This window comes from Helianthus annuus, chromosome 13 (assembly GCF_002127325.2).
Source record: "Helianthus annuus cultivar XRQ/B chromosome 13, HanXRQr2.0-SUNRISE, whole genome shotgun sequence".
NCBI classification, from domain to species: domain Eukaryota; kingdom Viridiplantae; phylum Streptophyta; class Magnoliopsida; order Asterales; family Asteraceae; genus Helianthus; species Helianthus annuus.
In genome coordinates, this window is record NC_035445.2 from 29,007,316 (window position 1) to 29,079,404 (window position 72,089).

Consider the following 72,089-nt stretch of genomic DNA (forward strand, 5'->3'; position numbering starts at 1 on the left):
GAGAGGTTCTTGACCAGAACGAGGAATGCGAACAATCTTTTCTTTGCATAGGATTTCTGCTTGCTGTTGCTGCTGGCGATTCCGATTTGCAGGCCGTGGACTCCTGAATCCTTAGCTTCATGGCCCATCTTGAGACACCTCTGGCAACGTCCCTCGTTGCACTAACCACCGTGGTGTCTGTTGCATTAGTTACACATTGGGTGAATTCCCCGATATCCACCCTGCCCCTGACCACCAAAAGTTGGCTGACTCGGCTCTGGTGATCACTATTCTTGCGCTGCTGCTGTGTTTGAGACTGAACGGTAGCTGAACCCTTGCTGGAATACCCATCCCATTTCCGCTTGTTGTCACTAGGAGTAGCGGGAGTAGCAGAAGTGGTAGCGGTAGTAATAGCGCTGACACAACTAGGCAGCCTGTTCTGTTCCACTGCCTGATCCGTGAGGCGATGAGCAAGACGCTGAATGTCTTGGATATTGTCGAGGTTAGCCGATGTAGCATGGCTCTGAATCTCTGAGGCTAGACCCTTGAGGTACAATTCGATACGCTTGCTTGGAGGGTCCACCATGGTTGGACACAAGATGGCCAGTTCGTTCGACCGTTACGTATAAGCTTCAATTTCTGACCCCGTCATTTTCAAATGGTAAAGCTCCACTTCCAACTTGTGGATGTCATCACGTGTGCAGTATTCCCTTTTAATGCGTTCTTTGAATTCGTTCCAGGGGTGGCGTTAGCAGCTGCCAACCCTAGTATCCGTACTTGCGCGTTCCACCAGGTTAGCGCGATTTCTTCCAAAGTACCGGTGGCGTACTTGACCCTGCGAGCCTCAGGGCATTTACACATCTCGAATACTGACTCGAGCTTCCCAAACCAATGGAGTAGTCCCACTGCTCCTTCTGTGCCACTGGATGTGCTTGGACGACAGTCCATGAAGTTCTTGAATGTGCAGACAGGTTGCTATGCATTCTGACCCGTTGCGCGAGAAAGATAGATCAAGGTTAAGCGCGAGAGTTGGGTCACGAGAGTAGGATCTAACATCCTAGGATAGGTCTGGAATAGCAGGTTATACCTCCTGCTTGTGCGGCTGCAAGCGCCGCAGCAACTTGTTCGATAATGAGAGCCGTCAACTAGGCTTGAGTCATGTTAACACGTCCAGACATGATCGAACAGTAAAGGTAGCATAAGTATGAATGGTTCGCGAGTAGTGCGATGACAGAAAAGTGTAGGCACATAGGTGTTCTTAAGCAGTAACAAGTAGTGAGCAAAGTAATGTAAGCATACTACGAGCAAAGTTCTATGCAATTCTAGCATGTTGGCAATAAACATAAACCTTATTACCTAGGATGTCGAGTCTTGCACGTGGAGCGAAGCGTCGTTGTGGATCGTTGAGAGCATTGTTCTGGTTATAGTCTGGTTTTAATAAAAACGTTTTCCCAAATTAAAACCTAGTTCTCTATAACCAATGGCTCTGATACCAATCTGTCACACCCCCAAAATCCACCTGCGGAGTATCACCGCTTGGGAGCGTGACTGACCAGGATCCAGCCACCAATCATGTAGAACAATATATATATAAAAAAAAGAAATAATGGACATTAACCAAACCAAATCCATATGAAAGGTGTTCCAAAACGTAAGTAAGTTATCATTGTTTAGCGGAAGCGTATAATCAAAACCCAACATAATTAAGTACGAATGTCATAAGTGTCAAATAAGATAATCACGATCCAATCCCACAACGACCAGCTCCTCCATGTGCAAGCTGCATGTACCTAACGACCTGCAAGGCATGTAACAGAGGATCAACAACTAGTTGAGCGAGTTCACAGAAAGTAAATGCGTAATAGTAAGTTCGTATGTAACAGGTGGCTCTACTGGGCCGTTAGTACGTTCTATTGGTGGGGGCTTCCCATGTTTTATAACCACTAGACTATTCGTAACCATAAGTATCCTTCACAACCGAGGATAGTAATAAGTATAAGTATCCTTCACATCCGAGGATAGTAATTTAGTATAAGTATCCTTCACAACCGAGGATAGTAGTATGTATAAGTATCCTTCACAGCCGAGGATAGTAGTAAGTATAAGTATCCTTCACAACCGAGGATAGTAGTATGTATAAGTATCCTTCACAACCGAGGATAGTAGTAAGTATAAGTCTACGTAGATTGTAAGTATGTGTCCTGCACAACCGAGGACAGTGAATAGCATAAGTATGTGTCCTGCACAACCGAGGACAGTGGTATGGTAGTCTAGTATTAGTGTCAGTACGAATCTATTCAATCTTATTCCTTCAATCCCATTCCCAAGCCCTTGGGAATCCCATGCCTTAGTAAGGGTGTGAACTCACCTTGGTTTGCTCGGTATGCTATGCTCTAGGGTTTGTCAAATGTCTAAGTCCGTTACACACGACCTAGGATATGTTGCACATGATACGATGTAAGTGTTTGCATCAAATTAGGGTTTGCAAATCATTGACATTCAAGCAGCTGTGTTTTGTGTGCTTATTGTGTTCAGGATGATAGCACATAGACCGATTCATACATGTAAGATCATACAGTTGCATTCAGTATCATACGGTTATATACAGAATCATACATCACGTAAACAGTTATTCGTATTCACATAATTCATGCGTCGCGTCTTTGATCACACAGCTTAATCTAACGTAATATGTTATCATCGTTAATAAGCTTAACAGGTTTAGTAGCGTTTACGGCTTAAACAAGTGCATACACATCTTTACAGCTTGAACACTATATAACATACATCTCAGGGCCTCATATTAATACATACAAAATCAGACAGGGCCTTGCCCTTCCTAAAACTCAGACAAGTGTGGGGGGGGGGTTTCCCCTGTTTGAAAGTCGGATTGTACATGAGAAATAAGTCACAAAACTCGGACAATCACCCACCCCCTTATGAAACTCGGATCAATGTGTTGGGGGGGGGGGTTAAAGCTCGGACAGTGGGGCAAGGTATAAAGGTCGGACCATGAGAGGGGGACATGAAACTCGGACCACCAATTACAATGTAAAACTCGGACTAGAGTGGTGGGCTCAAAACTCGGATAGATGGGTGGGGATCACAAAGTCGGACTAAAAGGAACAAGGCCATAACTCGGACCTCTTGTGATCATTTCAAACTCGGACCAAGGACTCTCATATTAAACTCGGACAAGGAGTCTCTTTCTCACAAAGTCGGACAAAGGTCCTCCATAAAACTCGGACTCACATGCTTCATGTTAAAGGTCGGGCCAATGTCTTCTTCAAGAGTTCGGACTCTAAACTCTTGTATATAATTCGGGTGTTCATGATAATCAATACTCGGACCTCACAATCCAATTACAAAACTCGGTCACACTAATATCAATAAAAATTCGGACCGAACAATCAAACAAAGAGCTCGGACCTTATCTTGTCATAAATCTCGGACACGCATTTTATCAAGAAACTCAGACATGCTCTAACATATCATCAAAGGTCAGATATACTTGTGCTAGCAAAACTCAGACACATTTACATGTTAAGAAGTCGGACTAATTCTCATGATAAAACTCAGACCATCACTTTCATCAAAACTCTGAGTAAACAATCATTGTACAGAACCAAAAGATCATAACAGTTACGTTCTCAATAATTCATACGCTTTGAAAACCCTAATTCATATCTGTACAGTAGTAAACAAATCAACAGTCAATCATTCTCCCATATCACGATTTCTAAATTGTCAAGCAATCAATTGTACGACTAATCACATCATTATCACAATTATCCAGAATCAAATCAAAATCACAGAAGTATCATATGAGAGCTAGGGTTTTAACATCAATCAATCAATCAACAATTAACATCAACAATGATTAAACAATTACCTTGATTCGATTCTAGATGGATTGACAAACAAACTTGATGCAAAGGACTTGTGAATCCAAGAATGATGAGAAGATGGTTGTAGAGAGGATTAGAGGATATGAGGATACGTGTTTGATTCTTGTGTGATGATTAGTGAATGATTAGAGAAGGAGATTAGGGTTTTAAGTTGTTAAAGTTTCACTATTCGCACAAAACACCCTAAGGAATTATCTATCACATATTTCATGCACAAGATATACAATTTACAGTTTCACCACCTCATTTAAGTATTTGTCAAATCATTCACAAGTAATACATAACCATGCATAATCACACAATACACTTCATTGTATTTAAAACGCATACAATTCCGTAGCAATTAATTGTGAAATCAATCAACTAAGCAATACAAGAACGTGCAATAAATGCGAAATAGAAATCTTGGAAATTCGAGTTGTCACAAAGAAAGAGGAGGCAAAGAATTGTGGGCCAAGGCTGAAGAATGGTGCATTGAGGTGCGTGTTTTCTGTTTAGCATTTGCGTCTGCATCTTCTGCGTCTGGGGGTGGATTATGAATGAACAAAGGGGCAAGGCCAAGGGCAACTAAAGAGTTTTTTTTGTGTGTGAGTGATTTTTTAGCACCCCTAGATTTTTGTATGATGTTCTGTGTGAGTGATTCCGGCAAGTGACAAAGATAGAAGAGGGAGGGATAGAGAGTTTTTTAATTAGTTTTTTATTTATATCTTATTTTTTATTCTTTTTACACATTTATTCCCTAAAGAGGTGAAATGACAATAATACCCTCATGTGCAAAGCACATCACCATATTTAACTAAAAAATCTAACTGGGTTTGGCCTAAAGGATATAACGTGCAAGATTTTGGAACATTAAGGACAAAACTTGTCAACTTTTACGCTAAAGGACAGCGCCTGCAATTTGGTTTAAACATAAAGGACAAAACTTGTAAGTTACTCTTTTTAAAAAGGAAATTTCATTTTAGTTCTTGTGGTTTGAGTCATTTTGTCAGTTTAGTCTAAATGTGTTATTTTTTGTTTGTGGGTCCAAAAAGGTTTCTCACCATTGCCATTTCCGTCCACTGGGTTAACTTCATGAAGTTTTTTTGTTAACGAGAAAGGCAATTCAGTTATTTTATATGTAATTCTGTTAACTAGAAGGGTAATTCGGCCATATAAAATGACCAAATTGTCCTTATCATTAATAGAAATAATGGGTGAAGTTAACCTAGTGGACTAAAATTGCAACGGGGAAACCTTTTTAGACCCACAGGCGAAAAATGAAACCTTTAGACTATACTGGTAAAATGGCCCAAACCATAAGAACTAAAATAGGATTTAACTCTTTTTAAAATTTTAAAATTATATAGTGTATTTTTATTAAACAGATTTAATTGTGTTGAAAATAGGTAAAGAAACGATCAACCCTAAATTAAATATACAATATTTGTTTTAAAGAAGACAAAAATTATCACTATTTTTTGGGACAAAAATTATCATTTTCTAAAGTTACACTAATGCAGCACTTTGATATCATTAATGTGTTATCTTGGTGTGTTTGTGTAGATTTTTTTCAAGGTTTTAGAACTCGCTAGTTGACTGGTAAGGGGGGATTAGCGACTACTTGATATTATTTGGGATTAATCGGATCGGGGTTTTATATGTAATTTTCAGTTTATGTATACATTATACACATTTTTATAGGTAAATATTTTAAGTAGCTAGGTTTTAACTCTTACTCAACTCATTTTTTTAAGTATACAAGATTAATTGTTGGAATTCACATGGTTTAATTGGAAACTGCCCAGAATTTAGAGGTTTTGGTCGGAATATACAGGTTTTTTTGTCGGAATCTGTCCGAAATCGCTGATTTTTGGTTGGTCGACTAGGTCCGACTAGGCCCGACTAGGTTTGACTAGCAATTAATGGACTGATTAACGAAAAATTACTCAGTTATTGGCCGACTAGCGATCAATCGCCGCCTAGTCACGATTTTTACAACACTTATTTTTTTACTATTTGATTATTATGAATTCGATTATTATAAATGAGTTGGAATGTTGGATGAGGAAATTATTTTGATTCATATGGGGTACTTCGGGTTCGAATTTGTTAACATCTTAGATTTTATTATTTTAGGGGTTCGAATTTTTTTATTTAATTAAATCAATTATTAATTTATTACTAAATCCGTGCAAGTTTAATTCAAATCAAAATTTGATTTTTTTCACATATCCATCATCAAACCAACCAGGAACCACCATCGTTAGCACATCTGATTACCACCACCGACATCACATTCAATCGTAACTTCAACATCGACAACATCAACACAACACAACATCCTCAACCGAACAACATCATCTGCACCTAAATCAGCACCGATAGCTAGCATCGATCGATTTCTCAAACACACAACAAAAATCAACCTTCCAATTTCAGCACCTGTACACATCCAAAAATCCCATCATTAGCACATCTGATTACCACCACCGACATCACACCCAACATCACATTTGATCGTAACTTCAGCATTGATAACATCAGCACAACATCATCTGCACCTAAATCAGCATCGACAGCTAGCACCGATCGATTTCTCAAATGTGACAACCCGAGTTTCCAAGGTCTTTCCTCGACACGTTACTTGTTTCACACTGTCTTTTCATAATTGTTTGTGTTGTAACTCGTGCATGATGTATGATTAATTGAAGTATTGTTTGGGTTGATGTTAAGTGAAAATGTTATGATTAGATTTAAGGTATTTGTACTCGTTTATCTTTGGGCCGCGTATCCAAGTTGACGAAGACTGCCCTTGACTCTTCATCGTCATCATTCTTCGTCGTCAACAGAGGGGTTCACCAGGATGATTCTTCGAAAGGCATTGACGAAGAATGATTCTTCGTCGAAGAGTATTGTTCGTCGAGAAGGGGGTCCTCAGCCCAAGGTCTGTTCGTAATAGAATGGGCCGGCCAGTATATATATTAGCATTACGTATCTTAATCAGTTTTACCAAACCCTAAAACTCACTCTCCCTCTCTTCCCTGTGCGTCGATAATTGGAAGCCTCGAAGCCTTCATCTCGATAGAACTAATTCCCTTCGGTATCACGGTTAGTGTTTATTCTTGTCCGTCACAAATCTGGATGTTGTGATTTTATGTGTAATTAGGGTTTCTTTAATAAGGTTGTAAACCTGGAAATTTGCATGAGTAGTGAGGATTCGATGATAATTCGTATATGTTCATAGTCATGATATCGATTGATGATTCTGTTTGATAAATTTATACCTTGGTAAACTAATAATTGATTAGGAAAAGTCATGGGATGATCAAAATCAATAATTGTGTAGAATGTTTTGATGGAAACTGTTATGTGTGGAACGAATAAGAATGTTGGATGATTGCTCATAAATAGGATGTTTAATCGTAGAATGATTGATGTTTGTTGAAACTGTTGAATTGATAACTGTTGTTAGAGATCAAGGCGTTGTAACTAATCCCGACGAAGAATAGTGATACTTCGTCGCATGTAACCCGACGAAGAATAGTGACACTTCGTCACACCCAAACTTGACGAAGGATGGATGCTTCGTCATAAGTAACCCCGACGAACATTAATGATTCTTCGTCGCACAAGGCCTCGACGAAGTATGTCCTTCGTCGTCCATGGAACTTCGCCGTAGGGGTAAACAAATTGGAACAGTACACAGTTTGAATGTATGTATTGATGAGCACCTTGTTTATGAAATACGGTAGTTGCATGATAACCATACTGTATAATGTTAAGTGACATGTGCATGGGATGTAGACTGGTACGATAATTCGGTGTGTGTCACATGTTAACAATGATCTTAGTACTAGATGCAAGCTGTGTACCAATACGTGTTTTACTGTGTGCAAATATGTGACGTGAATGATTATGAAACTGATATTGTTTGATAACCACGGTAGGGTTTAGGTTGACCAATTTGGACAGGTAATTTAACATACCAAGCAAACCAAAGGTGAGTTCATTCCTCTTGAGCATGCGTCCCAGTGGGTGGGACAGTCATTGGGTATCCCTGAGAGGGATAGGTTTTTGGGTAAATCAAATGGGTATTCCTGAGAGGAATATGTCTTGTGGGTAAAATCTGGAATGTTGGATAATACACTCATCCTATCACCTTTAAGTCCCATCTTGTTTGTTACCTGAGAGGTAACGGGGTATTAGTTGGTAGCGCTATCTAGGTTTGGCACCCTCACCCCGTACCTGAGAGGACGGGTGTGAACATGACCCAGTCATGCCCAATGCTTTAATAGGAGCATTGGGGAAAGGGCAAAATAAATCTGGAGCCGTCTTGTATTCGAGTTATTATCAACATGATAATCAATGAACCGAACTAATCACTTGGTAACTAACGTTTTCGTAAAACTATGAACTCACCAGCGTTGTCTGATACATTTGTTGCATGCTCACAGGGCGTTAGGTACTACGGACAAGGAACTTGCATATCTAGATGGCTGGAGTGGTCATGGGTCGTGCTACTTGGATATACAAGACTTGTTTACTGATTTTCACATCCATTGGTTTTGAGACATTGAACAATGTTTTACTATTTGCTTCCATTGAACGCATTTGAATTGGATTATGTTTATGAAAGTTTTATCATTAAATGGAATTTCATTTTATAACTTAATGTTAGTTCAATGTGATTGGTGGCTGGATCCTGGTACGTCACAGGCCTAGTGGGGTCTCCGCTTGTGGTATTTTTGGGGGTGTGACAGTTTGGTATCAGAGCCACTGGTTATAGTGAAGGGCTTGGTTACTGCAGCGAACCTCAACAACCTAGCTCAGATCATCCGCTTAGCTCACAAGATCACAGACCAGGAGGTGGAGCGTGGCTCGCTACCACCGCGTGCTTCTACTACTGCTGCCACTGCTACAGTTACCACTCCTGCTACTGACAACAAGTGCAAGTGGAATGAAGTGGACAAGGTGTCCAACTCGAATCAGTCCGAGAAGAGGCAGACAATAGTATCAACCGCAGTTTTAGCCAGTCGTCTTCTTTGAATCAGAACCAGAGCAACAATTCGAATCAAGGCTCCTATGCGGGAAAGCAACCGAAGTATAACAAGTGTGGCTTCCACCATCGCGGGCTGTGCACCCGGGTATGTCACAGGTGCAACAAGGTGGGTCATATGGCTAGAGACTGTAGGGTCTCACTCCCAAGGCAGCAGCAGCAGCAGCAACCCCCATAGCAACAGCAACCACAGCAACAGGAGAGGCAGCAGCCTCGGCAGAATTAGGTTAATCGCAAAGGGTGCTTTTAGTGTGGATGTGACAACCGTCACTTTTCCATACATTCCGTACACTAATTGAATAGTAATATGTGCTTAAATAATTGTGCGTGATCTAGTTTACAAGACAAATGAAATTTTGATTACTGTTATATACATACAATGGCATTTCATGATACAAGACTTTATTCATTGCTACATGCAACACGAGATGGTTCAGATGATACACAGAACATAATTGGCACCATTACCAGGCAAACTAAAAATGCTGACGAAATTCAGTACATAGACAGACAATAGTATGAGGCCCAGTATGAGCCAGAGATGACGTATTGCACTAGTATAGTGTGTAGGAAAGTAAGGATCACAAAACTGCATGCCTAAGTGATAGACAAAGTGCCGGAAAGTGCCTAAAACCCACATAAAGTGCAAAATTCTGCACAATTCAGCAAAAATCAGCTTTTTAACAAGCTAGTAATGTGCAAAAATATGACAAAATGGTCCTGTACGCTTTCCTAAGTGTCGGGAATTGAAAGTGTCAAAAAACGGTACTTAAAGAACACTATACAGTATAATTTAGCACTGTAACGAACAGTAACGAACCGAACGACCGGACATTACCCGGAACACTAAAATTTTACTAGAAGCATTGTTTTAGTGTATTAAAGCTAGTTATGATCATCCAACACCATAATACACCCTAAAACACCATAACACCTTAAACACTAAACCTTACACTTAATATCTAACTAACACCCTTGACTAGAAGTTAGAAACTAACCAATACCCCCTCTCCCCATAGTTGGGCCGGTTATAAGGAGGTCCCACTTGGGATTTTCTTGCATTATTTTATTAGATTATGTTGGAGAATATACCAACATTTATACCATATTCTATCTTTATGTTGGAAAAATGTTTTAAATACCCACAAGTCCCATACTAAGTCCATTACTACATCTTCAAGCTTCATCTTCTCCTCCTTCCCTTCTCTTGTTCACGGCCCAAGCACCACAAGAACACCCCCCCCCCATTTTCTAGCTTCCTTCAACTTATTCTAAGGTGATTTAGAGATGTAACGAGCATATCTAAGAAGGGTAGTGATGCGTGTGTAGTGTAATATATTTTAGATGTATATTTTAAGCCCTTTTACACTTTTTTAGCCAAGTTTTAAATTTATAAAACACGATATTTACTAACACTAAACACACATATGGGCAAGTGCACCCATCGTGGACATAGTATAGTGTTGGTAAGATACCGAGGTCGTCCAAGGACACAAGAGCTTTTAACCACCTATTTTCTTCAACATACTTGTTCTTCCCTAGCCATAGTGCTAGTAGTAAGTTCCATTGATCTTGTTTTTACTCACAATTTTAGTGGTTAAAGTATGAAGTAACGTGGTAAACTAAAGATCATAAAGAAACATAAGCATAAACATGAACATGAACATAAAGCTCTAAAACATGAAGATCAAGATGTTCTAGTGTATGTATTGAGTTTGTTTGATGATTTCTTGTGTTGTGGTGTAGATCACCATATGAAGCTTGCTAGATGATGATTAAACACATGATCTAGCAAGTGTAAGGATAGATCTTGAGAAATTTGTAATGATCATCCTTTATGTTAAGCATGAGCTTGAAAATGAAGTTGTTTATGAGTATGATGATTGTTAATACATGTTATAAGTCTTGAAAATAAAGGATTTCAAAGATAATATTTTCAAGAGAACAAAGTTATTTACAAGACCTACAAGATTATGACTTTTAAGAAACTAATCACATTTTTGATGTTAAATCAAGACTAGAAGCATATTGTTAACAAGAAGAATACAAGAAAAATCATTTTGAGAAAATCTTCAAGTAAGTTGTAAAGGACTAAATTTTACAAGAAGGTGATTTATAAATAAACAACCATGTCTTGGAGGATAACTAAATCTACTAAATAACATACTAAGTTACTACAGATTTTTACGAAGTTTCAAGTTCATGACATAGTGTAAATTTCATATTTTTGACATATGGTAAGTGTTGAATGATTTGTTGATGATTGGTGATGATTTTACAAAAGAAAATGATATGCTTGAAAGCATGGAAACCTCCATTTTTAGGGGAAACTATGGCAAAATTTTCTAAAAATACCAACACTTAGAAAATATTTTCTAAACAAGTGTTTACAAATGTATTTTTAACTATGATTTTCCATATAAACTTTGCCATAGATTTTTGTAACAAAAATACAAGCGTTGGAGGTTGGTTTTTGCAAATAAAAATGGGTAAATATGTATTTAGATTATATATTTACATTAAAGACATTGTGTGTGATTATGTGAAATAGTTATATTATTTTAGGGAAAATAATATAACTTACAAATACCAAGAATTTACAACACCAAAATAATACCAAAAATTACATGGAATGAAATATATAAGTTACGCACGTGATATTGTGAAAACGAACGCAATAACGTAACTTACGAAATATCCCGAGAAGTACCATTACAATATATTTTTGGTAAATATTATTTTGGAAACGAAAGAAGTGAAAATATGATTTTCGTTATTATTACAAAGTATATCATATTTTCAAAAAAAAAAAAAGGAAATATATTACTTTTGGAAGTAAAAATATATTTTCGTAGAATATTTAGAAGATATATGATTTTTGAAGAAAAATATATATTTTCTTGACAATACATTATTTTTGGACAAAACAAGCCTACGTATATTTTCTAAGTGAAAATATATTATTTTGGAAACTACAAATACAAGAATACGAGAATACATGTATGAAATACTCACATCCTTGGGAAGGAAACACGAAAACAAAATACTTGAAAAGTATTATAACTCTGGATGATGTAAAGACATAAAGAAAACGTAACTCAAAACATGAATACTAAGGCAAGGCACGACCCGCTCGTCTAATAGATCCTAGCACATTGTAGGTAGTCGTATTTGCTGACGAGATTTGAGTTACGAGTACTAAAGACGCAAAACAGTGAGTTCATGCTCCCCCTTTTCTTTAACTGTTTTTGGTTTTACAACTCTCGGGGGTGAAATACATGTTACAAATGCTTAAACGGTAAGAAACGCCTATGAAATACTAGATCATGTGAGCTTAGACTTAATATTGAAATGCCATAAATTCTTGGTGAAAACTAGTACCAAGTTGTAAATACATAATTAGGGACGAGGGTTAGATCTAACGGGTACGGCCGAACCCCACTCATGGTTACAACTAGTACCTAGTAGTGCTTCGGAGTCCCAGTCGAGGGTAATCGACACAGTCAAGGTAAATTGACACAGTCGAGGTTGATCGACACAGTCGAGGAAAATCGACAAGGGTATGAGCCATTACGAGAGCCCCCTACGAGCCATTACGAGTGCTCCCTATGAGCCATAACGAGTGCTCCCTATGTCCTCACATGCCTTAAAGTTCTTGTAAAACATTCATGTTCATACACGCTTTTCATACCTGTTTACAAAGGAGTCTCTCAAAGATTTACAAGAATTACGTTACACAAACAAGACGCATGAACTCGCTCAACTTTTGTTGATGTTTTCCAAAATTACATGTATTTCAGGTAGCAGGATGGATCTTGGACGCAGGTGTCGTAACTAGAAGTTTAGATGTCATCCACTTTTGTTGGTTTGTAAACTAGTCGAAGGTTGTGTTTTAAAAACTTGAATAATCAATGTTTGTAATACTTAAATTTTATGAATGGATGAGCATCGTTTTGATCATGTAGTTGTTTATTACGATTGAATGCAATGATATTAAACCAGTCACACATCATACGCTTCCGCAAAAGACAGGGTGTGACAGTGGAGATGAGGGTCATTTCAGGCGGGATTGCCCTCAACTCAATCAGAATGTTGGTAACAACAACAACACTGGGTATAACAACAATGGGAACAATGGTGGGAACGGTGCGCGTGGGAGAGTGTTTACTATTGTTGCTGGGGAAGCTCGCAATGATGGCAACGTTGTGACCGGTACGTTTTCTGTGAATGATCTTTTTGCTTCTGTTTTATTCGACTCTGGTGCCGATTGGAGTTATCTATCTTAGGGGTTCAGTCGTCGGTTAGGGTTGACTCCTACACCTCTTGTAAATAAGCACGTAGTAGAATTAGCTGATGGAAAATCGATTAAAGTTTCACATGTTCTTTTTAGTTGTAAACTTGATCTTATGGGCCAAGTGTTCAACATTGATCTACTCCCCGTTACTCTTGGGAGTTTTGATGTAGTAGTTGGTATGGATTGGCATCATCTCAGCCATGAAAGCCTAGAAGTGTCTACAAAAGGCTACCCCGCTATTTTAGCTCTTGTTACCGATACTCAACCTGAAGAAAGGAAGATTAAAGACCTTCCGGTTGTTCGCAAGTTTTCTGATGTGTTTCCTGAAGAGCTTCCTGGTTTACCTCCCCACCATCAGGTGGAATTTCAGATCGACCTCGCACCAGGAGCAGCCCATATTGCCCGTGCTCCTTATCGTCTTGCACCAGGAGAGTTGCAAGAGCTGTCAAATCAACTCCACGAACTGTTGGATAGAGGTTTTATCCGACCTAGTTCTTCGCCTTGGGGAGCCCTAGTTTTGTTTGTGAAGAAGAAATACGGGTCCTTTCGTATGTGTATAGATTATCGAGAACACAACAAGGTGATAATTAAGAACCGCTATCCGTTACCGCGTATCGATGACCTGTTTGACCGGTTGCAGGGGTCAAGTTTCTACTCGAAGATCGATTTAAGATCGGGCTATCATCAGATGAGAGTCCGAGAAGAGGATGTCCCAAAAACGGCTTTTCGAACGCGGTATGGCCATTATGAGTTTTTGGTTATGCCATTCGGGTTGACAAACGCACCAGCGGTTTTCATGGACCTCATGAATCGGGTGTGCAAACCGTATCTCGGCGATTTCTTCATTGTGTTTATCGATGACATCTTGATCTACTCTAAGAGCAAGGAGGACCACGAGCGACATTTGCGTCTTATTTTGGAGCTTCTGAGAAAGGAGCAACTCTACGCGAAATTCTCTAAGTGTGACTTCTGGATTCGAGAAGTGCACTTCCTTGGCCACATTGTTAATGAATCAGGGATACACGTGGACCCTGCTAAGATTGACGCTATCAGGAATTGGGCGGCACCAAAGAATCTTTCAGAGGTGCGACAATTTCTTGGTCTCGCTGGGTATTATCGAAGATTTATTAAGGACTTCTCGAAGATCGCTCAACCTCTCACCTCGTTGACACAGAAAGGTGTGGTATACTCTTGGGGAGCGAAGCAGGAAGATGCTTTCCAACTCTTGAAACAAAAACTATGCAGTGCACTGATCTTGTCTTTACCTGAAGGTACCGAAGATTTTGTGGTATACTGTGATGCTTCTATTCAGGATCTCGGTTGCGTGTTGATGCAACACGAGAAGGTGATAGCTTACGCTTCTTGGCAGTTGAAGGTTCATGAGAAGAATTACACGACTCACGACTAAGAGTTCGGAGCCGTGGTCTTTGCTTTAAAAATCTGGAGGCATTACTTGTATGGTACTAAATGCACTATTTATACCGATCACAAGAGCCTTCAGCATATCTTCGACCAAAAGGAATTGAATATGCGACAGCGTCGCTGGGTAGAACTCTTAAATGACTACGACTGTGCAATCAAGTATCACCCGGGTAAAGCTAACGTTGTAGCTGATGCCCTTAGTCGGAAGAAAACGAAACCCAAACGTGTTCGAGCCTTACAGCTAACTATTCACTCGAATCTTCCTGATCAGATCCGTTCGACTCAGGCCGAAGCGTTGAGGGAAGAAAATCTGGAAGCTGAATATTTGCGTAGCATGGAGAAACGACTTGAGAAGAGATCTGATGGCATCTACTATTTTATGGAACGGATATGGATCCCTTTGTTTGGTAACGTTAGAGATCTTGTGATGGACAAAGCGCACAAGTCTCGGTACTCTGTTCATCCGGGTTCAGATAAGATGTATCAGGACCTCAAAGTTTTGTATTGGTGGCCGAAGATGAAAGCTAACATCGCGACGTATGTGAGCAAGTGTTTGACTTGTGCAAAAGTCAAGGTAGAGTATCAGAAACCCTAAGGCCTGCTTCACAACCAGAAATACCCATGTGGAAATGGGAGCAAATTGCTATGGATTTCGTCACTGGTCTACCAAGGACTCAAAACGGAAACGATACCATCTGGGTGATCGTTGACCACCTCACGAAATTTGCGCACTTCCTTGCGATCAAGGAAACAGATAAGTTCTCTCAACTCGCTACTGTTTATCTGAAAGAAGTGGTTTCTAGGCACGGGGTGCCAACCTCTATTATCTACAATCGTGATTCGTGTTTCATATCTGATTCATGGCAGTCGATGCATAAATAGTTCGGCTCATGTCTCGACATGAGTACTGCATATCATCCCTAGACGGATGGTCAAAGCGAACGAACCATCCAGACACTTGAAGACATGCTGCGAGCATGTGTGATCGATTTCGGAAAGGCTAGGAGAAACACTTGCCGTTGATCGAGTTCTCCTACAACAACAGTTACCACACTAGCATCCAGGCAGCTCCGTTTGAAGCGTTGTAGGGCCGGAAATGTCATTCTCCTCTTTGTTGGGCTGAAGTGGGTGACAGCCAGACTACAGGTCCGGAACTTGTTCTTGAAACTTCTGAAAAGATTGTCCAGATCAGAAATCGTATGGCGGCGGCGCGCGACCGTCAGAAAAGCTACGCTGACAAGCGTAGGAAACCCTTGGAATTCGCTGTAGGCGATCATGTTATGTTGAAAGTTTCACCCTGGAAGGGTGTGGTGTGCTTTGGGAAGCGCGACAAGCTTAATCCACGCTATGTTGGGCCATTCAAGGTCTTGGAACGAATTGGTAAAGTGGCGTACAAGCTCGAGTTACCTGCTGAGCTGGGTAACGTTCACGATGTCTTCCATGTGTCGCAATTAAAGAAGTGTTTGTCCGATGAAACACTAGTAGTACCATTTCAAGAGCTGAAAATTGACGACAAGTTGCAGTTTGTCGAAGAACCAATCGAAATTATGGACCGGGAGGTTAAGGTTCGTAAGCATAGCCGGATTCCAATCGTGAGAGTTCGTTAGAACTCAAGACGTGGACCGGAGTTCACGTGGGAACGCGAGGATCAGATGAAGCTCAAGTACCCACACTTGTTCACTAGGATGATTCGTCAAAAGGCATTGACGAAGAATGATTCTTCGTCGACGAAGCATGGGCCTTCGCCGAAGAGCATTGTTTGTCGAGAAGGGGGCCCTCGACCCAAGGTCTGTTCGTAATAGAATGGGCCGGCCAGTATATATATATTTGCATTACGTATCTTAATCAGTTTTACCAAACCCTAAAACTCACTCTCCCTCTCTTCCCTGTGCGTCGATAATCGGAAGCCTCAAAGCCTTCATCTCGATCAAACTAATTCCCTTCGGTATCACGGTTAGTGTTTATTCTTGTCCGTCACAAATCTGGATGTTGTGATTTTATGTGTAATTAGGGTTTCTTTAATAAGGTTGTAAACCTGGAAATTTGCATGAGTAGTGAGGATTCGATGATAATTCGTATATGTTCATAGTCATGATATCGATTGATGATTCTGTTTGATAAATTTATACCTTGGTAAACTAATAATTGATTAGGAAAAGTCATGGGATGATCAAAATCAATAATTGTGTAGAATGTTTTGATGGAAACTGTTATGTGTGGAATGAATACGAATGTTGGATGATTGCTCATAAATAGGATGTTTAATCGTAGAATGATTGATGTTTGTTGAAACTGTTGAATTGATAATTGTTGTTAGAGATCAAGGCGTTGTAACTGATCCCGACGAAGAATAGTGACACTTCGTGACACCCAAACTTGATGAAGGATGGATGCTTTGTCATAAGTAACCCCGACGAACATTAGTGATTCTTCGTCGCACAAGGCCTCAACGAAGCATGTCCTTCGTCGTCCATGGAACTTCGCCGTAGGGGTAAACAAATGGGAACAATAGACAGTTTGAATGCATGTATTGATGAGCACCTTGTTTATGAAATACGGTAGTTGCATGATAACCATACTGTATAATGCTAAGTGACATGTGCATGGGATGTAGACTGGTACGATAATTCGGTGTGTGTCACATGTTAACTGTGATCTTAGTGCTAGATGCAAGCTGTGTACCAATACGTGTTTTACTGTGTGCAAATATGTGACGTGAACGATTATGAAACTGATATTGTTTGATAACCACGGTAGGGTTTGGGTTGACCAACTTGGACGGGTAATTTAACATACCGAGCAAACCAAAGGTGAGTTCATTCCTCTTGAGCATGCGTTCCGATGGGTGGGACAGTCATTAGGTATCCCTGAGAGGGATAGGTTTTTGGGTAAATCAAATGGGTATTCCTGAGAGGAATACATCTTGTGGGTAAAATCTGGAATGTTGGATAATACACTCATCCTATCACCTTTAAGTCCCATCTTGTTTGTTACCTGAGAGGTAACGGGGTATTAGTTGGTAGCGCTATCTAGGTTTGGCACCCTCACCCCGTACCTGAGAGGACGGGTGTGAACTAATGACCCAGTCATGCCCAATGCTTTGATAGGAGCATTGGGGAAATGGCAAAATAAATCTGGAGCCGTCTTGTATTCGAGTTATTATCAACATGATATTCAATGAACTGAACTAATCACTTGGTAACTAACGTTTTCGTAAAACTATGAACTCACCAGCGTTGTCTGATACACTTGTTGCATGCTCGCAGGGCGTTAGGTACTATGGACGAGGAACTTGCATATCTGGATGGCTGGAGTGGTCATGGGTCGTGCTACTTGGATATACAAGACTTGTTTACTGATTTTCACATCCATTTGTTTTGAGACATTGAACAGTGTTTTACTATTTGCTTCCGCTGAACGCATTTGAATTGGATTATGTTTATGAAAGTTTTATCATTAAATGGAATTTCATTTTATAACTTAATGTTACTTCAATGTGATTGGTGGCTGCATCCTGGTACGTCAAACGCCTAGCGGGGTCTCCGCTTGTGGTATTTTTGGGGGTGTGACATCAAACGTACAACAAAAATCAATGTTCCAACTTCCAATTTCATCAAACAACGCATTATCGTTATCGATTATTAACAGCTAAGAATTTCTGATTTCACCAAAAACACCCGTAAAATTTGACATTCCAACTTCCGATTTCATCAATCAGCTCATTATCTATGTGGATGTTTAACAAATATGAACGTCCAATTTCACCAAAAAAACCCATAAAAATCGACCTTCCAACTTCGATTTTATTACTCAGCACATTATCAGTATAGATTAGTGGTGGCAAAGTGGGCAAGTTGGATGGGTTTGCGTAATGGTTCAAGATAAGTTTGGGTTAGGATGGGTATATGTATTTTAAAAAAAAGGGTTGGATGGGTAATTGGTCAAGATGGGTTTGGGTTAGAATGGGTTTACGTTAATATAAGTTTGGGTAAAGAGGAGATGAAAAAACAATTAAAAAATTAAAAAACATAAAATAAAAAATACAAAAAAAATTAATAAAAATATAAAATTTCTAAAAAAATCAAAAAAATTCTAAAAAATCAAAAAAATTCTAAAAAATCAAAAAAAAAACTAAAAATCTTAAAAATTCAAAAAAAAAATCTAAAAAAAATCCTAAAAAATAAAACAAATAAAAAAATTGAAAAAAATTCAAAGAATTCTAAAAAGTCACAAAAAAATCCTAAAAAATTATAGAAAATAAAAGAAATTCTAAAAATTCTAAAAAAATAAAAAAAAAATCTTAAAAATCTTAAAAATAAAAAAAAAAGGCTTTTGCATAACAAATGTCAATGAAAGGTTCTTGCGTTGTTGTTGGATTGTATTTTACAGTTATCGCATTTAAAGTTGGGACCATCAGAAAGTTCAGAGATTTGGTAGGGTCTCTATAATAGCACTTTTATTAAATTACCCCGGGCCTTATTATTTTTAATAATTAATTAAAAGGGTTTAATTATAATCAACATCAACCGTTGATTTAAAATTTGGATGGTTCAGATCTGTTCTTAAGGTTCTCACAGTTAGCACAGTTTGTACAGAATCTCAACTTAGTATTATATTCTCTTTCTTTCCAACCTCTCCTCACTCTCTCTCTCTCTCTCTCTATATATATATATATATAGGGTGAAGTTATTGTAAAAAAGATCAAAAGTGTGAGAAAGGTAAGAAAGAATCTCAACCATTAGATCTAAATTAATTGAAAAGGGTATAATTGTAAATGCATTAACAAATTCAAATATGGTAATCCTTGATTTAAGGATTTGGAGAGAGAAAAACCTGGATTTTAGGACTTATAACCGTCCATAAATATAACACCATTCAGAGCATGTTCATACATGGTGTTTTAAATATAACACAATTCAGAAAATATAACACCATTCAGCACAAAAATAACACCATTCTGCAGTAAATAAAAAAAACACCATTCAGTACAAGAATATAACAACATTCAGTATAAAAATAACACCATTCAACACAAAAATAACACCATTCAACACAAAAATAACACCATTCAGCAGTAAATAAAAAAAACACCATTCAGTACAAAAATAACACCATTCAGCACAAAAACAACACCATTCAGTACAAAAATAACACCATTCAGCACAAAAATAACACCATTCAGCAGTAAATAAAAAAACATCATTCAGTACAAAAATAACACCATTCAGTACAAAAATAATACCATTCAGTACAAGATATAACACCATTCAGTAAAGAAAAAAATAACACCTCTGTATCATCTTCTCCACTTCCGGCACCACCACTGGCACTTCCGGCACCACCACTGCTGCACCACCGCTGCCGATCCGCACAACCACTGCCGATGCCCGCTCGCCGTCGCCGCTGCCGCTGCCGCTCGCCGTCGCCGCTCGTCGCTCACCGTCGCCGCTCGTTGCTCGCCGTCGCCGCTGCCCCTCGTCGTCGCCGCTGTTCGATCGATTATAGAGATAGACGAACCCTGAATCAAGTTTGGAGACCAAGATCACGAACCCTGGTCCGTTTGGCTGAGAGGTTTTGAAATTGTAGAGAGAGAAAGAAACTGTACAATCAATTAGAAAGAGAGAGATCGGAATTATAGGAATTTTGATTTACAGTTTCCTATTTTGAATGGATATAAAGACTTTATTACCCCTATAATTTTCAATTCAATCCAAATTAAGAAAAATATTTTACATTTTGGTCCCTATTGATCTCAACCATTAGATCAAAAGATAGATTCTTTCTTACCTTTCTCACACTTTGAGCCTTTTTTACAGGATCCTAACTCTCTCTCTCTCTCTCTCTCTATATATATATATATATATATATATATATATATATATATATATATATATATATAAGCACATAAGGGTCATAGGTACATCCACTAATTCGTACTCTTATTGTTTTCTTTAAATCAAATTAAGTTGTTATTTGAATAACAATGGGTATTTGATACGGATCCACCCACGTGACTCGTATTCCTAAGTGGAGCATCTGCATGTTTGACCACGTTTACTTCATAACTAAATCATTTGCACGGTTACTTTTTTTTCCTGCACAATTCTAGTTCCACTTTATGCATTAGCATTCCCACGTTCACCACTTTGTTATGTATTTCCCTATTTAAGTTGTATTACGTTTGAGATGAAAGGAAGAAGAAAATTATTGAAAAAGTATTGTTTCGTTTCTCTTATCTAGTTCTGGGAGCCTAACCCACTCAATGGGTCTCTTGGGATATTAGCCATCTCGAATCGGCTTCTATCAGTATTCCAATGAAAACAACAAAAATCCCCAACGACGATACGAGTTTAAGTGTTCGTAGACATGGAGAAAAACGAGTTCCTAAACTCGTTCATCAATCAACGACTGTCAGATCGCTTCCAAGGGATCTTTTAGTTGATGTTCTTGGCCGGGTTGCATCATCTTCGTTCAGTGATCTTTTCAATGCTAAACTCAGGTTAGTTTCATAATCTAGTATATTTTCGACGCAACTAAATTTGATTTTGTATACATTACAACTTTTTTATTTTCGTACATTTTATTTACCTTGTCTAAACAACAAAAGCTTAAGAATCATAAACAAGATTTATATATTATTATCCATACTTGATTTCCTGGACAGTGTTTTTCTTCTACTCATATTTGGTTTCTGTTTTGATATTGTTGTTGTTGGTTCAGTTCTGTTTATACATGAAGGAAAACATTAAAACATACCTGTTATGGCAGACAGTGCGTTGGAGAATCCAGTAATGGAGTTCGACATGCTTGTCATCGTGATCTGGTTCCTCCTTAGGGTGTTGACTAATGATGGGGACTTAGAAAACCGAAAAGGGATATCGGCTAGGAGAGGAGGTCGAATTATGATGTTATGGCTAATGGGGTGTGTGTAATTGTGTAACTGAGTAACCCCTTAACCTCCACATAATTCTCCTTATATAAGCACCTAGGAGGAAACCTAATTAGTTAATAAGGGTAATATGGTCCATCAACAATTACCAACTAATTATTTAATAGGTTATAATATATTTTGATCTCTATAATGTAAATGATTATGATGGCTATAGATTAAATATCAATACGTAATATATTTAATCTTACATTCTCCCACTTAGCCGAGTAATCATTTACTATGAGTATTAGATAAGCCTGATCAGGAGTTAACACTCATTTTAGCCTTAAACAAGTACTATAGCAGAGAAATACAGCCGTTGAATCATTATGCGACTCAGGACCCCATTAATCATACTATACCCTTAATTTAAAACCTAATCGTCATGATCAAAATACGTGTTTGACTTGTAACTTTATTTGTCTATATGCCATTATACCGGTTGAATATATTCTAATAGATATACAAAATCAAACTGAGGAAATTTCATTAATCATAAACATAAGCTAGTACAATATGCTCAAATAAGGTCTTTACTAAATCCCATATTCCGAACATGTTCTTCATAAACCTTAGGAGGGAGACCTTTAGTCATCGGATCCGCAAGCATATCCTTAGTACTAATATACTCGATACAAAGATTATTTTCCTCAACTCGTTCACGTACAAATAGATATTTTGTATCGAGATATAAACCATCCAGTCGAACTGTTACTGTTCGAGAAACTAATGGCAGCTGAATTATCATAGTAAAGCTTCAATGGTCTAGAAATGGAATCAACGATTTTGAGTCCAGTGATCAGATTTCTAAGCAACATTCCATGACAAGTTGCGTTATAAACAGCAATGTACTCTGCCATCATTGTGGAAGTTGTGGTCAACTGTTGTTTATGACTTTTCCAAGAGATAGGGCCGCCTGCTAACATAAAGATATAGCCCGAAGTGGATTTCTTGTCATCTTTGCATTTTGCAAAGTCAGAATCAGAATAGCCCACCACTTCTAAATGATCACTTCTTCTATAAGTCAGTTTATAGTCTTTCGTCCCTTGCAGATATCGAAGTACCTTCTTAGCTGCTTTCCAGTGATCTAGGCCAGGATTAGTCTGATAACGGCCTAGCATTCCAGCAATATAAGCGATATCTGGACGAGTACAGACTTGAGCATACATCAAGCTCCCGACTACTGACGCGTAAGGTATCTGGCTCATTTGCTCCTTCTCAACCTCTGTTGTCGGACACTGGAATGAACCGAAAACATCTCCCTTAACTACTGGAGCGACGGAGGGTTTGCACTGTTGCATGTTGTAACGTGTAAGGACACGATCTATGTAAGCCCTTTGGGACAATCCTAAGATCCCTTTGTTTCTATCTCGGTGAATTTCGATGCCAATGACGTAAGAAGCATCTTCGAGATCCTTCATGTCGAAGTTATGCGAAAGTAACCGCTTCGACTCATGCAATATGTCTAAACTATTACTTGCCAATAGAATATCATCTACGTAAAGGACAAGTATAGTAAAGTTACTCCCACTCATCTTGAGGTAGGTGCATTGATCCACTTGATTCTTCATAAAACCTTTGCCTCTTCATGACTTCATCAAACTTGAGGTACCACTGACGTGATGCTTGTTTTAACCCGTAAATGGATTTCTTCAACTTACAGACTAGATGCTCCTGACCCTCAGGTTTAAAGCCTTCAGGTTGTTTCATGTAAACATCTTCGTCCAAATCTCCGTTAAGGAAAGCGGTTTTAACGTCCATCTGATGCAGCTCTAAATCGAAATGAGCTACTAGGGCCATGACGATCCTTAATGAATCTTTACGAGAGACAGGTGAAAACGTCTCTTGATAATCAATTCCCTCTTTCTGAGTGGAGTTGGTGCAGTAGCTTCGGCTGCAGTAGTTGCATTGGGTACAAGAGGAGTAATCGGAGTAATGGTAAGCGACGAGTCTCTCCCCCCGCGTCTTGTACTTCTTGCAATTCTTCGTAAGGGTTGGCACTGCTCCCACTGACCTTGAAATCCTCCAGGAACGTGGCACGCTTGGTTTCAACAATACGGGTGACATGGGAAGGACAATAGAAACGATAACCCTTAGAGTTCTCAGGATACCCGATAAAGAAACAGGTAACTATTTTAGAGTCAAGTTTCCTTAGGAAAGGATTGTAAAGTTTTGCTTCAGCAATGCAGCCTCATACTTTCATATATTTAAGACTCGGTTTCCTTCCTGTCCAAAGTTCATAAGGAGTTTAAGGGACATACTTAGAAGGAACTCTATTGAGTATATGAACAGATGCTTTTAATGCTTCAGTCCAGAGGAATAATGGTAAATTAGTGTTGGCTAACATACTGCGCACCATGTTCATAAGGGTACGGTTTCTTCTTTCAGCGACACCGTTCTGCTGAGGTGTACCAGGCATGGTGTATTGGTTCACAATCCCCTGGCCCTTACAAAACTCATAAAATGGACCAGGAGCTTGACCCACATCAGTATGTCTTCCATAATATTCACCGCCTCTATCTGATCTCACAACTTTAATCTGATGATCTAATTGCTTTTCAACTTCAGCCTTATAATCTTTAAAAGTTGTAAGAGATTCAGATTTCTCCTTAATAAGATACAAGTACATGTAACGAGAATAATCATCAATGAAAGTGATAAATGAAGCATGTCCTGTTATGCCAGCGATTTGGTAGGGACCACTAATGTCAGTGTGAATGAGTTCTAATAAATTAGAACTCCTAGTGTCACCTTTCTTATTCGCTAATGTCATTTTACCTTTAAGACATTTGACACATGTTCCAAAATCAGAGAAATCGAGAGGAGGTAAGACTTCATCCTTTACGAGACGATTTAATCGTTCTCTTGAAATGTGGCCTAAACGCTGATGCCACAACATGGATGAAGTCTCTAAGTCTCGTTTATCTTCCATCTTTGTGAGTGATTCATTAATGTTATATGACAACAAAGATTTGGAAAAGCCATCATCTAGTTCTAATCTATAGAGACCACCATCCAGAACACCAGTACCATAAAGAACAGAATCATAGAGGATAGAGAGTTTGCGATGACCATGGGAAACAATAAAACCGTCCATGTCTAACTTTGGTCCTGATACAAGGTTCCGAGTTACCTCAGGAACATATAAGGTATCATAAAGTTTAATACATAAACCAGTTTTCATAACTAATTGTAATGTTCCAATGGCCTTCACTTCTAATTCTCGATCATCCACAACCTTAAGCGTTCTTTGGTTTCTTTCCAGCTTCCGGATTGAAAGGAATCCCTGAGTAGAATTGGTAACATGAACCATAGAACCAGAATCAAACCACCAAGAATTAGCAGGAACACTTAAATTATAGGACTCAAGTATCATAAAATAATCGTTACCTTTCTTAGCCAGCCACTCCTTAAAGTCAGGGCATTCCTTTTGCATGTGTCCTGTCTTTTTACAGAACTTGCAGCGGATACTGCCTAAGGAGTTCTTAGAGCTGGAAGGTGCACTTGTATTAGTATTAGGATTAGGCCTTTGGACTTTTGAAGCATCCTTCCTCTGATAATTGTTCTTCCTTTTCTTAGAATTGGAGGTAGTGAAGTTTGCAACATTAGTATGGCGATCCATCCTCATACGCTCTTCCTCCTGTACGCACATAGCGACCAGTTCACTCATTGTCCATTTGTCCTTCTGAGTGTTGTAATTGATCTTGAATACTTCAAAGGACGAAGGAAGCGAAGTAATGATGAAATGAACAAGGAAACCATCACTGATTTCCATTTCCAGCCCCTTCAGCTTATTGGCCATGTCATTCATCATCATGATGTGCTCGCGAATGCCGCTCCTCCCATCATACTTAGTTGTCACCAGCTTGAGAATAAGGGTACTAGCGTGTGCTTTAGACGTCCCCTTGAACTGCGCCTCCACAGAAGCCAAGTAGGTTTTAGCATCTTCAGAATCAGGAATAGCTCCCCTGATAGCATTGCTTATAGACTGCTTCATAAACATGAGACACATGCGGTTACACCTAGTCCACTTTTCATGAGGTATCTGCTCAGCAGCAGTACTCTGAGTGGTAAGGTCCGCTGGCTTATTCTCCCTTAGAGCATAATCAAAATCCAGGAGCCCAAGCGTAAGCGTGAGAGCATCCTTCCATGCAGCAAAGTTATCACCAGTCAAAGATGGAATCCCCTGATTTGGTGCTGATAGTGGAAATAAGATGAGCAAGTTATGATACTAAGGAAGAAGTCCTAATGTGATCTAAGGGCACGTTAAACTAAGGCAGGCATAAATAATGACCATTTTATATTATGAAGCTGTGATATTGTCTATTACTAACATCAAAATAATAGACTTAGTTAAAAATTCTACTTAAACGAAGACAAAACAGCTTTGGCCAGAAGTGTAATCATTTAAGCATATGTGCAAAGTGGTTGTAACAAATCAGCTTTGGCCAGAAATTGAAACAATCACTTTAGTTATGCACTTGTTAAGTATGCCATCTATGAAAGAATTAAATCAGCTTTGGCCAGATATTAAAACATTCATGCTTATGATGCACACTTAACATAGCTTTCGTAATACTTGAATGATAAGTAGATGTATCAAGTCAGCTTTGGCCAGAAATGATACATCAGAAGCTCATTCAAGTTAAGCTATTTTGGTTTTGCAAAACATTATCTGATTCTGATTAATTAACTAAAAAAAATTACAAAACCAATCATTTAATAGCAAACCACCCGTTAGTTCGCTGGGGGGTGCAGGGGGACAGCGTGCCCCCGCACGGGGTTCGGAGCGGAGCCCCGAGCTAAATCTTAATTCACATTAAACAACCTAAAATAATGAGGTTTCGAGTCAAGTCTCGACTAAGTTATGAGATCTCGAGTCAGTTATGAGGTCTCGAGTCGTAACCTTGTTGTCACGAGTCGAAACCATGGTCTCGACTACTATATCTTATGAGATCTCGAGTCATGATGAGGTCTCGAGTCGCAACCAGGGTCTCGAGTCGCAACCTTATGGTCTCGAGTTATGACGTTATGGTCTCGAGTCGCAACCTTTGTCTCGAGTTATGACGTTATGGTCTCGAGTCGAGACCTTTGTCTCGAGTTGTAGACCTTTGAGCCCTTATGATTTCGAGTCGAGACCTTATGGTCTCGAGTCGAGATCTGTTGGTCTCGAGTTGTGATGGTTTAAGGACCTGATGATTTCGAGTCGAGACCTTATGGTCTCGAGTCGAGACTGATGGTCTCGAGTCGTAATCTGATGATCTCGAAGCTTCCTGTTAACAGCTGTTTATTGTGATAACATAACTGAAAATTCGAAATCTAAGGGATTATGAGATATTATTTCCTGTTTTAAGATGATCTAATTTTATCAACATATTTCGAAAAAGTTGTAACTGTTTATCTAATAACAGTTTTCGAATAAAGTTAGAAGATAAAATTGGATCAAACATGGTAAAAACACTCATTAATCCTAAAACATTCCAAAACATAATAGAATTTTCGAATTTTCCTAAGAACATGATGAACCCTAAAAACATAAAACATAAATTCTGGAACCCGAAACCTGAATATTAATAGTTTTTCTAAACAGATTTCGGCTAAAACATAACCCAGTTGAATTTGAGTGAACATATAATTAATCTTTTTCCCGAAAACAGAGATCTCGAGTCGATCTTCATGACTCGAAACCGGCTGTTATAGTTTTAAAGTTACAAAAAATTCGTTTTCCAAGTTTCAATCCCAGAATTATGGATACGAAAACAGAACTGACTAATCAACATATGCTCTGATACCACATGTTGGTTCAGTTCTGTTTATACATAAGGAAAACATTAAAACATACCTGTTATGGCAGACAGTGCGTTGGAGAATCCAGTAATGGAGTTCGACATGCTTGTCATCGTGATCTGGTTCCTCCTTAGGGTGCTGACAAATGATGGTGACTTAGAAAACCGAAAAGGGATATCGACTAGGAGAGGAGGTCGAATTATGATGTTATGGCTAATGGGGTGTGTGTAATTGTGTAACTGAGTAACCCCTTAACCTCCACATAATTCTCCTTATATAAGCACACAGGAGGAAACCTAATTAGTTAATAAGGGTAATATGGTCCATCAACAATTACTAACTAATTATTTAATAGGTTATAATATATTTTGATCTCTATAATATAAATGATTATGATGGCTATAGATTAAATGTCAATACGTAATATATTTAATCTTACAGTTGTATGGTAAATAAATACCTATGTGCAAACGAAAATCGATGATAAAATTTTTCGGTTATTACACTATTTTGTTTCTTTTTATTGTTGACAATCTTTTGTTTTGATATTCTTGTATAGTAATTTTTTTTTTTTTTTTGAAAAGATTGTTGCATAGTAATTAGTAATATGTTCGGTTACCATTGTTTTGTTTCTTTTATTGTTGTATAAAAAAAGTTTCTATAGTTATTTGCAGTTTAAGCTTATCTATTTTAACTAATTCTTTTTTGTTATTACACAATTGGAAAGATTTTCTTGAATCAAGAACAGATGACTACATCTCTTAATGTATTTCGATTGAGAAATTTCGAATAATACATTGGTTTCCATGAATAAAAGGGCGTTTCCTTTCTTAACTCACTGCTTCAACAAAGGAAACCCAAAGTCTCTGTTTAGAAAAGGAATAGTAAACATAATTTAGAATATATATAACTAATCGTCTGGGATAAAAAACCTGACATCTTGATCTTTTAGTTATTGTTCAAAGTTCAGTTAACCACAATAATGATTTTTTTATATTTTTTTAGAGAGATTATTTCAAGTTTGTTAACGTCGAATCAGGACTACAGTATTTGAAAAAAAGCAGTTGCAAAAGTACGTATATGACATGATTCTTCCTTCAAGTGGGGATCAACAAGGATTATAACTTTTGAATTCAAGGTGTTGGAACGTGCGAGGTTGTAGAGATAAAATTTGTTCGATATTTGGACAAATATGGATTAACAACCCGGTTACTCTAGCAAAAGTCAACACAAAATGCCAAGAACGAAATCATGCCATTTGCTTTGAAAGAAGGGGTTGGAGCTTAGATGATCATGAAGAAATTGCAAGTTGTGATGTGTATTTATGGTATCGTGAACTTGTTTATTTTTGGGGTAAATTACACTTTTCGTCCTTTATGTTTGCAGCGAGTTGCAATGGATGACCTTTAATTTTAATAATTACAGTCACAGTCCTTTATTTGGACAATTCATTACACTCTACGTCCTTTGGCCCTAACTAGGTTATAATTTTCAGTTAAATATGACATGGACATTGCACATGAGGGTATTTTAGTCATTTTAATAGTATTTAAAAAAAGAAACATTTAGTCATTTTAATAGTATTTAAAAAAAGAAACATATATAACAGCTGTCGATCCTTAAGATGAAAAAATATCAAGATCTGGACATATCTTTCTTCCTCACTTTTCTTACCCCATAAACCCTAAACACAATCAACAAACAATCGCAAACATAAGTTCTACCAGAAATTAGGCAGTGGTGCTATCCAACCATCTCCTCAATTTCCGCAAGTGAATCATGATCCAAATGAAAAGAACGGAAGGATTAAAGATTGAAAGAATCACCATCCATATTCATAACCAACAAATCGCGTTTTTGTCAGATCTGGTGGTTGACCGGAGTTTAGAGGTGGTGGTAGAAGGCGGTTGCATTGAGGGTCGTCGGAACCCTAGCCATCAGATCTTGTTCACAAAATGGGATATTAAGGGTGTCTCGGAGTTTAAGAGACCCGGTTGTTCACAAACTTGGTTATTATTCTTAATGATAACTATTGTTCCTCATTGTTTTCATCTGCAAAAGCAATAGCTGTTGCTTTTTGTGTTTTTACATTTCTTTTTGTTGGTGTATTTTAGACAAATAATCAGTCACCATTCTAAAGTTTTAGAGAATGGAATTGGGTGTTTCAAGGGAGAGATGATGTACTGTGTTGTTTCTATATGGAGAATGAATGGTTCATCTGGCCAAGAAAACAAAGTTGAGAAATAATTCACAGGTGTTTTTTAGTATATTTTTACAAATCCTAGTTCAAAAGTTTAAGTTAGTTACACTAATAGTCCTTAAAGAGTAAAAAAAGACAAAATTACCCTCATTTGCAACGCATATGCAATATTTAACTGAAAAAATTAACCTGGTTAGTGTTAAAGGACGTAAGCTGTAATGAGTTTTACAAACAAAGGACTGTGAGTGTAATTATTGAAGTTCCATTGCAACCCGCTCGCTACAAACATAAAGGACGAAAAGTGTAATTTACCCTTATTTTTGTAAAAGCATGAATGTTATCGTTTGAAGATAGATTTAGTCGGCAGCAAGAAATCAAGTGTAAATGAACTTAATATACGCATGCATGGTTATTAATGATTTTAGTTATAGACAAGTAATGTATAAACATGTACCAAAAATTAAACCCAAACCGATTCAGTTACTAATAATCGCGTCTGCAACGCAGAAATACGCGGTCAACATGTCTATATTTACATATGTGAGATCCATAATCTTCAAAACTTCTAGGTAGACGTCATACATGCAAGCAATTGTGAGCACAATTGTCTGACACTTGGTGAAGAATCTGTTTGAGATATATCTAAGAGTAGGGTTTTTGCTTCCAATAATCCTTCTGAAATTCTTTGCACGATCGCTTCCTCACTTGCCATTAACGATGCCAGTAATTTGGCTCCACCCATCCTTTCCTGTTTAACAGTAACATACGCATAATTAAAGATCCAAACGGATCGCTTCTGAAGTGTTTAGATTGAGGGGGTGTTTGGAAGTGGTCATCTGCTTATTGCGTTTTATAAGCTATTTTGAAAGTGCGCGTGTGTGTTACTTTGGGATTTTATTATCCAAACCACTTTAACTTATATTTGTGAGTGAAACGACTGATTATCTAAGTTTAATTTAATTGAATAATCACAATAATCTCACACTCAAACACTCCCTTGGTACCTAATCTCCAAAATATTCCTACTTTGACCACCTTTAAAGTCAAAAATGGACTATTTCTTAAATAAAAATAGTAAAAAAGATGTAAGGTGAAATTACCATTTCGGACCCACGCTTTAGAGATTCCAACGAGGCCTTGAGAAGGTCAGATGAGTAGGGAAGGACAACAGACTTCAAATGGTACACGATGGAGAAAAGAACTTGGATACATGCAGCCCTAATCTCGGGTTCCTTCACATTCTGTTGATAAAACCAGGCATTAAAACTTAGCAGCCCGAAAACCTACATGTAGCAATTCCGACCCGTGGGGTCAGCTCAGGTTATGTTATATCTCTAACGGGTAAAGTAAAAAAGGCTAGCTGAAAAGTTGCCCAAAATAGTAGTTTTAATGCACAAAACCTTCCAACTCATCTTACTCAAAACCAATTACTACTAATACAATATAAAGTTTCATAACAATAATAATTGATGCAGTTACAGAACTCAAGAACGATTGGCTAATCAAACTCGCTATATGAACCAAAGAACAAGGTTCTTTTCAATCAAAAACTAACAATTAAACAACCTTTAAACCTAACTTGTACTAAACACAAAAGAGATAAACATGGAAACAAGATAAACTAAAAAAATAAAACTATAAACTTTTGAAATTTCAATTTAGAGATAATCTTGCATCACTCTATATTTGTACAGACAACGAGTGTGGGGGGCGACAAATATTCACTTTTTAATAAGGTCGCTAATATACTGAAGTCTGAAACAATAATATAGACCATTAAAGTATGCATTCAGTTCTTCTTATACTAAATTCAACTAAAAACATGTTGGAATATTGCATAGTATATTTACATTGAATAGTTTCTTATTATTAAAAGCTTGACTATAAGTTGATACAATGTTGCATCTTTTCAATAACTTCAAAAGTATTTTCATCATTTTGCCATATACAAAGAATTACATGTCTTTACCCGCCTATTTTGAAACTATAAAAAGGAAAACTTACGTTTACGGAATGAACAATGCGTTGCAGAATTTTCGAAGCAAATAACTTTTTAGCGGAATCTGAAATCTTCTGACAAGCACTGATGAGGACATTGGCCATGCATAGACGGAATGAAAGTAACTGCTTTTCTGACATTTGATTAAGTGGCTCCCAGTTGGAGGAAATTATATTGTGCTCATCAAAAGTCAACAGGTCAAGCACGTAAGCTTGAAATGTAACAGTGCCACTATTTCCTGATATCATAAACAGAAGTGAGTAGTAGTAATTACAAAAACCTAAAAGATAACAAAAAGCAGTAAAAACTAAGATACAAACCAGTTTGAATGATGCTTTTTTTCTTCGAGGGTTTTGGAGCTTGAAACTCAGTACACAAGGCGATTGCAAGACAATCAATACATCCATGCTGAGCTTTTGAAACTGAGATAAACAAAGTAACGTTTATTGAATCAGGGCATATTAGGGAATTTTATGGCAAAGGGAAATACTAGAGGTGACAAATTCAACTGGTTTAACGAAACGTATTTCGGGACAACCGAGCACACTCATCCAAACCCAAATTACCGTATTGACCTGTTATCCAACGAGCCTAGCTTTTGTAATCATATTTGGTACTATCTCTAATAAAGTATAAAAATTACGATAAAAAACTGATCCGGGCATAGTTGTTAATGGCGAATAGCGATAAGGTACCTATATGCTACATAGCGAATAGCGATAGATAGCGTACACTGGAAAAAAAATTTAAAAACATTGTATGTGTATTATATCAAAATACCCTAGTATATACGCTATTTTACATGTATATTAAACAAAAACCAAAAATCCAGCTATTATGTAGCTATATTTAATCGCTATTTATATTGATAAAAAAAAAAAAAAGTAAACTAAAATACCGCTATTTATGGCAACATACCCTGTACCTTTGACCTATACGCTACGTTGCCAATTCAAACAAAAAAAAAAAAAAACTACTTGTTTTGACCTGTTGCCCAATAAGGCCTGGATTTTGCAATCATATTAACCACATGAATTATCAATCGATAAGAACTTAAAAAAATAGGACAAAAAGTGTTCAGGCCAACCCAATCCAACCTGTTATCCAACACTCGTAATTTTAGTAGTCATGCACTCAAATTTGATCAATAACTATTTGTAAAGAAAAAAAAGAACATTTAGGAGAAAAAAGTTTCAGAACAACCCGACCCGCTTCACCCAAACAGAAAAACTACTCGTTTTGACTTGTTACTCACCAAACCTAATTTTTGTAAAATCATATCTGACATTAATTATCTGCAGAAAAATAAAAACTATGCAAAAAAAATTGTTTCAGCCAACCTGCCCTTGCTCAATTCAGCCTGAACACAAAATTTACCCATTTTGACGCCTGACCCGCCCATTTTACTTTGGAAAGTACTTACTTTCATCACCATCTATTGAGGGCCATAACAGAACAGTTTTAATTGATTCTCTGACACGACTCATGCCTGGATGATCAACAGACTCCACGCCTCTAACCTGAACTCATTGAAAAGAACTGTAAATATTAACTGAAAAAAAATGTAAATAAACTTGAACTTAGATGTTTGATATATATCTATAAACACGGAACTAAAACTGAAACTGAAGATGGAATTGAATGTCTTTTTTACCACTAGAGATGTGCAAACTGCAAAGAGACAGGCTTTCATCTTCAATATATCATGATCGTTTGTAGCACGTTCCAATTCAGATGAAACAGCGGGGAAGAAAACCTACAACACATATTACTCGTTTTCTAAAAATGGATTTGACATAATGATAAACTATAGGGGGTAAGATATAAAAATTACGATAAAAACTGATCGTGAACCGTTCGGTGGTAAGTTTGTTCATTTAATAAATGAACGAACACGAACAAGAACAGAGAATTTTGTTCGTTTAGTTAAATGAACGAACCTGAACGTTCGGTAATGTGTTCATTTGCGTTCGTTACCTAAAATTAATAAACGAACACGTTCATTACCTTGACGAACGAACACAAACGAAATGTTCGGTAAGTGTTCATGAACAGTTTGTGAACACGTATATTTCCTTAACAACGTTTGGTTTATTTTTTTAGTAAGACGAGCGACTTTTTTATGCATCTCAACCCCTTTGTTGGTTCATTCCCGTTCAGTTTACTTTTTTTCAGACTTGACCCATTTGACATAACGCACAACCCAACACGACCCATTCATAAGTAACAGAATCAATATTGTCATCTCTTAATAAATTTTAAGAATGTAAATTTGAACTGTACATTGGGATGAAGCCGTCCACAGAGCTCAGCTGAAAGTTTCCTAACATCTTCAAATTCAAACTTGTTAAATGTCCTAAGAACATGAGAATAATCACATTAATAATTCTCATTCAATGTTTAAAAATAAACATAACAATTTGCTTGAAAAAACCTTTTGAGAAGAAGTGACGCAATACATCTCATTTCACTGATATCGTGTATATTATCTGAAAATGAATTCATTAGGGTAAAGGCATTTGAGGGGCGCAACTGTAAATAATAGACAAACTGCATGAAAAAGAAATATGCTTTACACTTTTTCGTGGTTTTAGCAACAAACATTAAATTAGACTTGAAATAAAAAAGAAATATGCTTTACACTTTTTCGTGGTTTTAGCAACAAACATTAAATTAGACTTGAAATAGAAACCAACTACCCATTTATCACTGACTTTAACCAACCTCGTTTTATTTTATTTTACCTGTAAATTGTTGGTACCATATGCCAGCCACCACATCAGATGGCACATATACACAAAAAAAAAACGCGATAACAACAAATAAGATGCCACATCGGCAGTATAATAATAATAGAATGTAAGTTGATTTACTTTTTTGTGCCTAACTTAAAGCTTGTTGCTATTTTTTTATTTCATGCAGTTTGCCTTAAGTAATAAGTAGGGTTGTAAACGAACCTTCGTTAAGGAAATGCAGATGTTCGTGAACTGTTCACGAACACATGTCGAACAGAAGTTTATGTTCTTGTTCGTTTGTTAAGTAATTTTAGTTGTTAGCGAACAGTTCGTGAACACTTGTCATAAAAACAAACGAACACAAACAAACATTAAACTTGATTTTTTTTTTTTTTAAAACACCATACAACAAATCAAGTTTAGCTAACTTAAGACATAATTATCTAAAGTTACTTAGACATATCCCAAAAAAATGTCTTTAATGTCCATCTTCTTCATGTGTTTAGATAAGGGTTTACATTTTACTATTTTTTGAATATAATTAATAACTAATGTTTAGGGGGGAAGTAAAACTTAAGAGGGAAAGTGAAATATTAGAAAAACATTAAAAACTTTTAACAAAACATATGAACACGAACAAACATAAACGAATGTTCACGAACATATTACCGAACGTTCACAAACGCAGTCGAATGAACGCGACCTTTGTTTGTGTTCGTTCATTTAGTTAATTGAATGGAATATCTTGTTTGTGTTCGTTCATTAACTAAACGAACAAACACAAACGAACTTCCCACTGAACGGTTCACGAACTGTTCGCTGAATGTTCGGTTCGTTTACAGCCCTAGAACTAATAAGAATAACATGCTTACTATTTTGACCAAGAAGATCAGCATAAACAAGAGAAGATTTTTGGTCATTAAAAACTTTTAATGGAAGAAGCCTTATAAGAAGCAGTGGGCAGAGACGATTAAAGAGAGAATGCTGCAACTTTATATCATTTTCTGTACCGGATATATCCAGTTCACTCATAAAGTTTTCATCAATTCTGCAATTAAAACATAATTCGCCAAATAAGATTAATCAGGACAGATATTGAGGCAAAAAAAAAGTAACATGCTGAGAGGGGAAAAAAGTACAGATGCCCATTTTGACCCACATTAAGAAAGTGGGTCAAGTAGGGCTGTAATTAACTGGTAATGGGGCAAATAGTTAAATAAAAATAACTACAGAGTCGGCTCGAAAGTCGCCTTAAGTATATTCAAATGCTTAAGATCTCCTAAAATCACTTTTATTAAAAGAATTATATTGTTATTATAATAATAAAGTTTGTGTGATACTGTGATATTACTTAATACTTCAAATATTTAAAAAGTTTAAGAGAGGTATAGACACATAAATCTGTGATTTTACTTAATAAGAGAGGTATTCTAATATTAATAATACAGGACAGGTCAACCCTATCTGACCCGACCCACTTCAACTCGTACTTCAAGTCTTCATATAAACATGTTTATGACCCATTACCCAACCAGGCCCATCTTGGCACCTCTAAGAAAGGTATAGGACATACTTAGATGATAATAAAAATGATACATCTAGATCTATGTGTAATTTTTTATTTTTTTAAGACCAAAAGGCGTATTAAAAGTATTATATGTATAAATTTTGTTTATTTTCCCATATCTTTATATGTAACTGATTAATTAAACTTAAAATGTTAACACTTCAACCCCCTCCCACATAATTTTTATTTTAATACATTTAAAATTAATCTATATAAAATAAAATAATTCGAGCCGGCTCGCAAGCTCACGAGCTGAGCCAGGCCTAGCTCGAGCTCGGATCGGCTCGTTTACAAATTGAGCCGAGCCGAGCCAGCTAGTTTACAATAGGGCTTTTTTTCGAGCCGAGTTTTTTCGAGCTTTTTCCAAGCAAGCCGCGAGCTTTTTGAACACCCTTAGACATACTTCAAATTTTCCCACCAGTCAACTACTATTAAATGCATGTATTAACACTTACATAACCAAGAATGACTTAATTACCCAGCATGAATTATAATACTGATATAATTTAGGATGAACGAACATGAATAATACTTAAGAAACTACATACTCTGTTTGTGATTCCGTATGTAATAGAATTTGTTGGAAGACTATATCCGCTGTTGCTCCTAGATATTCACTTATATAACTTAGAAACTTAACCATGATCGGGTTTGATGGCTCAGCAAACATCTTGTCTACTAGTGGCCCCACTAATAATTTCCAATTTTCTACCTGAAAGAGATCATAAACAAACGAGCATATAAATCAAGAACCACAAGTCCACAATATATAATAAAATTAAGTAAAATGCCATTTCGTCTCTAAGGTTTGGCCAGTTTTGTGACTTTCGTCTAAAGGTTTGTTTTTCCGCATCTGGATCAAAAAGGTTTTAAATCTTGCCATTTTCATCCGGCTTGTTAACTACTTAACTCTATCCATTTTTCTCCGCTAAGTCAGGGGTATTTCTGTTACTATAAAAGGCAATTCGGTCTTTTCCACTTTATGTAACAAGACCAAAATGCTCTTTAAGTTAACAAAAAGACGGAAATACCCGACTTAACGAAGAAAAATGGATGGAGTTAACTAGCCGGATGAAAATGGCAAGATTTCAAACCTTTTGGATCCAGATGTGGAAAAACAATTCTTTGGACGAAAGTCGCAAAACTGACCAAACCTCAGGGACGAAAATGACATTTTACTCAAAAAAATATTAAAAGAAAAACATGTAAAGCAGTTAGTTACCAAGATAGCAATATGCTTATGAGAAAATAATGAAAAGCAAGTTACCAAGATACCGAGTTACTGAACTGTAACAACCAAAACCACAAAAGCAAACAAAGAACAATTGTTTTAAGGATTTCAGTATTGAAACTTACAGATCTAGACCACTCTGGTATCAGCTTGAGAACTTTATCCACGTCACCCTTAAATCCTGATAAACGTAATTAATAATTAACTAACCATACAAGGAATCAAGTAAAAAGTGGCCAAATTATAAATTATATGTTTAATGCATAAAACCTCCAAAATCATTTATTTATAATGATTATATACTATAAATATGCTACTTTGTCTAATCAACCAGCTTTGGCATTAACCAACTTTAGCCCCTCAACTTTAATAATGAAATGTTTCGCCCCTCATCTTTGGTAATGACATGTTTAGCTCTTTAACTAGAACAGCTTTAGCCCCTTGACTTTAACCCAAAAAAAAAAAAAAACTTTACCCCTCAATCAATAGAAAAACAACTTTAGCCCCTCAACTCTAATAATTAACAACTTTAGCCCCTAAACTCTAATAATTAACAACTTTACCCCCCCCCCAAACTTTAATAATGACATGTTTAGCCCCTCAACTTTAATAATGACATGTTTAGCCCCTTAACTAAAACATCAAACAACTTTAACTCTCGCGATTTGCTTATTTTTATCTACGTTTCGAACCCGTTGCGGAGCACGGGTGGTAACCCACTAGTTATGATAAATATGTGATGACTTTATAATCATATTGGAGAAACAAGCTATAAACATAAAAATAGAGATTTTGAACAAAAAGGGTTTCAGGTGAATCAGCTCTACCAGTTTCGACTATTGCCAAAAACTACTTGTTACCCGACCCTCTCATGTTTCCATCTCTAATAACAGTAACTAAATACCTTCTGGTATGTAGTTCTCTGCAGTCTTCTGATGATCTAAACTTGCATCGAGATTACTGATAAAAGAGAAAATGATGACAAACAGAAAAAAGAAACAAATATAAGAGTAGTATCTGAAGTTGTAAACAGATGAACAGAAATTTTTTATACTAGTTGTATAGATGGCTAGAGACATGTTATATGCATATGATATATCTTTGTGTGTATAAGCATGACTAGTGTGTATATATAAAAATGAACTAGAATAAATAAATTATGTAATTAGCATTCACTATCACTTTGATCAACCCTTAGTTACCAGGTAACCAAAAATAAAGAGATAAAACAACTCTGGTTGGCAGAATATACCTATATTGTTTTTTTTTTTTTTTTTTTTTTTGCATTTTGAAAGCATGTTTATCTTCCACAAACAAAGCGTTAAGAATATTAGTAAATATGTTCCAAAAGATTACCTTAAACAATCTAGCAACAAGGAGATAACTTCAGGTTTCTGGTTGTGAGATGTGAGAACGCGAAGTAACGTAGTTGTAGCAGATGAAGATAATGTTGCGTCCAATGAATAAATTAGATTAACTAGCGCAGGCAACACCAATGACGGATCTACAAAAACAAAAGCTACCTTTAGTGGAATGTTTTAAACACGCTCAAGCATAATATGCAGAAACAAAATTATGAAAAAGATGTTGAAAGTTTCACCGAGCCTCCAATCAACTACAATATCTATAAATTTAAGGGTAAACAATGCGCCCCTTTTATACTTTTTTTTCAACATTAGCAACTGATTTAAAAGTAGGCACAAACATACAATTATTTATTGATTTTAACAATTGAACTCAAGTTAACTACTTTTATCTGTAAATGCTGATGACGCCGGCTGATACCATGGGCATCCCCCATCCGATTAGGCCTGTAAATGAACCAAACAAACATGAACAGAGGCATGTTCGTGTTCATTCATCTAACTTTAACCGAACACTAACATATAATCGAGCAAACTTTTTTTGTTCATGTTCGTTTATTATGAAAATGGACATATTCGTCTTCGTTTATGTTCATGTTCGTTCGTTTAAAACCTAAACGAACAGTTCACGAACGTATACGAACATAAATAAAAATACTTAAACGAACCTAATTTAACAGACAATAAACAACACAAATGAATATAATTGAACAAACACAAATGAACAAAATTGACTAAACATAAACGAACATAAAGTACTTTTTTATATAAAATAGTGATAAATTACGATAAATTCCATTGGAAACCCCATTTTTAATATTAGAAAGCCCAATTACCAATTAGTTATACTTATATAAGTAGTTAGAAAGTTCCTTTAATGTTTAATATTTATATAGATATAACTACTTATGTATTTAAATCGAAAACGAATATAAACGAGCGAACATAAAATATGTAATTAAACAAACATAAATGAACAAACAAAATGTGTGTTCATGTTCGTTCGTTTAGCTAATTGAACAAAAATTTGTGTTCATGTTCATTTGTTTATAAAATAAACGAACTTCCTACCGAACAAGTTCACAAACAGTTCATGAGCATTCGGTTCGTTTACAGGCCTACATCCGATGCCACATAAAAGTACAAGTTTGAAAATGATCTTCTGTTAAAATTAATACATCAGATGTCATGTGGCATATAAGTAGAAAATTGTAGGTTGGTTTCTATAATTCTATTTTGTTCCGAATTCAAAGTTACTTTCTAAAATTGACAGAAAATGTAAAGTCCGTGCTATCTTTTGCAATTTACTCTAAATTATAACGATAAAAATAAATTATATATTGAGAAGACTAACCAACAAGTGTTAGTAGTTTGTCTGCACGTGCACGAATTGGATCTTCTTCATCTTTAAGACAATCAAGTAGATGGTTTGATATATCCTGCCTGTCGTGATCTTTTTTTTTAGAGCATAAATCATTTAAGAGTGACAACTGCCAATTATTAAAATAAATAATTAAACGATGTTTACCAAACCGGATGTGAAAGGTTTGAGGGTGAATCTGATGAAATGTTGATGACTTCTGATATGACATCCAAAGCATTCCTTCTTTGATTGATATTTTCACTAGCAAGACGCTTTAGAATTTGATCAAGGCAATATCTATCCTCACTCCTGGCAAATAAAACCATTTGGTGTTAGCAGAACGTCAATTTTGACCATAGTTACCTATATGCTACTGGCGAATAGCGATAAATAGCGGGCGGCTATTTTATAAATAGCGATACACTAGAAAAAAAAACATATAGGTATATTATATCAAAATACCTGGTATATATGCTATTTTACATGCATATTTAACAAAAACCATCCAGCTATTTTATAGCTATATTTAATTGCTATTTATATAAAAAAAAATTGTCGGTATCTATCGCGACAACCCTAATAGCGAGCCTAGATCTATACGCTATGTAGCGCGCTATAGCGATCGCTACGCTCGCTAATGACAACTATGATTTTGACCCGTTGTCTTTTAAATGGATCAGTTTGGGTCGTGTTTTATCTCGAACGGGTCGAATTGAAAAGTTTGGCTAAGAGGGGAATTAAACAAACGGGTTGAAAAGTCGCCCAAAGTCTATATTTAATTCGTTACAGCCTCCTAATTATCTTTATACAGAGATCTCAAATAATAATAAGGTTTATGTAAGATTGTAATCATGATTAATAATTAATAAAAAAATTAAAAAATGACGAAGAAAGTGTCTGGGGTCGACCAGCCCTCCCCAGTCCACATTACAGTTACAAAATATGATTGTAATAATTATGATAGCCAAAAACCATAAAATTATAATTGTATTCTAGACCATATTATTACAGGTATGTCAAACAGGACATATCAAAAAATTCGCTAAAAGGATAATTGGTCAAACTGGATGAAAAGTAGACCAAAGTCAAGTCTAATAGTAATTTGCATTACAACATTCTAAAGGTTTTTTTGCAACAGGTTTTTGCGAACATAAATACATTATTTTAGAAAACGAACAAAAAAGTAATTTGCGGGTCAACCCAAACCGACCCACCCGTTCGGAACCATACTAAAAAAGGCCCATTTCAATCCGGGCCCATTTCCGAATACTATCGTAATAATACCTTTTTATTTTCCAACCATAGAAAAATATTTACAAAAATAATTTTTGAAAAAAAACAAGAGAGTGTTTGTTGATCAACTCGACCCTGGCCCTTTACGACCCACACTAAAAAGGCCCATTACACTTTGAAGTTTGAACTCATTTAGGCCCATTATATTACCCGATCCCCTGAATTGCCATATCTAACTAAAGGATTGGAAGTTGAAAAACATACATTGAACAATATTCAGCAATTAATGTCACAACAGCTCTGGCTGTACCATCACGTTCATCCAAAAGATTTAATAATAAAGGCAACACGGATTTCATCTGTTTATTGTCTGTGAGATTGCTCCCAGATTGAAGATGGTTTGTGCCAAAAATGGTTGCTTTTAGAATTGAAACAGCACCATCGATGACATCATCATCAGCTGAACAAAGCTTCAGAACAATAAAAATATTAGTAACAGTTAGGGGTGAGCAGAAAACCGAAGAAACCAAACTGAAACCGAACCGGAAAAAACCGAACCGCACAAGAAACCGAGAACAACCGAACTCGAATAACCTAAAAGTCATTTTCTTATTTTATTATATATTGATTTAGGAATTATTATATATTCTTGAATATCAAGTATTTATAATAAAAAGATTAAAATGTTTATTTGCCTACAAGAAATAACAAAATTTAACTAAAAAGTTAAATGATTTCAAAGAATTATAAAAGAAAATGTTTTAATAAAAACTTTAGCGAAGCATAAAAATAAATTAGAAGGTTATTTTTATGTGAACAACATTAATTAAAAAGATTAAATATAAGAAATTAGATGTAAACATCTAAGAAGGATTCTCGAATCTTGGATTAGTTTTTGTTTTTTTTTTTTTAATTTTACGTAACTTTGTATCAAAAACCGAACCAAGCCGTTGCTAAAATCAAAAAAAATACCGAAACCGAACGGTTTTCAAAAACCGAAAACCGAACCGAAGCGTGCACACCACAAGTAACAGTATAACTCAAAGTACACAAAAATAGATAAGCCTTTGGTATAAATATACTAAAAGGATGCACAATTAATGTATCCAAAGCAAACTGCGAATAACTTTTGAATGTATAAAAGTGCATCATGCAGAATTATTAAGCAGACAAAAATCATTTATAACAAGTTCAATTACCTGTGATGCGACAACACGAGTAATATCCACTCTGTGTTCCATCATTGCAGTGTCAAACTGCTTTGAAGAAAAACGGCCCAATAGAAGCAATAAGCAATTCAAGAAGAAATTTATGGTTGATATTCCACTATCATTAGCATCATTTTGATCTTTCGTGTAGTTCCCTGCATAATACTGCACAGTCCCATTTGTCACAAAAAATAAATAAAATCACAAATACTGGTGCATAGTGCTGTATAATGATTAATGATCACCAAGCCTCTTTCTACCACACCTCGGAAATTTGGATATGACAGATTCAGTTTAGCAGTTTACGTTCTAAAAACCAAGTTGAAGATCAATATTACGAGATTTAATTGCAACACTTAACTCTTTTTTTACATATTTAAAAGATTTTTCACCCTCCTTTTATCATTTTTAACACATACATAAGGAAAACAGATAATTGCTGGAATTATCATAACAAATGTTTACAACCAGCAAAATAAATCGTGATGTTTTGAATTTAAATATTTCATCATTATATAAGGAAAACTGCATAACATAGAAAAGAACTTTACATTTATTCCTGATTATAGCAATAGCAACAACCTTTAAATTAGACACAACATAAACATCCGCTTACAAAAGACCTTTGTTGACATGTAGCGTATAATATCCAGAAAGCATAAAGTGTGGCACAAGGGATTACAAACAGCAACAAAACAAAGTACTACAAATTGTAGGAGAGAGCTACTGCGCCACATCAGGTTCACATGTCCAAAAAAATGCTTATGTGAAAACAAATAAAAAGAATAAATTTGTAAACAACTTCAGAAAGATAATGGTCTTCCCTTAAAACTTATATACAATATTAGTTATTAAATGCCCATCACATATACTGAAATGACAAATATGATGTCACAGCAGAAACTTTTTTTTAAATTAAAAAAAAAAGATTGACCTACAATCAGCAATGATATGTAACTCACTAACTATAATCACTATTTTGCCCCAGATTTAAACTTGGTAACAAATCAGAAAAAGGTACTAAGTTAATTTATCTTTTGTGCAGATTATATAAAAGACCTGTTAGCTCGTTTTATCTATTAGTTCCTTCAATAATCAGAACTTTCCAAACACACAAACAGCTGATTATCCAATTATTCTAAACATATAGCTTCAGACAACAAAAGCACATCCAAACACTACCTCCTACAACTTTTTTGTTACATTTTTGGTTATTCAATATCACATAATCAGTTTCAAAACACAAATACGAACACCGAAACTTAAAGCTAGAAGCATATTTCAGTAGTTCAGTTATATCTAACCTCAATACCAGACAAATACTGGTCCAGTAACTCCTTGTAACGACTAGAAATTTGGTGATCTTCCAAATGCAATAGAACGCCATAGTGTTTCCAACAAGATGATAGAAGCAACATGCCAGTTTTTACCATACGTTGACCTGCCTTCCAACAGATAATCAAGTTAACAGATGCAAAAAAGGTTCATAAACACAATAAAAAAAAAAACAAAAGGCAGTACCCGCCTGATCTTGAGAAGAATGATACTGCTTTTTTGTCTCTCGTAGCCATTTCAAAACTCTTTCCAATCCTTTTGCATGTAAAGACCGGCTTTTCTTGCTCCACTGTGGTAGACAAAAAGAACAACGGTTACTTAAGATATTGAACAGTTCTCAATTCTCACAGCTGAAGACCATAATGACTACTAGGGATGCAAACGAGCTGAGTGGTTCACCAACTACTCGAGGAAAAGCTGGTAACGGGCCGAGCTTGAGCCTAAAATAAAACTCGTTTATTTATCGAGCTCGAGCCTGGCATGTGAAGCTCGTCAGGCTCGTCGAGCCTTATCGAGCCTTAGTGTAATATTAGTTTTTATTAATATATAATAACATTTCCCCCTTATTTTAAGTTGTATAGTAAATGAGCTGAGCTTAGTTAAACTTGTTTACGAGCCGAGCCCGAACCAAAAAGTAAGCTTGTTTAGTAAACGAGCTTGAGCCCGAGCTTCACTTATTGAGCTCACGAGCCTAAACAAGTCTATTATTTATATTATTTTTATTTAATATATTCATTAATAAATAATAAACGAGCAGAGCTCGAGCTTGAGAAACTACCAACGAGCCGAGCTCGAGCTTTGAAAACAAAGTTCGAACCGAGCCGTACTCAAGCTCTCATAGATTAATCAAGCTCGAGCCTGGTCAAGCTCGGGCTCGGGTTGACTCGTTTACACCCCTAATGACTACTTAAAGGGTGTTAAAATACCTCACCTCTCTCTAAGTGATTATGGGATTAATAACCAGAACCAGATAACTAGTTGTAACAAAACGTGTTGTAGGAGATGGTGTTTCAATGAGTTCTTTTATAATTCTAACAATCAAATGATCAGTTGGTTGAGTGTTTAAACGTTCGGAAACTCACTATTTAGAGAATTACTAAGAAAATGACCAAAAGGGCATCCCTGAAAAGGGGGGTAATTAGGTGATTTTTATTTTTGAATCAATCCTAAGCAGTTTTGTAGGACTGGTATATTGCTATGAAATTGATTATGTAACCTAAATAAGAAGCAAAACTTGTTTTTTTAAAACATTTAAAACAGATAATTGCAACTCACAATATAAGTTTCAAAACGCAAATCCAAACGCACCCCTGTACAGTTCATCGTTCGACTTTCCTTTAGAATCTTAAAGACTAAAGTGCAAACAAAGCAAAAGCAATCGAATATTAAGCTACCAATGAACAAAATGAAACACACGCTTCCTAGCCCTCCATAATCATTTTCTCAATTACTAACACATGCTTACTAAAAGACAGTCTTAGTAAGTCACAAATAACAGGAAATTGATGAAAACGTATAGTAGAGAGTAGACACACAAATAACGCATCATATAGACACACAGACAAGCGATAACATGTAGAGGCCACCAAACTTGAGAAAATTAAAACATCAAACGAATCAACAACCAAGAAATAACAATAATTAATTGATAACAAGTTGAGAGCATACAGCAAGGAGTCTCTGCACAAGCATAATGAGATGATCTACAAGATTCCAAAGCAACAAGCGCATTTCCATATCCCTTGTGATCTCAGAAGTTTGACTGATTGGCTTAACTTGTTGACTAGATTTAGATAGCTTTTTCTTGTCTTTTGAAGGATTAGAAACCATTTCCTTTTTCGCCAATGCGACACTAAGAGCTATAATACAATCTGCTGCAGCCACTGAAAGACGTGTCGGTAACTCGAACCCACCCTGCAAATTACTACAGAAAACAAATATCAAAACTGTAAAGTAAAATAAAATAGATTTTAGTTAAAGTTTGTAATATGAACGCCCATCAAGAAATAAATCGCTGTGTATACCTCCCATTGTTTATTAGAGACATAAGATGACCACTACACAAACAAAGATTCTCCAAGAGTTTGGTGTACCTTTCCTTTATCCCTGCAGTGAGAAATTAAAAAAAAAACATGTAATAAAATTTGCTCGGTGTCTAATTAGTAAAGAAATGAAAACAACAAATTAATAAACAACATCCAATAAAGAATGAACAAAACATATGATTACATACATACTAATTAATTAATCATCATTCAGCAAATATTTCTTCAAACTAATCAGATTTTATTGAGCAAAATGTAAGCAGAAAATCATGAAAAATCAAAAAACTAAAACAGTAAGCAATGAAGCACAAATTAAAAAATAGAGTAAAATGCCATTTTCGAGCCTGAGGTTTGACCAGTTTTGCGACTTTCGTCCAAAGGGTTGTTTTTTTCGCATCTGGATCCAAAAGGTTCGAAATCTTGCCATTTTCATCCCCCCATCAAGTCAGGGGTATTTCTGTCTTTTTTTGTTAACTTAAAGGGCAATTCGATCTTTTTCAGGGGTATTCAGTCTTTTTACATAAGTGAAAATAATCGAATTGCCCTTTAAATTAGCAGAAAAGACAGAAATACCCCTGACTTAACAGGGAAAATGGATGGAGTTAACAGGCCTGATGAAAATGGCAAGATTTCAAACCTTTTGGATCCTAATGCAGAAAAACAAACCTTTGGATGAAAGTCGCAAAAAACTGGCCAAACCTCAATGATGAAAATGGCATTTTGGAATAAAAGATAGAAGCCACCACAGTGGGTGGGTTTAAAAAAACCCTAATCTCAAGGGTTTGATAAAAAAAAATCTCCTTAAAACAAACATCAGGTATCACTTTCATCTCCATTCCCAAACTTTTAAACTATACACACCTAAGCGTTGCAGTACCAAAAAATTATGACGAGATAGAATTATTACATGTATTAGAATTAAAAAGTAACGATTTGCGACATACCGGTTACTGAAAACCGACTCATGGTAACATCATACTCTATGAGACGGCGTGCAAGGATACACCAGCCCAACGCGATATGACGGTCCTCTTTCCTCAGCAAAATATCAGAAAATTTTCTTGCCAACGCTTGGAAAAGAACTTCATCTTGAAAGAGCCAATTAAGAAGAATCATCTCCTGGTTCTTGTGTTTTGAATCTTTACTTCTTAATGACTGGACAAAGATAAACAAACTTCATCTCCATTTCAGTAAAATAATCTAACAATTCGTTCAAAACCGAGATACATTTTGACTTTAAGAAGTTGATATGGAATCGATAATTCAAAACCGAGATACAATTGGTTCGATTGAAACAATTATACATACATGTTCAATCATAGGTATCAGGATTTCATCAAGAGACTCTTCCTTCTCAGCTCCATCCCTAACATACTTGTGAAGAATCCGTAACGAGTTCTCTAACGATACTACAACACAATAATAATATGTAGAACAGTCAGAACTAACAATTTTAGGTTAAATTAATGAAAACGCACAGATTTTATGACGAAACAAAGATATTATCATCCAATAAAAGCATGAAACAATAATAAGTAGCGATACTAGAACACAGTAATAGTATATAGAACAGTCAGAACTAACAGATTTATGTTAAAAACAGATTTTAATGACGAAACAAGAAGATTATCATCCAATGAGCATAAAAATGATAATAACAATATTCCAACACAGTGATGATATATAGAACAGTCAGAATTATCAAATTTATGTTACATCCATCAAAATGCACAGCTAGTAATGACAAAACAAGAAGATTATCATCCAATAAGAATGATACGAATAACAACTAACGATACTGCAACACAGTAATTACATACAGAACAGTCAGAACTAAAAACTTCATGCAGTAATAGTAAACAGAACTAGCCAATTTATGTTAAATTCACGAAAAAGCACAGATTTTAATGGCGAATCACGAAACAACGAGATTATCACCGATAAGCATGAAAACGAAAAAGACCAACGATACTACAACACAGTAATAACATATAGAGCAGTCAGAACTAACAAGTTCATGTTAAATTCATTAAAACACACAGATTTCAACAAAGAAACAACGAGATTATCATCCAATAAGCATGAAAATGACAATAACTAATGATACTAACTAAAATACTACAACCAGGAACAGTCAGAACTAACGAACTTAAGTTAAACTCATCAAAACGCAAAGATTTTAACGAGAAAACAAGATTATCATCCAATAAGCATGAAACAATAACAACTAACAATACTACAACACAGTAATAATATATACAGCAGTCAGAATTAACAAACTTATATTACATCCATCAAAATGCACATATTTTAGCGAAGAACAGGATTATCATCCAATAAGCATGCAAGAAAATAATAACTAACAATACTACAACACAATGTCAATAATAATGTATACAACTGTCAGAACTAACAAATTCATCTTAAATTCATCAAAAAGCACAGATTATAACAAAGAAACCGTTAAGCCTAATCCGGTTTCCCACCAAATTCAAATGTTTTTGAATTATTTGTTTTGTTGTAACTTACTGTTTTAGGTCTTTAGCTTGTTCAGTTTCTTTTATTTCGAATAAACAGGATTCTTGTAATTCTTGTTGCATAAAACTTCCCTTTTATGTCTCTTCAGTTAATTCTAATTCATCTTTACAATTATTGTATTCTGATGTTTGGTCTTCTCCAGTTAGATCCTATGATGGTTTTAAATATTATATTATCTTTGTAGATCACTTTACAAAATACATGGATTTATCCTCTCAAACACAGATCTGATTCTTTAACCACATTTATTCGATTTCAGCGTCTTGTTGAAAATTATTTCAAAACTAAAATTCAACAATTGTATTCGGATAACGGGGGTGCGAATACCTTAAATTGTCCTCCCACCTTGCTTCTTGTGGGATTTCTCACCTGACGTCTCCTTCGCATACGCCCGAACACAATGGCTATGCCGAAAGGCATCATCGCCACATAGTCGAGATGGGTTTAACACTTTTATCTCATGCAAAAATGCCTCTAAAATTCTGGCCATTTGCCTTCACAACTGCCACCTATCTCATTAATCGTCTACCTACACCAACCCTCAACTATGATTCTCCTTTTTCTCGGTTATTTCAAATGACCCCAAATTATACTAAACTTCGAGGTTTCGGTTGCCTTGCGTATCCGTGGTTACGGCCCTATTCAAACCACAAACTTCAACCACGATCTAAACCATGTATACTTGTGGGTTATTCTTCCTCTAAAAGTGCTTTTCACTTACTTGAACCACTCACAAACCGTGTATACACCTCTCGCCATGTTCATTTTGTGGAACACATTTTCCCATATGAATCAATTGTTCAATCTCCTACACCATTACCTCCTAATCCTGATACGTTGTTACCGCTCACTATCCAACCAATTCATATGTCTTCTAATTCTGATTCTACTAATCAGAATACTCTCATAAAAAATGAACTTGGCCCCATTTCTCAAACATCCCTACAATCTAATCCCCCACCCCTTCTTACCTACCATCGCAGACCACGAACCACATCTGCTGCCTCTCCTATTCAACCTACTATTCCCACCGAAACTAACTCATCGCTTTTTATTAATCAAACCACTTCTTCACCAATATTCATTATCGTATACGTTGACGATATAATCATCACCAGGCCCAACTCTTCAATCATTAACTCATTCATTACCTCTCTTCTACTCGGTTCTCTCTAAAGGATCTTGGCACATTATCCTATTTTCTTGGTATTGAGGTCATCCCTCACACTAAAGAAATCTTTCTTTCACAAACCAAATACATCTTGAATATTCTCACTAAAGCCAACATGAATGAATGTAAACCGTCTACCACTCCGATGTCGACCTCGGCTACACTCACAACAGTGGACGATACTCCACTTTCATCTCCAACCGATTACCGTGCACTTGTAGGGGCTCTCCAATATTTGTCGTTAACAAGACCCGATGTTGCCTTTACCGTAAACAAGTTGTCACAGTTCATGTATCAGCCTACTAACCTTCATTGGGCTGCGTTAAAACGTTTACTTCCTTACCTACATGGGACTATGCATCATGGTCTTCTTTGCAAACGAAATCCCCCATTGCACCTTCATGCTTTCACTGATGCGGATTGGGTGGGTGATCCCCCTAGCTATCGAAGTACCACTGGATATATTGTTTATCTTGGTTCAAATCCGGTTTCTTGGAGCTCAAAACCTATGTTGTCAAAAGCGCAAAAAGCGCGCGCCTAGGCGCACGGGCGCAACGAGGCGCACCTACAGCGCCTGGTGGTAGCCTAGGCGGAAAAGCGGGCTTTTTTTGAAAAAATGGTTCTTAAGCGCAAAAAGCGCGCGCCTAGGCGCAAAGAACGTGGTTGAGGCGCAGGAAAAAAAGGTAAAACAGAACAAATGACCATATTAAAAACGAAACCGAGTGCGTGCAAAAACTGGCTCACGCGGGCCCGGGTTTCCGGAGCTGCATTCGTGTCCGCAGGCACACACGAGTTCAACTAAATTCAAGCTCAGAAACTCATTTTTGCACCCCCCCCCCCTGCGCGCGGGTAGGACTTGTGGTAAAACATGTCATAAAGCTACAATGGAGTAGTAAAGGCTTTACCTTATAAACAACCACTAACTTTGTTCCCACACCAATGTGGGACAAAGTATTTACCACCTTTTGAGACTTTTATTCACACACCCAAAACTTACAACATATAAATCCTAAACTTTTGCTACTAACTATTAGCTACATGATCTTAAATGACATGTATAATAGTTTTTTTTAATTTTATATGTGGAATCTTATTTATTTCCAAAGCATAATATATTTTTTTAAATTTTTTTCTCTATGTGCGCTTTTCTTAAAAAAGCCCACGCTTTTTTTGCGCCTTGCACCTAGGCTCCGGGCGAGGCATCGCCTCGCCTCGCCTGCGCCTTGTGTCTTTGACAACAAAACGACAATCAACACTAGCCCGTTCATCTACAGAAGCTGAATTTCGGGCAGTAGCTTCAGCAACAACAGAAGTACAATGGCTGATCTCTTTAATGTCTGAACTTGGATACAAATCTACGGTTACCCCTACCATCTTCTGTGATAATTTGAGTGCTACTCACTGTTCTGCCAATCCGGTTTTTCATTCCCGTATGAAGCATCTTGCCCTAGACTTCCACTTCGTTCGCGAAAAAAGCTCAAGATGGTACCATACGCGTCAATCACATTGCCGGGGATGATCAACTTGCTGATGCTCTTACTGAGCCATTACTAAAACAGCGATTTCAGACTCTATTATCCAATATTGGTCTCTATTAGCCTAAGTCAGTTTAGACTATTTGTTAATTATTATTATTGTCTAGGGTATTAAAGTGTAAATAGTTGTTCTTTATATTTGGATGTAATCCTTCATTATTTTCAAGTTTCAATAATACGATACCAATTCTGATTTGGTATCAGAGCTATCCATGCTAGCCAGGTATGGAGTGGCATGATGAGTTGCACCAGTGTTGGGCTTCCAAGTAGGTCCAGAAGATGGGCCAACCTCTGAGCGTGTTGTAAAGTTGGCCTGTGGAGCAGGTTGAGACTAGTTCGATTGAGTTGGACATTGAGATGGTAAATGTCCTATACCACACCTGTTGCAATGACCATAAACAGTGTTTTGGGTGGAAGCCCAAGAAAACTGTTGTGTGCCACTGCTATCCCAAGGGCGGTTGTTAAAACCACCACGTGAGTTGCCACGAGAAGATCCACAAGATCCACGACCGCCTCGATTGTTATTGAAGGACCGAGAACCAAAGTAAGCTTGAGGCCTACTATGGTAATGATTCTTTACTTGTTGGTAACGGTAACTCAGTACCCATTTTTCACATTGGTTCATCCAAAATTTACTCACCAAACAAAATCTTTACCCTATCTGATATCCTTCATGTTCCTCAACTAAAACAAAATCTTTTATCTATTCAAAAAGTTTGTCTTGACGACAATGTTTTCTTTGAATTTCACTATTCTTATTTTGCTGTGAAGGACGAGTCTACACGCACTACCCTCCTTACGATACCAATTCTGATTGTCTCCTCTCACGATCGTCCATCTTGCGGGGGAATGTTAAGCCTAATCCGGTTTCCCACCACTAATTCAAATGTTTTTGAATTATTTGTTTTGTTGCAACTTACTGTTTTATCCCCTATTTATTTATATAGTCTACCAGGTCTTTAGGATATACTTCTATGTATATTTGCTATTGCAGAATTAATAAATCAATCACGTTGATACGTTTATAGAAACGACCGAAATTGTCATCCAATAAGCATGAAACGATACTAACAAATTTAAGTTAAATTCATGAAAACGCATAAAATTTAATAAAAAAACAAGGAGATTAAGATTATCATTCGGTAAGCATGAAAACGATGATAACAAACGATACCACAACACATTAATAATATATAAAACAGTCAGAACTAACAAATTCATGTTAAATTCATGAAAACGCACACATCTTACCGAAAAACAAACCGATAATGATCCAATAAGCATGAAAAGAATGATAACTTACGAGCGAGTGAATTGTTAGGGTTTGGAGATGATTGAAGACGAGAAATTGAGTCGATTAGCTTGGTAGGTCTAGCGGTGAGTACGGTGGACATTACTCGGCCCACGGTGGCCGCCACCATTGAATCTTCATCTTCTGATTTCCATATGGTTTTGTGTTCTTCGATCTCCATACGAACTGTCTAAAACTCAGAAGCAAGAATTCAACACTTGTTCAAAGTTCAGAGTTCAAAGGTGAAAAGATAATGAGTGAGGCCCCTTGACTATTGCGTAAGTATAGTTTTAGTACCTAAAGTTCTAAGCAAGTGAAACAGGTATTTCTATTTCCTACCCCGGATGGTAATTGGACACGCACCCGAAATAATAAAAAAGAAAAAAAAAAAAAAAAAGGGCCTCCTCCCTATAATATAAACTCATCAGTTATATATGAAAAACCACAATATATGATGATAATTATTATTCCATATATAAATTAGCAACTTTCTTGTGCATTAGCACTTGTACCCCATGCTTGGGGGCTTTTTCAAAAAAAAAATGATTTTTCACTTTTAACCTTAAAGTTTTTCCTTTTACATTTTAACCCATTTGAAATTTCTACTTTTAACTCAAACTTTTTCATCTTTTGTAATTTAACACAACACTTTATTATTTACAACTTTGTTCTCCCATACTTTTTATCTTTCGCAAATTTTTCGTTTTACGTTTCGTTCTAAATTTTGCGAGTTAACATGTCGTAGTGTGCATGTGAGGTTCAACGTTTTTTGCTCTATTTTTTCATATTTGACAGATGTAACACCCCAAAAATGATTATTTCACTTAGGATAAAATGCAGAAGCAAAAGGGTAATATTTAAATTAAGAAGTGTTTGAAAATTTAGGGACTGAAGTTGTAAATGCCTAAAAATCAATTTACTAAAATGAATAATACCAAAAACCCACACATAGTTCGTGTGTGGGTTCTGGTCAATCAACAAGGGGAGCAAAGGAGGGGTTCAACCCTAGTTTGTCAAAATCCACATGAATCAAGTGAAATCTTGAGAAAATTGAAAGTATAAACAACGAATTCTAAGCTTCAAGACTTGTTCTTCGAAGTGGTAAGTTGAATTTTTATGATTTAGCAAATTGTAGGAAATGGGTCTTGATCAAATCTGATTGCATGATATGAAAGTTATGAAATTAAGTTAAGATTATGATGTAGGATCAGAATTATGTCTGAATTCTAGAAAATTTGTGGTTAATAGCCAAGACCCAAGTTGATGAGAAGTTGCTAGGGTTAAATTGATCAAGTTTTGATATGTGTGTGTGTTGTTGAGGAATAACCTCGTTTATGATGTAAAATCACTGGATAATCTGATTTAGAGTAAAGCTTAATTGAATGTTATTGAATGATTAAAGGAATTAGCTTAGTAATATATGTTAGTTAAATGAGTAAATGTCCCAAAAATGCGAAACCCGCCATGTGTTTGATGAAATGCTTGAATGAATAACTATGTGTAATATTGAATGTAATGGAATGAAGTTCCGGGTACTAAACAAATGAACGGATGTGTTAATATAGGCGTAAAGGAAGAGGGCTCAGGTTCTAAGAAGTCGGAAAGCTCACAAGACAAAGGTATGTTTTGTTGCATACAAAACCTTAATTATAATTTTGTTTGTAATATGATAATTAACCCTTGTCGAAAAGGCTATGGTGATTAGTAAGTAACTAGCAAATCCTTTGCGGATTTGGTTGTTATAAGAATTATAATAAGTTATGCAAATCGACCGGTTCTAGTGAACAAGTCGAGAAGATTAAGCTAACATCCGTTTTGAACGGGTGGTTTTGAATGCTATAACGAATGCTAGAAGCTTAATCCGTTGTACGGATAGAAAGAAGAATTTATGTTGAAAGCAAATAACCCAACTAAACGGGTCGAATGCGTATGCTTAACTCTCATTGAGAGTGTTTATGCCATACCCAAGTATTTGGGTAGTCGAATGTGTAAAAAGGATGAAAGCTCATATGCGGATGGAACTAAAACGATGGAATTATGATTAACAAGTGTGATGACTAATTTTTAAGTCTTGTTTTTGAATGTAGGTAAATCCTCACTTTAGGCGATTTGGAGATTTGGAGCGAGCACGTGTCCATGTCTTGTTATGCCAAACGCTTCCGCTAGCTTATTCGCATCTTTTGGGTTTATAACTTGCCGTTTTGTCCAACTTTGTTAGTAGATGTACATTTGAAAAACTTGTTGTCTTTACTTTTGGTAGTTTATGTCTTTGGATCGTAAAATGTTGTTTAGTAAATTATGTTAAGAAAACAGGGGGCATGTTCGTTTTACGAACGGGTCATGCCCAATTTTTGTAAAAATTCAATTATGTATCAAAGTTGGAATTATTGATGTCTATTAAATTACTTTTGTAAAGATTTTATTATTACGGAAAAGCGGTTGTTACAAGTTGGTATCAGAGCCTAGGTTTGAGGGATTCGAACTTTAACGCAATGCTTGAACTCAAACCGATGGCTCATTCGAAGTGTGCTCGCTCCAAGATCGCCAATGAGGTAATACGCTAAGTTCTCGGTAAGAATAATAGTATGTGTAATATGTTTCGAATGCAAAATAGAAGCTAAGTTATAGATGAATAGATAGGGAGGCCATACGGAGATTTCGAGAACCGTATGGCTGGAAATATGCACGGAAATAGACAAGGTAACAAAAAAATGACACAACAGCGTTTCAGTATTTCGACAAGCCGTCGCCGACGCCGTTATTGTGCGTCGCCGACGCCCCCAAATGGCCGACGGCCTAACTTGCTGCTTACGGGCTTTTCTAGCCAACGGACAATTACAGAAACCGTCGCCGACGGACTTTCCGGCCGTCGCCAACACCACGCACAAATCTCAGTTATTGTTTTGTTTTGTTTTTCGTATTTTGAGTCTCCGAATTGTCCAAAGACCTATTAAGCGCTCATGTAAGGGCCACATAAGGCCTAATAAGATATGTGAGACCACACATAGTGGTTACAATGGAAGAAAATTGTAAAAGATGAAAGTAAGGTGTCAAAAGACACGAACGAATGATAAAGTCTAGAATATAAGAATGTGAGTATAGTAAAGTTGGACTAATGAATTATGATGTACTGAAAGTTTGTTGTAATGATGAATGTAAATGCTATTTTATAGATGGCCGATACAAGAAACGTTAATGATGGTGATGATGAAACAACTAGACAAGAAGCATTTAATCGTAAGGTCGAAGAGGTGGCGGAAGGAGTTATGCAAGCTAATCTTCCCCGATTAGCTCAAGAAGTAGAAAGCCGAGTTTTGGGAGTCGTAGATGCTATGATGACTATTAAGATCGAGGAATTGAAAGAACTAATTGAGGGGTCCAAAAGTAAAGGCAAAGATCGAAGGTGCACGTATAAAGATTTTATGGCATGCCATCCAACAACGTATGACGGTAAAATCGACCCAATCGAATGTCAAAGATGGATTTCAAATATAGAGGCGGTATTTATACGAAGTCGGTGCGATAAGGAAGATCAAGTGATGTTCGCTACTGGTCAATTAACCCATCAAGCGAAAGATTGGTGGGATGCGCATAGCAAGGAAATAGGCGAAGAAAGACTCCAAACGATGACCTGGCAAGAGTTTAAGGATCCCTTCATGAAATACCATTGTCCTCAGTCAGCCATTGATAAGATTCAAGAGGATTTCTTACGCCTCTGACAGAAAAACGAGACGATAAACGAGATATCAAACATTTTCTTGGATAAGATGAAGTTCTGTGGAGAGTTTGTGCAAACTGAAAGAATGAAGATTAATCGTTTTTACGGGGTATTAAAGGCGGAATTTAGGGAGTTTATCACTCCCTCGAAATGTGAGACCCTTGATGAGCTTATTAACTTGGCACGGGATAGAGAAATCGAAATCAAGAGATAAGAAGAACGTGGTGAAAAGAGATCCAGCGAAAAGGGTGCAAGTTCGAGCCCATCTAAAAAGGGGAAGTATATAGAGCAAGGAAGGAAGGATAAGCCGAATGGGGGTATTACTCCTTGCAAGACTTGTGGAAAACTCCGTATGGGCGAGTGTCTGTTAGGCAAGAAGGGATGTTACAAATGTGGTAAGGAAGGGCATTCGTCTTATCAGTGCCCAAATAACTCGAAGACTTGCTTCCATTGTTTTGAAAAAGGGCACATTAAATCGGAATGCCCGAAACTTCAACAAGAGTCAAAGAAAGAAGATAAGAAGCAAGAGGGTTCTAGGGCGAAAGGGAGGATGTTTCAAATCACATCTGAAGAAGCCAAATCTCAACCGAATGTGGTCTCAGGTATCTTTCTAATAAACTCCATACCGGTTTATGTTTTGTTTGATACCGGAGCCACTATGTCGTTTATTTCTAGTGAGATCGTACAACATCCTTCCTTTAAGATTGAACGAATGTCGATGCCCTTAGAAGTAGAAATAGCAGATAGCAAAAATTATTTGTTGCACGAAATATGTAAGAAATGTAAATTAACCATTGAAGATGAGGAGTTTGATATTGATCTTATACCTATGATTTTGGGGGAGTTTAAAGTAATAGTGGGTATGGATTGGATGTCTAAAAACCACGCGGAGATAAATTGTGAAACCAAAACTATACTTCTCCAATCTCCAAGTGGGAGGCGATTAAACATACAAGGCGAAAGAAAGGTGGAAGCGAAGTTATGTACTCTCGTTCAAGCCATTAAGTATGTACTTAATGGGAGTAGAGCATACTTGGCTTACGTGGTAGATACTCAACAAGGCTCCCTGAAGTTTGAAAACGTCGAAATTGTGAACGAATTTCCAGATGTATTTCCGGAAGAATTGCCGGGACTCCCTCCCGAGCGAGAAGTAGAATTTCGTATCGAATTGAATCCGGAGGCGAAACCGGTGGCGAAGGCTCCCTATAGGTTGGCTCCCACTGAGATGCGGGAATTAATGACACAATTACAAGATCTTCTAGATAAGGGCTTCATACGCCCAAGTGTGTCGCCTTGGGGAGCACCTGTCCTATTTGTTAAAAAGAAAGGCGGGTCGATGCGCATGTGTGTTGACTATAGAGAATTAAATAAGCTAACCGTAAAGAACCGCTACCCTTTACCTAGAATTGATGACCTTTTTGATCAATTACAAGGGGCGAGTTGGTTCTCGAAGATAGACCTGCGTTCGGGGTACCATCAAGTTAGGGTACGGGAAGAAGATATTCCAAAGACCGCGTTTAGAACCCGTTATGGGCATTACGAATTCCTGGTCATGTCGTTTGGATTGACGAATGCGCCGGGTACGTTTATGGATCTTATGAATCGGGTATGCCGATCTATGTTGGATAAATCTGTGATTATGTTCATAGACGATATTCTAGTTTATTCGCGAAGCAAAGACGAACATGCAATGCACTTGCGTGAAGTACTTGAAGTTCTCCGTAAGGAGAAACTCTACGCAAAATTTTCAAAATGCGCCTTTTGGCTCAGAGAAGTGCAGTTTCTGGGGCATGTGATCAACTTGGAGGGTGTCTTAGTTGATCCTTCAAAGATTGATGCTGTAATGAAGTGGGTTTCTCCGAAGAACCCGACAGAGATAAGAAGTTTTCTGGGCCTTGTGGGGGTACTATAGAAGGTTCATACAGGATTTTTCAAAGATAGCCTTACCCTTAACAAAACTGACAAGAAAGAAAGAGAAGTTTGTGTGGGGTAAAGAACAGGAGGAGGCTTTTCAAATGTTAAAGGAGAAACTATCTCGTCCCCCGGTCTTGACATTACCGGATGGAACTGAAGACCTGGTGGTCTATTCAGACGCTTCACACCAGGGATTAGGCTGCGTTCTGATGCAAAGGGGAAGAGTTATCGCTTATGCTTCAAGACAATTGAAGCCGCATGAAGTAAACTACCCGACTCACGATCTAGAATTGGCAGCGGTAGTGTTCGCCTTAAAGATTTGGAGACATTATTTGTACGGCACGAGATGCACAATTTACTCAGATCATAAAAGCCTCAAGTATCTCTTCGAGCAGAAAGACTTAAATATGCGGCAACGGAGATGGCTGGAACTTATCAAAGATTATGATTGTGATATCCTTTATCACCCGGGAAAAGCAAACGTGGTAGCTGATGCGTTAAGCCGAAGAGAGTATCCGTCTCCTCTTCGTGTTAAGTCCATGAAGATGATAGTTACGCCACGATTACTTGGAACGATACGTGAATCTCAAATAAAGTCGCTTGGAGCGGAAGACTTAAAGAAAGAAAGACTAAAAGGTGTAATCGATAAATTAGAAGAAAATTCGACCGGACTCAAGACGTGATTCGGCCGAATTTGGATACCCCGATTCTGTGAAGTCAAGGCCGCTCTACTCGACGAGGCACATAAGTCACGATATTCAGTCCACCCCGGGGCTACAAAGATGTATCGGGACTTGAAGGCCAATTATTGGTGGCCGGGCATGAAACGCGACATAGTCAAATATGTTGCAAAATGCTTAACATGTTCCCAAGTGAAAGCCGAGCATCAAAAGCCATACGGAGAATTACAACCTTTGGAAATTCCGGTATGGAAATGGGAGGAACTAACAATGGACTTGGTAACCAAGTGTCACGGCTCCCTGACCCACCCTGGACGGAGTCGGGGGACCGCGAGACAGTTCCCGTGGTATTTAATTAATGCGGCAGCGGAAGTCTTTTTATAACAGGATCTTTTATCCGTGAAATATGCTCGTTTAATATATTACACAAAGTTTAAGGGATAAATCCCATAATTTACAATAAGTTGATTTCACACAGAAATCTTTATTTTTCAAAACACGTTTTATTGGTTTATTTACACTGAGCCACTTCTCTGAGCTTGATAGTGCTTTACTGCACTTTTCCTGGATCACACAGATCACCTGAAACATGTTTGAAAAAGGTTTTGTCAGCGGGGAAATACTGAGTGAATCATTCTGTTTTCTAAAACGACCCGTTAGTTATAATTTACAGTATTAAGAGCGATTACAATGTTTCTATCAACCAATTATCAAGAATGGGTATTTGTCACTCGATTCATTTCTGTGACTGTGGTCATACCACTATTGGGTCCCGTTGCCCAAATAGTGACGGTGTACTCACACAGAGTAATAATAACTCACATAGAGTAATATTCACTCACATAGAGTGATAATAACAGTAATGTGCACAATACCCCACATACCAGCTGTAATTTGGTGATTACAAAGACTTAATCCCTGTAATTATAACCTTGAAAATAATTTGAGGTATTGTAATACTTACTCACAAACTGTGAGAAAACAGTTTAAAAAGAAGAATGACTCACATTGCAGATTAACGAGCAATAGATATAAGCCTACTGATTAGCCTTGCTTAAACCTAATTTAACACAATGCACACACACAGGTTAGTAACTAATACAGCAGTTACGTCAATTCACGAGATTAAACCTTCACAACGATTAATCAGTGCAATACTCGATAATTCAATCGGATTCACAACGAATAACAGAGCATAGTCCGAATTCGAACAGCACTCTAATATTCAAGTCGAAATCACGACGAATAATCAAAGTACAAGCTCAATTGAGCAGCACCCGGACTATCGTTGGATAGTTATAATCGATCGGACGTTGAATCGTAATAGCGATCGAGTTATTACCCTGATTGCGGCAGCGTTTCGATAATTGTGTGTGTGTTGGACTGTTTTGCTTATAACTCGACGTATATTATGAATTTTAACGTCGTTCAAGTGCCAGATTTCAAGTCCCAACCCCTGCTATTTATACTGAAATTTTGACACCGTCGCGTAGCGCGAGGGGGTACCCCTTTAGGCGTCGCGCTACGCGAGTGACCACCCTACTTTCATAGACTAGGTTTTTGCGTGTGTAGGCTTGCTGAGTCGATAGATTTTTAAAATTCTATTTCGACAGAGAGTTATGATGATAATCGTAGCTAGGGTTTTGCCCCCCCTGAGTTTTAGGGGCCCTGATCCTGATTCCGATTGTTCTGGAAATTTTAGGGTTAGTGCAGGATTACTTGGGTTTCTCAATTAGGGTTTTCTTAATAGCTAATTACCATCCTAATTATGGATTCTAGTGGCAGTTGTTACATCCTCCCCACCTTAAGAAAAATCTCGTCCTCGAGATTTACTGGAATAGATGAGGGTACTTTCGCTTCATTTCCGATTCCAGTTCCCAAGTGTATTCTGGTCCTCTTCTTGAATTCCATTTGACCTTTACTAGCACTAGTCGTTTGTGCTTGAGAAACTTGACTTTTCTATCTTCAATCTGTAGTGGTTTCTCTATAAATTTTAACTTTTCGTTCACCTCTACATCTTGAAGAGGTACTACCAGGGATTCGTCTGCTAAACATTTCTTAAGATTGGATACATGAAATACATCATGTATTCCAGCCAATTCTTCTGGTAGTTGTAAACGATAAGCAACTGGTCCTATTCGTTGAATCACGGGGAATGGTCCAACGTATCTTGGACTTAGCTTTCCTTTCTTACCGAATCGTACTACTCCTTTCCAAGGAGAGACTTTTAAAAGTACTTTATCTCCGATTTGAAATTCTAAAGGCTTGCGACGATTGTATGCATAGCTCTTCTGACGATCTCGAGCTGTTTTCAGTCTTTCCTTGATCTGAGTTATCTTGTCAGTAGTTTCTTGTACTATTTCAGGACCGGATAATTGACTTTCTCCGATTTCTGCCCAACATACTGGAGTTCTGCACTTACGTCCGTATAGTGCTTCAAATGGTGCAGCTTCGATGCTTGAATGATAACTATTGTTATAGGAAAATTCAATTAATGGCAAATGGTTATCCCAATTACCACCAAAGTCAATTACACATGCTCGGAGCATGTCTTCTAGAGTTTGTATTGTCCTTTCACTCTGTCCGTCTGTTTGTGGATGATAAGCAGTACTTAGATTTAGTCGAGTTCCCATTGCTTTCTGAAAACTTTTCCAGAAATGCGAAGTAAATCGACTATCTCTATCCGATACAATGGAGAGCGGGACTCCATGTAGGGATACTACCTCGTCCACGTAGAGTTGTGCTAACCTTTCCATACTAAAGGTTTCTTTCATTGGTAGGAAATGAGCTGACTTGGTTAATCGATCGACAATTACCCAAATAGCATCATTACCTTTTCTGGTTTTGGGTAACTTAGTAACAAAGTCCATTGTTATGAGTTCCCATTTCCATACAGGCATTTCTAACTGTTGTAGTAGTCATGAAGGTTTCTGGTGTTCCGCTTTAACTTGTGAACAAGTTAAGCACTTGGATACGTATTCGGCTATATCCTTTTTCATTCCTATCCACCAGAAATTATTTCTTAAATCTTGGTACATCTTATTGTTTCCTGGGTGCATGGTATACCTAGATTTATGAGCTTCTTCTAAAATCTTATTCCTTAACTCTCCTTGCTTAGGTACCCAAATTCGTTTCTTATGGAATTTCCAAATTCCATCATTTCCTTGTTCTAATTCTTTTAGGTAACCTTTCATTCCTTCAGCATCGTCTTGGATTGCTGTTTTCTGAATTTCTTTGATTTGTGCCATTAAATCTACTTGTAGATTTAACCTCAGAGCACGGACTCGTTTCTGTTTCTCATGGTACTTACGACTTAAGGCATCTGCAACTACATTTGCCTTTCCTTCGTGATATTGGATATCACAGTCGTAATCGCTTAGCATCTCCATCCATCTTCTTTGCCTCATGTTTAATTCTTTTTGCCCAAATATATATCTTAGACTCTTATGATCTGTATAAACAGTAAACTTACTTCCATACAGATAATGTCTCCATATCTTAAGGGCAAAGATTATGGCTCCTAATTCCAGATCATGAGTCGTATAATTTTCTTCGTGCTTTTTCAATTGTCTAGAAGCATACGCAATTACCTTCTTGCGTTGCATTAACACACATCCGTATCCTAATTTTGAAGCATCACAATATACTTCAAAATCTTCTGTTCCTTCGGGTAAAGCTAAAATTGGTGCATTCGTCAACCTATGCTTTAAAATCTTAAAGGCTTCTTCTTGTCTAGGTCCCCATTCAAACTTAACAGCTTTACAGGTTAACTTAGTTAATGGTACGGCTATCTTAGAAAAATCTTTGATAAATCGTCTATAGTATCCAGCTAAGCCTAGAAAACTTCTTATCTCCATAGCTGTTTGTGGAACTTTCCACTTTGTAATTGCGTCTATCTTAGCAGGATCTACATGGATACCTTTGTGATTTACCACATGACCTAAGAATTGTACTTCTTGCAGCCAAAATTTACATTTCGAGAATTTGGCATAAAGCCTTTCGTTTCTTAACAAAGTTAAGAGAACATGTAAATGCTCACAATGTTCTTTTTGGCTTTTGGAGTAAATAAGTATATCGTCGATGAAAACGATTACAAATTTATCCAAGTATGGTTTACAGATACGATTCATCATGTCCATGAATGCTGCTGGGGCATTCGTTAATCCAAAGGGCATGACTGTAAACTCATAATGACCATACCTAGTTCTGAAAGCAGTTTTAGGTATGTCTTCTTCTTGTACCTTCAACTGATGATATCCAGATCTTAAATCTATCTTAGAGAAATACCTAGCTCCTTGCAATTGATCAAAAAGATCATCAATCCTAGGTAGTGGGTATCGATTCTTAATCGTAACCTTATTCAATTCTCTATAATCGATACACATTCTCATCGATCCATCTTTCTTTTTCACAAACAATACTGGTGCACCCCAAGGGGATGAACTAGGTTGTATGAATCCTTTGCTTAATAATTCATCTAATTGCTTTTTCAATTCTAGCATTTCGGTAGGTGCTAATCTATATGGTGCTTTAGCTATTGGTGCAGTACCTGGAATTAAATGAATTCTAAACTCTACTTCCCTATCAGGTGGTAATCCAGGTAATTCTTCTGGAAAAACGTCTGGGTATTCTGACACTACCGGGATGTCCTGAAGTTCCTTATCCTTAGTGTTAATGATTACTGAAATCATATACACCATTTCCTGTTTTCTTGAATAACTAGCCAACTTCATTACTGAGATGAATTTTAGTGGCTTTCGAGGTCTATCTCCAGTAATCAAAATTACTTCTCCTGTAGGGGTTTGAATTTCTACTGCATTTTTGTCACATAGGATTCGAGCATGGTTGGCTTTTAACCAATCCATTCCTAATACTACATCGAATCCTGCTAAATTCATTGGTAACAAATTTGCAGAAAACTTATGGCCTAATAGTTCTATTTTTCCTCCTTGCCAGATTTTATCTATGTTCGCAGAATTTCCTTCTGCGGTTTCAACTGTGAAAATTTGCCTAAGAGGGGTTAAAGGTAACTTAAGATCTTGGCAAAATAAAGTATTTATAAAACTTTGGTTCGCACCAGAGTCAAATAATACTTTTGCAAATACGTTGTGAACTAAGAACGTACCAGCTATCACATCTGGAATGAGTTCGGCCTCTTGAGTAGTCAGCTGGAATGCTCGCGCATTTCTCTTGGTTGTTCCTTCAGCTGGTTTGGTTTGGTTAACTACAGGTTTAGCTAACTTAGGACATTCAGATTGAAAGTGTCCCCTTTCTCTGCAATTATAACAAACTTTTGTTTTCTTCCTGCAGTCTTCTTCCCGATGTCCTTTCATTTTGCAAAAATTGCAAACCATGTTGCATTGTCCATAATGCTTCTTTTTGCAAATTTTGCAGAAAGGAGATGATGAGGATTGTCCGGTTCCTCTCTTCTTGGCATTACCCACACGAAATCCTTGGGTAATCTTGTGAGCTAATTCCTTCTTGCGATCTTCCTCTCTTGTGCGTACCAATTCATCAGTTAGGGTATTAGCTAATTCTACAGCATCGTCAATAGTACGAGGTCTCGCAGCTTTAACGATGTTTCGGATTTCACTAATTAACCCCCAGATGTAACGAGAGATAAGTACCGGTTCTGGCGAAGCCAGTGATGGCACTACCCTTGCGTATTCAAAGAATGTCGAAGTATATCCCCGACAATCTACTCCTAACATACGATGACTTAAGAAATTGTTTGCCATTTGTTCCTTCTCGTATTCGGGACAGAATTTTCTTTCTACCAAACTCTTAAATTCTTCCCAACTCATTGCATAAGCTATCCTTCTCCCTTTTGCCTGGAGGACCGTGTTCCACAATTCGAGTGCTCCTTCTTTGAACAGATTTGATGCATACATCACCTGGTCTCCATCGGCACATTTGCTTATTGCAATTACTGCCTCGGTTTTTTCTAACCAACGCAGTGTTGCAGTTGCCCCTTCGTTACCTGCAAATTCAGCGGGTTTGCAAGCAAGAAATTCTTTGTAAGTGCAACCAGGCGTTGCAGCTTTCATTCTTTTAGGGAGTGGGGCCTGCTGCGGATCATGATCGTCATGATTACCGCCTCCATTTATGCTGTTACTGCCGTTATCTTCTGGAATACGTTTACTAGGAATTAATTGTGGTTCGGCAGGTTTTCGAACAACAGCTACAATTTCTGGAATAACATGAGCTATCCCTTGGGCGATAAAATGCTCGATATCTTGTCGAGTTATATATTGATCTTCCTGTTCTTGCTCAGATTGATTTACTTCATTAATTGGTTCATTGTTAGCGTTTTCCATCTGCTAATTGGTAAAATTATTAGTGTCTAACTTATCAATGACAAAATTCACATAGATACACATAGATTATCACAATATACAAGTATCACCAAAATTGTCGATTTCTCGACTTTTACTTTGTTAGTATATTGTATATGCATCCATACACACCGTATCTTACAGAGTTTTATTGCCCATTTTACAGAATTTTAAGTTACTATCATACAACACGGCTTTCTGTGGTTTAACTGACTGTTCTAGTAACGATGCTCCCTTTCATCGTACTTCCAAGTTAGATGCTCCCCCATTTCCCTGATCTTATTACCTGTACCTATCAGTTCTTCACCGAACTGACGGAGTTCAGCTAGGTTTTCATTACTCATGGGAGGATTTGGGAGTGGTTCTGGGTCAAATTGTGGAAGGAAGCTATAAGGACTGTTAACTATATTTTGCAATTGCCAATCATTAGTCCACCATTCCTCCATTTGGCCTAATGGTCTGGTATGAACTAGTGGGTCTGGAATAGTTGGTCCTAGGTTTAGTGGGAATTGAACTGTAGCCGGGTAAGAAAAGAGATTATCGTTGATAGGCTCTAAAACATCACAATTCTCCAGTAGACGGTCTATTTCGTCCTGGAACGTGAATTCCTCAGATTGTTTAGAGCTTTCGCCAATCTCTATTCCCTTTTGTTTCAGATCTATTCCTATTTCTTTTTCAGGTGGTTTTGAACTTTCTCCAGTTTCTATTTCCTTTCCCTTGCTCACACTCACAGGATTTTCTATTTTAGGGAGTTTCCTAGTGGCAGGTTTCCTACGGCGCACTTTCCTCCACCCTACATATCTTCTCTTCTTTTTAGGTTTGGCTTTTTCCAGCGGTGGAGCTTGGAATTCCACAGGTTCTTCTATGTCAGCAATGTAACCAGTAAAGTCGTGAGAGACTTCGATAGGCACTGGATATAAGTTGAGATTCTGGAATGTTTCCGACATCTCATTCATGCTGCATAGCATATATGTAAAATGCAATGTTAAAACTTTGGAACAAAGTTTAACAAACAAAACACTGAAGTTTTATTGCATACTAATTTATACAAAGAACAACAGAAATAAACACACTTAGGACTTTATTTATTTACGGGATTGTGATTTCTCTTACTAGACCCAACTTATCGGATATTTAGAGATTAGCATTTTCTGCTACAGTAGCTAGCATATAGAGATTTGCCCATTTCCCGTCTATTTTATCTTCCCAAGGTGTACTATTACCCAACTCTTGGACTTCTGGGTTAAACCTAACTCTCTTGGTTCGGGGTTTCTTTGTCTCCTGACTCTTTTTAAGTATCGAATCCCTTTTCTCTGGGGAAAAAGGATTCCTTCTTCTAGGTTTACTGGGTTTTTAGAAGAAGATGCAACATCTATTTTATGGTAGATGGCAGACAGCTTTTGTTTACCCATACTGTAACTATCAAATAATCAGTTAATAAAACAAATAATCACAGAATAACAATTAGTAAAATTAAGTATTTTGAACATAATACTTAATTTAGGCTTAATCAGTGGCTCGATCAGTGGCTCAATTTAATAATTAGCTCTGATACCACCTTCGCTGTCACGGCTCCCCGACCCACCCTGGACGGAGTCGGGGGACCGCGAGACAGTTCCCGTGGTATTTAATTAATGCGACAGCGGAAGTCTTTTTATAACAGGATCTTTTATCCGTGAAATATGCTCGTTTAATATATTACACAAAGTTTAAGGGATAAATCCCATAATTTACAATAATTTGATTTCACACAGAAATCTTTATTTTTCAAAACACGTTTTATTGGTTTATTTACACTGAGCCACTTCTCTGAGCTTGATAGTGCTTTACTGCACTTTTCCTGGATCACACAGATCACCTGAAACATGTTTGAAAATGGTTTTGTCAGCGGGAAATACTGAGTGAATCATTCTGTTTTCTAAAACGACCCGTTAGTTATAATTTACAGTATTAAGAGCGATTACAATGTTTCTATCAACCAATTATCAAGAATGGGTATTTGTCACTCGATTCATTTCTGTGACTGTGGTCATACCACTATTGGGTCCCGTTGCCCAAATAGTGACGGTGTACTCACACAGAGTAATAATAACTCACATAGAGTAATATTCACTCACATAGAGTGATAATAATAGTAATGTGCACAATATCCCACATACCAGCTGTAATTTGGTGATTACAAAGACTTAATCCCTGTAATTATAACCTTGAAAATAATTTGAGGTATTGTAATACTTACTCACAAACTGTGAGAAAACAGTTTAAAAAGAAGAATGACTCACATTGCAGATTAACGAGCAATAGATATAAGCCTACTGATTAGCCTTGCTTAAACCTAATTTAACACAATGCACACACACAGGTTAGTAACTAATACAGCAGTTACGTCAATTCACGAGATTAAACCTTCACAACGATTAATCAGTGCAATACTCGATAATTCAATCGGATTCACAACGAATAACAGAGCATAGTCCGAATTCGAACAGCACTCTAATATTCAAGTCGAAATCACGACGAATAATCAAAGTACAAGCTCAATTGAGCAGCACCCGGACTATCGTTGGATAGTTATAATCGATCGGACGTTGAATCGTAATAGCGATCGAGTTATTACCCTGATTGCGGCAGCGTTTCGATAATTGTGTGTGTGTTGGACTGTTTTGCTTATAACTCGACGTATATTATGAATTTTAACGTCGTTCAAGTGCCAGATTTCAAGTCCCAACCCCTGCTATTTATACTGAAATTTTGACACCGTCGCGTAGCGCGAGGGGTACCCCTTTAGGCGTCGCGCTACGCGAGTGACCACCCTACTTTCATAGACTAGGTTTTTGCGTGTGTAGGCTTGCTGAGTCGATAGATTTTTAAAATTCTATTTCGACAGAGAGTTATGATGATAATCGTAGCTAGGGTTTTGCCCCCCCTGAGTTTTAGGGGCCCTGATCCTGATTCCGATTGTTCTGGAAATTTTAGGGTTAGTGCAGGATTACTTGGGTTTCTCAATTAGGGTTTTCTTAATAGCTAATTACCATCCTAATTATGGATTCTAGTGGCAGTTGTTACATCCTCCCCACCTTAAGAAAAATCTCGTCCTCGAGATTTACTGGAATAGATGAGGGTACTTTCGCTTCATTTCCGATTCCAGTTCCCAAGTGTATTCTGGTCCTCTTCTTGAATTCCATTTGACCTTTACTAGCACTAGTCGTTTGTGCTTGAGAAACTTGACTTTTCTATCTTCAATCTGTAGTGGTTTCTCTATAAATTTTAACTTTTCGTTCACCTCTACATCTTGAAGAGGTACTACCAGGGATTCGTCTGCTAAACATTTCTTAAGATTGGATACATGAAATACATCATGTATTCCAGCCAATTCTTCTGGTAGTTGTAAACGATAAGCAACTGGTCCTATTCGTTGAATCACGGGGAATGGTCCAACGTATCTTGGACTTAGCTTTCCTTTCTTATCGAATCGTACTACTCCTTTCCAAGGAGAGACTTTTAAAAGTACTTTATCTCCGATTTGAAATTCTAAAGGCTTGCGACGATTGTCTGCATAGCTCTTCTGACGATCTCGAGCTGTTTTCAGTCTTTCCTTGATCTGAGTTATCTTGTCAGTAGTTTCTTGTACTATTTCAGGACCGGATAATTGACTTTCTCCGATTTCTGCCCAACATACTGGAGTTCTGCACTTACGTCCGTATAGTGCTTCAAATGGTGCAGCTTCGATGCTTGAATGATAACTATTGTTATAGGAAAATTCAATTAATGGCAAATGGCTATCCCAATTACCACCAAAGTCAATTACACATGCTCGGAGCATGTCTTCTAGAGTTTGTATTGTCCTTTCACTCTGTCCGTCTGTTTGTGGATGATAAGCAGTACTTAGATTTAGTCGAGTTCCCATTGCTTTCTGAAAACTTTTCCAGAAATGCGAAGTAAATCGACTATCTCTATCCGATACAATGGAGAGCGGGACTCCATGTAGGGATACTACCTCGTCCACGTAGAGTTGTGCTAACCTTTCCATACTAAAGGTTTCTTTCATTGGTAGGAAATGAGCTGACTTGGTTAATCGATCGACAATTACCCAAATAGCATCATTACCTTTTCTGGTTTTGGGTAACTTAGTAACAAAGTCCATTGTTATGAGTTCCCATTTCCATACAGGCATTTCTAACTGTTGTAGTAGTCATGAAGGTTTCTGGTGTTCCGCTTTAACTTGTGAACAAGTTAAGCACTTGGATACGTATTCGGCTATATCCTTTTTCATTCCTATCCACCAGAAATTATTTCTTAAATCTTGGTACATCTTATTGTTTCCTGGGTGCATGGTATACCTAGATTTATGAGCTTCTTCTAAAATCTTATTCCTTAACTCTCCTTGCTTAGGTACCCAAATTCGTTTCTTATGGAATTTCCAAATTCCATCATTTCCTTGTTCTAATTCTTTTAGGTAACCTTTCATTCCTTCAGCATCGTCTTGGATTGCTGTTTTCTGAATTTCTTTGATTTGTGCCATTAAATCTACTTGTAGATTTAACCTCAGAGCACGGACTCGTTTCTGTTTCTCATGGTACTTACGACTTAAGGCATCTGCAACTACATTTGCCTTTCCTTCGTGATATTGGATATCACAGTCGTAATCGCTTAGCATCTCCATCCATCTTCTTTGCCTCATGTTTAATTCTTTTTGCCCAAATATATATCTTAGACTCTTATGATCTGTATAAACAGTAAACTTACTTCCATACAGATAATGTCTCCATATCTTAAGGGCAAAGATTATGGCTCCTAATTCCAGATCATGAGTCGTATAATTTTCTTCGTGCTTTTTCAATTGTCTAGAAGCATACGCAATTACCTTCTTGCGTTGCATTAACACACATCCGTATCCTAATTTTGAAGCATCACAATATACTTCAAAATCTTCTGTTCCTTCGGGTAAAGCTAAAATTGGTGCATTCGTCAACCTATGCTTTAAAATCTTAAAGGCTTCTTCTTGTCTAGGTCCCCATTCAAACTTAACAGCTTTACAGGTTAACTTAGTTAATGGTACGGCTATCTTAGAAAAATCTTTGATAAATCGTCTATAGTATCCAGCTAAGCCTAGAAAACTTCTTATCTCCATAGCTGTTTGTGGAACTTTCCACTTTGTAATTGCGTCTATCTTAGCAGGATCTACATGGATACCTTTGTGATTTACCACATGACCTAAGAATTGTACTTCTTGCAGCCAAAATTTACATTTCGAGAATTTGGCATAAAGCCTTTCGTTTCTTAACAAAGTTAAGAGAACATGTAAATGCTCACAATGTTCTTTTTGGCTTTTGGAGTAAATAAGTATATCGTCGATGAAAACGATTACAAATTTATCCAAGTATGGTTTACAGATACGATTCATCATGTCCATGAATGCTGCTGGGGCATTCGTTAATCCAAAGGGCATGACTGTAAACTCATAATGACCATACCTAGTTCTGAAAGCAGTTTTAGGTATGTCTTCTTCTTGTACCTTCAACTGATGATATCCAGATCTTAAATCTATCTTAGAGAAATACCTAGCTCCTTGCAATTGATCAAAAAGATCATCAATCCTAGGTAGTGGGTATCGATTCTTAATCGTAACCTTATTCAATTCTCTATAATCGATACACATTCTCATCGATCCATCTTTCTTTTTCACAAACAATACTGGTGCACCCCAAGGGGATGAACTAGGTTGTATGAATCCTTTGCTTAATAATTCATCTAATTGCTTTTTCAATTCTAGCATTTCGGTAGGTGCTAATCTATATGGTGCTTTAGCTATTGGTGCAGTACCTGGAATTAAATGAATTCTAAACTCTACTTCCCTATCAGGTGGTAATCCAGGTAATTCTTCTGGAAAAACGTCTGGGTATTCTGACACTACCGGGATGTCCTGAAGTTCCTTATCCTTAGTGTTAATGATTACTGAAATCATATACACCATTTCCTGTTTTCTTGAATAACTAGCCAACTTCATTACTGAGATGAATTTTAGTGGCTTTCGAGGTCTATCTCCAGTAATCAAAATTACTTCTCCTGTAGGGGTTTGAATTTCTACTGCATTTTTGTCACATAGGATTCGAGCATGGTTGGCTTTTAACCAATCCATTCCTAATACTACATCGAATCCTGCTAAATTCATTGGTAACAAATTTGCAGAAAACTTATGGCCTAATAGTTCTATTTTTCCTCCTTGCCAGATTTTATCTATGTTCGCAGAATTTCCTTCTGCGGTTTCAACTGTGAAAATTTGCCTAAGAGGGGTTAAAGGTAACTTAAGATCTTGGCAAAATAAAGTATTTATAAAACTTTGGTTCGCACCAGAGTCAAATAATACTTTTGCAAATACGTTGTGAACTAAGAACGTACCAGCTATCACATCTGGAATGAGTTCGGCCTCTTGAGTAGTCAGCTGGAATGCTCGCGCATTTCTCTTGGTTGTTCCTTCAGCTGGTTTGGTTTGGTTAACTACAGGTTTAGCTAACTTAGGACATTCAGATTGAAAGTGTCCCCTTTCTCTGCAATTATAACAAACTTTTGTTTTCTTCCTGCAGTCTTCTTCCCGATGTCCTTTCATTTTGCAAAAATTGCAAACCATGCTGCATTGTCCATAATGCTTCTTTTTGCAAATTTTGCAGAAAGGAGATGATGAGGATTGTCCGGTTCCTCTCTTCTTGGCATTACCCACACGAAATCCTTGGGTAATCTTGTGAGCTAATTCCTTCTTGCGATCTTCCTCTCTTGTGCGTACCAATTCATCAGTTAGGGTATTAGCTAATTCTACAGCATCGTCAATAGTACGAGGTCTCGCAGCTTTAACGATGTTTCGGATTTCACTAATTAACCCCCAGATGTAACGAGAGATAAGTACCGGTTCTGGCGAAGCCAGTGATGGCACTACCCTTGCGTATTCAAAGAATGTCGAAGTATATCCCCGACAATCTACTCCTAACATACGATGACTTAAGAAATTGTTTGCCATTTGTTCCTTCTCGTATTCGGGACAGAATTTTCTTTCTACCAAACTCTTAAATTCTTCCCAACTCATTGCATAAGCTATCCTTCTCCCTTTTGCCTGGAGGACCGTGTTCCACAATTCGAGTGCTCCTTCTTTGAACAGATTTGATGCATACATCACCTGGTCTCCATCGGCACATTTGCTTATTGCAATTACTGCCTCGGTTTTTTCTAACCAACGCAGTGTTGCAGTTGCCCCTTCGTTACCTGCAAATTCAGCG

At 37.1% G+C, this 72,089-nt stretch overlaps 2 protein-coding genes and 1 long non-coding RNA gene across 6 annotated transcripts; 2 read left to right on the forward strand and 1 right to left on the reverse strand.

Annotated features, from left to right (window-relative positions):
• Positions 1 to 29,940: 29,940 nt before the first annotated feature.
• Positions 29,941 to 52,434, reverse strand: LOC110897585. Of its 3 annotated transcripts, none has more exons than XM_022144351.2 (24): positions 52,187 to 52,434; positions 46,948 to 47,048; positions 46,584 to 46,794; positions 45,619 to 45,700; positions 45,263 to 45,518; positions 43,781 to 43,883; positions 43,564 to 43,700; positions 42,251 to 42,424; positions 41,316 to 41,521; positions 39,984 to 40,127; positions 39,810 to 39,898; positions 38,448 to 38,595; positions 37,996 to 38,051; positions 37,217 to 37,272; positions 36,409 to 36,572; positions 35,166 to 35,341; positions 33,993 to 34,047; positions 33,842 to 33,914; positions 33,213 to 33,314; positions 32,982 to 33,078; positions 31,879 to 31,980; positions 31,564 to 31,796; positions 30,660 to 30,842; positions 29,941 to 30,307 (listed from the first exon to the last, which is right to left on the reverse strand). In XM_022144351.2, the coding sequence occupies exons 1-24, from the start codon at positions 52,353 to 52,355 to the stop codon at positions 30,125 to 30,127; spliced, it is 3,300 nt and encodes a 1,099-aa protein (XP_022000043.1). In that variant the 5' UTR covers positions 52,356 to 52,434; the 3' UTR covers positions 29,941 to 30,124. The 3 variants fall into 3 exon arrangements, with proteins under 3 accessions (XP_022000043.1, XP_035837766.1, XP_022000044.1); XM_022144352.2 differs by having other exon boundaries at positions 29,945 to 30,307; positions 30,660 to 30,800; positions 52,187 to 52,433; XM_035981873.1 differs by lacking the exons at positions 46,584 to 46,794; positions 46,948 to 47,048; positions 52,187 to 52,434 and having other exon boundaries at positions 45,263 to 45,508; positions 45,619 to 45,692.
• Positions 52,316 to 54,576, forward strand: LOC110897586. Of its 2 annotated transcripts, none has more exons than XR_002568740.2 (3): positions 52,316 to 52,452; positions 53,740 to 53,793; positions 54,262 to 54,576. It is a non-coding gene; the product is annotated as an uncharacterized LOC110897586 (long non-coding RNA). The 2 variants fall into 2 exon arrangements; XR_002568741.2 differs by lacking the exon at positions 52,316 to 52,452 and adding an exon at positions 52,921 to 53,275.
• A 1,668-nt stretch (positions 54,577 to 56,244) lies between these two features.
• Positions 56,245 to 57,804, forward strand: LOC110900633. The gene is made up of 2 exons (XM_022147516.1): positions 56,245 to 57,175; positions 57,542 to 57,804. The coding sequence occupies exons 1-2, from the start codon at positions 56,245 to 56,247 to the stop codon at positions 57,802 to 57,804; spliced, it is 1,194 nt and encodes a 397-aa protein (XP_022003208.1).
• Positions 57,805 to 72,089: the final 14,285 nt, after the last annotated feature.

Excerpts from the sequence above, each read along its gene's own strand:
- LOC110897585 (XM_022144351.2), bottom strand. The coding sequence starts at position 52,355 with ATGGAGATCGAAGAACACAAAACCATATGGAAATCAGAAGATGAAGAT. Across the intron at positions 41,522-42,250 it reads CTCGTGTTGTCGCATCACAG|CTTTGTTCAGCTGATGATGA; the intron begins GTAATTGAACTT and ends ATTGTTCTGAAG. Across the intron at positions 33,315-33,841 it reads GTGGACGGCTTCATCCCAAT|GTTTTCTTCCCCGCTGTTTC; the intron begins GTACAGTTCAAA and ends TATGTGTTGTAG.
- LOC110900633 (XM_022147516.1), top strand. The coding sequence starts at position 56,245 with ATGGGCGAGTGTCTGTTAGGCAAGAAGGGATGTTACAAATGTGGTAAG. Across the intron at positions 57,176-57,541 it reads TAAGGGCTTCATACGCCCAA|ACGATATTCTAGTTTATTCG; the intron begins GTGTGTCGCCTT and ends TTATGTTCATAG.